We start from the raw sequence: 72089 nt of genomic DNA on the forward strand, positions 1-72089 counted from the left end.
GAACAGAATTACTCTTCATTTGGAAATATTTTAAACCACGAAATGTCTGGCATACTTACAATTCATATTATTAATTGCGCAATCTGACACTATCCTTTCAGATTACGCTGATACAATAGCTCCCTACTTAGCAATCATATACAACCGCTCGCTCGCCGATAGATCTGTACCTACAGATTGGAAAATTGCGCAGGTCGCACCAGTTTAAGAAGGGTAGTAGGAGTAATCCATCGAACTATAGACTTATATAATTGACGTCGGTTTGCAGTAGGGTTTTGGAGCATATACTGTATTCAAACATTATGAATTACCTCGAAGGGAACGATCTATTGATACGTAATCAGCATGGTTTCAGAAAACATCGTTCTTGTACAACGCAGCTAGCTCTTTATTCGCACGAAGTAATGGCCACTATCGACAGGGGATGTCAAGTCGATTCCGTATTTCTAGATTTCCGGAAAGCTTTTGACACCGTTCCTCACAAGCGACTTCTAATCAAGCTGCAGGCCTATGGGGTATCGTCTCAGTTGTGCGACTGGATTCGTGGTTTCCTGTCAGGAAGGTCGCAGTTCGTAGTAATAGACGGCAAATCATCGAGTAAAACTGAAGTGATATCACGTGTTCCCCAGGGAAGCGTCCTGGGACCTCTGCTGTTCCTGATATATATAAATAACCTGGGTGACAATCTGAGCAGTTCTGTTAGGTTGTTCGCAGATGATGCTGTAATTTACCGCCTAGTAAGGTCCAACTTCAGTTGGAAAGACCACATAGATAATACTGTGGGGAAGGCGAGCCAAAGGTTGCGTTTCATTGGCAGGACACTTAGAAGATGCGACAAGTCCACTAAAGAGGCAGCTTACACTACACTCGTTCGTCCTCTGTTAGAATATTCTTGCGCGTGTGGGATCCTTACCAGGTGGGATTGACGGGGGACATCGAAAGGGTCCAAAAAAGGGCAGCTCGTTTTGTATTATCACGTAATAGGGGAGAGAGTGTGGCAGATATGATACGCGAGTTGGGATGGAATTAATTAAAGCAAAGACGTTATTCGTCGCGGCGAGATCTATTTACGAAATGTCAGTCACCAACTTTCTCTTCCGAATGCGGAAATATTTTGTTGAGCCCAACCTACATAGGTAGGAATGATCATCAAAATAAAACAAGAGAAATCAGAGCTCGAATAGAAAGGTTTAGGTGTTCGTTTTTCCCGCGCACTGTTCGGGACTGGAATGGTAGAGGGATAGTATGATTGTGGTTCGATGAACCCTCTGCCAAGGACTTAAATGTGAATTGCAGAGTAATCATGTAGATGTAGATGTAGATGTATTTATTAAATTTATTTCCTGATTCATTTATAAAATAGTGATATAACTTGCTCATCATTCTTCTTTTGTCAAGAAAGTTTGTAAACTATTGTGCTTTGCATACTCTTTGGAATATTGTACCTCAGAATGTAGGCAGTAGTGGATATGGCTCTGATGGAGACTATCAACGTAATTTGACACTATCAACGTAATTTGGAATATTAAGTGGAAATTGTAAGGACGGTGTGATACTGAAAAATGTGACAAAGAATAAAATTCAAGAATAATACAGGCAAATCTTCATCAGTTATTTAGTCATCAGGGACCCACTACGTCAAATCAAAATTTCACCCGCAAGAATGTACCCTTAGACGAAAGAACTGGAGCCAACAACAAGAGAAAATGAAGATAAGAGAAAAGTTTTGTTTATCTTACGCCTCACGAAGCTTTCAAAACTTGTGAAGAGATAGAGAATTTTAATAGTGATGTGTGGGTGGGTAAGATTACAGCCTAAATATAAGATTTTATGATAACGATAAATAAGTTTCACTAGATAGCCTAGCAATTTTTAGACAAAAACTATAGTTAACGATAATACTGTCAGGGAGAGAGCTTTGCACACTTCCGTACGTCTATTGACATAGTAATAATTGTTGATAGTAAAACTTTCAGACTTATCTCCATTGTTGTTATGGCGCCATCAATTGACTTAACCCACGAAATGTAGTGGCTATCCTACATAATTTTTTTTGTTCTGTTTTTTGCGTTCTCTTACATGTTTCTTGTTTCTGTTACTAAACTTCCATTGCCTCTTATCACATAATCTCCACTTGAGAGAGCGGAACCCAGTAAATTTGGTGCTTGTATGTACAGTATATACGTGAAATGTACTACAGATATTACTTTGTCGAAGAAATGTATCCCTGCTGTCCTAGAAAACTAACAATTTCACAATTCTCCGTTCTTATTCGATTTTAATATCATTTTGTGTTACATGACATCCGACTCGGATTGTATATTGATATGTATGTATGTATGTGTGTGTATGTATGATAATCTAGAAAAGTAAAGATTCGGAAGTACAAACGACATGTCGAGAACAACTGTCTGCCGTATCACAAGATATCGTTTCCATTCAGCGATTTAAGTTCCGTGTGTATAGATAGTTAAATTTATTTCCCCATTTTTAGTCGATATATAAATGGCGCTTGTTACAAGGGAAGATAAGGTAGTTTTAGCGAAAGACAGACTGCATTCCTCTCGTATAACTCTAGTTTTAAAATTGTACGAGTTTATTTTCTGCGAGCTACACCCTTGTTCACCGCCGCTAGTCGACAGCAACCAATGAATCGCTGTGCCTGCTCGTGCTATGTAGACATTCTACAGAATTTCGTATAGCCCCTGACTTCCATTATTAAGCGGTGTTGGCCATTCTGAAATGTACTCATACATCGCCGGCCACACCACGCGACCTCTGGCCATTGTGTCTGGGCTTTAGTATTTCACTGCCTGCCAGCACCGGGGGTGGGACTACACATCAAAAGGAAAGCGGCCACCGTCTCTAAGAGTGCCGCATTGTTGTCCCTGTATAGCGACAAGGAATGATTCCTACACCAATATTTCCGGCTATTCTGTAGGGTCGCCGCTTATTTCATCTGTGGAACAAAGATTCAGATGTAAACATTCTGTGGACACTATTTACGGCGGCTCTCAGGCAACCAGCAACAGGTGACTCACGCCGGCTCCATCTTTTGTCTAAAGGTTCTCCAGGTCGCTGGAAAAGTAATGTTTCATGTTGTGTTCAGAGAAGACGGAAGTGATTGTCCATTGTTTTTCTATTGGGGTCACAGCATCACAGTGAATACAGAATTTAAGGTTGCCCGCGCCATACTTCGAATTACAGAACTGAAGAGAGAAATGAAGTTAAAGTAATGAAGGCAAAAACGGTAGGTACTGCATGGCTCATTTGTATGAATTGTTGAGTAAATCACGAAAAAGAGCAAATGTATTGATTTATTTACTTATAAATGTATTGATTCATTTACTTACGATTGTCCAATACATAATACAACATGAACAATAATATTATTAAGTGAACCCGTAATTGACGGTCTTAAGACAAACTTAGTTAACATAACCAGTCAACACATTAAAAAATATTAAATAATAATATAATATGTCATACGATAATGAAAATTGTGTTCACCGAGGTTTTCAGGTGTTCGAAATTAGTTCACGTAATAGCAGCCTGAATAGCCTCATTATTAGTTGTAACCAAGTCGTTCAAGGTGCGCCATTCATTTAACTTCTGCAGGTTAGCAAGTTGGGGGATCTTGTTATTAGCCACATTTGCAGCGTTCATCAGTACTAACGGAGAGACATTTCTTCATTTTTGCGGTATTCGCCAATCCTTAGCTGATTCAGACATTCCAAGTCATGTAATAAAGTTCGAAATTTTCAAGAAATTTTTCCTTCATGTTATTCCTGGAGCCACAACCATACTTGGCGTTAATTAGATGGTAACGTGGTTGCTTTGGATAACTGTACAAGGTCTTTCTTGATTTGTCTCAGCGACTGATAAATATTTCCCAGCAAAGGCTGTCTGGGATGACTCTCTAGCTTTTGTTTTTCAACCTCTGCAGCTGGTGTTCTCATTACTTATTGGGGGAGGTAGGCCCCAACGTGAAGACAAAACTGTTTTTATTAGAACCAGCCTTGCCAAAAAAATGGTTCAAATGGCTCTGAGCACTATGGGACTTAACTTCTGAGGTAACCGAGCGAGGTGGCGCAGTGGTTAGACACTGGACTCGCATTCGGGAGGACGACGGTTCAATCCCGCGTTCGGCCATCCTGATTTAGGTTTTCCGTGATTACCCTAAATCGCTCCAGGCAAATGCCGGGATGGTTCCTTTGAAAGGGCACGGACGACTTCCTTCCCTAAATCCGATGAGACCGATGACCTCGCTGTCTGGTCTCCTTCCCCAAAACCAACCAACCAACTTCGGAGGTCATCAGTCCCCTAGAACTTAGAACTACTTAAACCTAACTAGCCTAAGGACATCACACACACCCATGCCCAAGGCAGGATTCGAACCTGCAACCGTAGCGGTCGCGTGGTTCCAGACTGAAGCGCCTAGAACCGCTCGGCCACACCGGTCGGCCGGAGGCAAATAGGCGAAGAACTGGAGAGGAGTTTATTTTTAATCGGTAATCCATGGATTGGATTTCAAGTTTCTCCTATGAGTGATCGTGGTCGTGCTGCCTGTGGATGATTTCAAAGTATTTCCTATATACTTTACTAATGATGCGTCGTCTGGAAAGCAGCCATAAAAATTTCCTTATTTTGAGAAACTACGGAAAGCTGCCCATCATTCGCGACCGTATTGATAAACTTTTTTCGCTTCTAGTCAGCGGACCGCAAAGAGGACGAACCTTTCGTGAATATTGCAGATACTAATTCAACTAAAAGTAAAATGTGATGTTACAGGATGACGTTAAAAGAAAGTGAATAGGGAATGTTTTTCATGATAATGGGATTTAATCGAATAGCCCAAAAATATCACCTGTGAAAAATTCTTGAGAAATGGCCGAAAAAGGAAATACGTTAAGACATCTAAAGCAATTTAATTTAGCAGAGTTGAAAGTAAATTGGTGCGTAACGTCCCACTGGTAACGAGGTTATTTCATACGAGTACTAGTTCAATGGGTAGGCAATGGAATGAAATTCATGCCGTGCTTTGGTGTAAGGATCATTCGAGAACTCTAGTTTGGTGATAGCACGAACAAACTGATCCTAAATTATGGTTACCGGGGAGGGCATTAACCTAGTTATGTACCGAACAGTAGAGGGAAAGAACTAGAAGAGACGAAAATTATAAAGTAAAACGAAAGATTAATAAGAAAGTTACATGTAGAAAATGAGTAAACACATGACATTTGGCAAAAAAATAAAAATAAATGGAAAACTGTGCTAAAAATTTACGTTATTTTTGGTTCAGATTATTCCTTTCTAGCACTACTGTGGGAGTCGGTCGCTCTACCAACGCAACTGAAAAGACTCCATCCAGCGTCCACTTACATCCAAGTTATAAACGAATGATGTATCAAAGGAATACCAGGAATAGCACGCTAGGCAGTAAAAGCTTAACTCGTCAGCATGCAGTTTTGACTTTGGCGGGAAGGGGGTACAAGGCCTTTAACCCTAACTTCTGGACGTATACGGTTTGTAGAGTGTTATGATTTTGCACCGACAACTAAATCCACGTGCTTGTTCCCCACAATAATGAATTCTTTTTTGCCACTGTCGAAATCTAAGTGCGAAATATGGAACATATCTTTCTAGTATTCATTGTTTTTAATGCACGAGGCGCACCATTAGAAGTAATTTGGTTCGGAGAGGATGACAAAGCAGTATTGGAAAACGAGATCAGCAGGACAACCAGTCAGTAATTGTCTATCGTAATATGCTTCTTTTGCACGTTCATTTCATACTACAGGTATCAAAGAGTCAAATACCAGGCAAAATTGTAAAGCAACCACGAATTGCTGCACAAAGGCGAAGATAACGAAGCGACGTCTCATTTCGGAACAGTGACTATAGGCCTATGACTAGTGACAAGGATCTGACTGCTGGTGCCTTTTACAATCAGTGCAACAGAAGGCATGACCAGGTAAATATAGAGCACCACAAGAACCATGTGATGCCTTTTTTGTAAATGATTAACGTGTGACATAATCAGTACTGCAGAGAGACAATGTGAAAAGAAATTCTTCTCATAAGGTAGTAAGACCCCTTGTGCAATATTTACTGTCGAAACAACTGAGTTTTAAGTACCTATCGTAATAAAAAGTTCAAATGTAATTTTTGTTTGCATGAAATGGCTCTGAGCACTATGGGGCTTATCATCTGAGGTCATCAGTCCCCTAGAACTTAGAACTACTCAAATCTAACTAACCTAAGGACATGACACACATCCATGGCCGAGGCAGGATTCGAACCTGCGACCGTAGCGGTCGAGCGGCTCCAAACTGAAGCGCCTAGAACCGCTCGGCCACAGCAGCCGGCATGTGTAAGTCTTACCATGGTATATCTGTCGTGAACTGGAAATGGAACAATTGTGATTGTGTATACCGTATTCTCCATCCGAACAGGGATTGTAAGACCCAACGGGACCGACCGACCGCCGTGTCATCCTCAGACGATAACGTCACTGGATGCAGCTATGGAGGGGCATGTGGTCAGCACACCGTTATCCCGGCAGTTGTCATCTATCGTGAACAGAGCCGTTAATTCTCAATCAAGTAGCTCCTCATTTAGCATCACGTGAGCTGCCAACAGCGCTCGGTAGACCCGGACGGTCCCCCATCCAAGTGCTAGCCCAGTCCGAAAGCTCGTAACTCAGTGATCTGATGGGAACCAGTGTTACAACTTCGGCAAGGCCATTGGCCAATTGTTTATACTTATTACTAAATGTATGCCTCCGCCGCATTTTCCTGTATGCATGTGAAGGCTAATCTCAAGAAGTACTGTAGAGATTTTGATACGATCTCCAGTAATAGACTGATTTACGAGGAACAGTGCCGTATATAATTATATTAATGGTCAGTGTGTAATATAAATACTGTTATATTTAATTGGCGTTTGTAGTGACGTCTCGTGGCAATGATGAGGGCTAATTGTTGGTCGTTTAGAGGGGAGGCGGTACCTGGTGAAAAAGCAGTAAGTAAACAGCTGCCATAACTACAATGACCAACGAAACTTTACCAGAATCTAAACATATTAGTACGTATTACTACATTAAAAGCTTCCGCCGTATTTTTCTATCTGTTGGTGAAAGCTAATCTCAGGAATTATTATGGAGCTTTTGATACGTTTTTCACTGACAGATTCAGAATGAAGGTTTGTGTGTGTAGTTTATACGAGGTCAGTTCAATAAGTAATGCAACACATTTTTTTTTCTCGGCCAATTTTGGTTGAAAAAACCGGAAATTTCTTGTGGAATATTTTCAAACATTACCGCTTCGTCTCGTATAGTTTCATTGACTTCCGACAGGTGGCAGCGCTGTACGGAGCTGTTAAAATGGCGTCTGTAACGGATGTGCGTTGCAAACAACGGGCAGTGATCGAGTTTCTTTTGGCGGAAAACCAGGGCATCTCAGATATTCATAGGCGCTTGCAGAATGTCTACGGTGATCTGGCAGTGGACAAAAGCACGGTGAGTCGTTGGGCAAAGCGTGTGTCATCATCGCCGCAAGGTCAAGCAAGACTGTCTGATCTCCCGCGTGCGGGCCGGCCGTGCACAGCTGTGACTCCTGCAATGGCGGAGCGTGCGAACACACTCGTTCGAGATGATCGACGGATCACCATCAAATAACTCAGTGCTCAACTTGACATCTCTGTTGGTAGTGCTGTCACAATTGTTCACCAGTTGGGATATTCAAAGGTTTGTTCCCGCTGGGTCCCTCGTTGTCTAACCGAACACCATAAAGAGCAAAGGAGAACCATCTGTGCGGAATTGCTTGCTCGTCATGTGGCTGAGGGTGACAATTTCTTGTCAAAGATTGTTACAGGCGATGAAACATGGGTTCATCACTTCGAACCTGAAACAAAACGGCAATCAATGGAGTGGCGCCACACCCACTCCCCTACCAAGAAAAAGTTTAAAGCCATACCCTCAGCCGGTAAAGTCATGGTTACAGTCTTCTGGGATGCTGAAGGGGTTATTCTGTTCGATGTCCTTCTCCATGGTCAAACGATCAACTCTGAAGTGTATTGTGCTACTCTTCAGAAATTGAAGAAACGACTTCAGCGTGTTCGTAGGCACAAAAATCTGAACGAACTTCTCCTTCTTCATGACAACGCAAGACCTCACACAAGTCTTCGCACCCGAGAGGAGCTCACAAAACTTCAGTGGACTGTTCTTCCTCATGCACCCTACAGCCCCGATCTCGCACCGTCGGATTTCCATATGTTTGGCCCAATGAAGGACGCAATCCGTGGGAGGCACTACGCGGATGATGAAGAAGATATTGATGCAGTACGACGTCGGCTCCGACATCGACCAGTGGAATGGTACCGTGCAGGCATACAGGCCCTCATTTCAAGGTGGCGTAAGACCGTAGCATTGAATGGAGATTACGTTGAAAAATAGTGTTGTGTAGCTAAAATATTGGGAAATAACCTGGTGTATTTCAATGCTGAAAAAAACAACCCCTGTTTCAGAAAAAAATGTATTGCATTACTTATTGAACTGCCCTCGTAAATATTTCATGCAACTTGCCTGAACTATGACGAATTAAATCCCCAACCGCTATTATCTGTCTATATGTAAATGCTGATCTGGAGAAATACTGTAGGGATTTTGATACGGTTTTCATTAATATATGTAGTGGTTCACGAGGAATTTTGCTGTATATAATTTATTACTGCTTCGTCAGAGAAGTTTTCGTGGCGTAACTGCCCGTGCGAAGTCATTAGTTAAAACCGTAATGCGGCATGTGTGTAATGTGTTAAATATAACGGAGCATGATATTTTCTGTAAATTATGCAAAACCTGGAGGATATCGTTAGGAAGAAAGAGCATTGGCAAAAGATCTGTAAGCATTTTTTTCACACTTTAAGTCGAGGAATTTTCGAGAAACAACCTGCTCATTTTGTCTAAAGGAATGATTAATTGGAAATAACGCGGTTCTTTCTGGCATTTGCGGGATCAGAATTGACACTGTACTTAACACGTAACAGGAAATTATTGTACATTTCTTAATTGGTAGGGAACTTACATATTGACAAAGAAACCAATAGTTAAATAACTACTGCTGGAACCAGTTACCTTTCATTTTGTTACGTTGGTAAATTGCAGTAAATTTCAAGTTTCAAGCAGTCGTAGAACGCATACTGTAATGGAGTAAAGCCCTGCTGTGAAAGGAGCACAAGATATTGACCAATGTAAGCATTCCCACGTTGTTACAGATAACGAAGACCTATGTGTACGTTCAACGCATTCCGCGCACTAAAGGCAAGTCCATTAAGTCGTAACAACCTGTTATGTTCCACACAGTAACAATATCGACTAAAGGATCTCTCTTATCTGAGAGCCTTGAGAGGCCCAGTGTTTTATGAGATTTCGACGTAGCTTTAAAATGACATTTCACCGCAAATTAAACTTGCGTATCATGCTAAGAAATGAGAAATGGACAAAGGAAAAATAATGACAGTTACTGATAATTGAAGTAACCCATATCGAAAAGCTAAAACCAAATGAAAAGGATTACAAAACATGGAAATGTGTCTCTTCTGCCACTCGTCAAGAGCGTTTACCTCTGATTCAGTGCACAGAGTTGGAGTTTCAGGGAACTGATTAAATACGGAAGAGTGGCGCAGTATGCGCACATGAGAAGGAAACTTTTGGACATGCTACATAATTTTCTTACCATGGCACTTTCCGCCGGGAGTCAGCATAATTTCATTCATAATAATGTAGTGTGAAGCAGGATCACACTATTAGACACAACATGGACTTTTCCTATTATGGACGTATGTAAAACATGTGTGGCCATCAAAAGAATTTCACTATGCAGAGAAATGGAAAACAATATGATGCTTGATATTTTATTTTAGTATATAAGCTTATTTCGGCTTTATTGCCTTCATCAGTAAATCTGCAAACAATAGCACTTACATAATTTGAAGTGTTGGCAGAAGAGCCAACACCGTGTTGCTAGAGGAGGCCGAAATGCACGCTTTTAACGCACGCAGATTGGCGTGAGGTCTGGAACAGTTAAGTAATTATCCTATAAAGAAAAGAATGTAGTTCTTGGAATACTTAACTTTAAACCACAATTGGAGAACATCGCTCTTGTTTACATGCTTCACAAGATAAATCTCAAATGCTATGGCGCCTTGCTAGGTCGTAGCAAATGACGTAGCTGAAGGCAAATGAGAGCGTAATTTGTCAGTGAACCATTGCTATGAACGTCGTCTGTACAATTGGGGCGAGTGCTAGGACGTCTCACTAGACCTGCCGTGTGGTGGCGCTCGGTCTGCAATCACTGAGAGTGGCGACACCCAGGTCCGACGTATACTAACGGACCGCGGCCGATTTAAAGGCTACCACCTAGCAAGTATGGTGTCTGGCGGTGACACCACATAATATATAATCTATAAAAAAATTTTACGTTTGACGTTGTACTCCCGCTCTTAGGTTGTAGATGGATGTATGTATACTTTGAGTTAACCATTATTGCTGTCTGTACTTGTTGGCTGCAGTATTATTGTATCGTATATCACGAATATTTTGGAAGAATTTGAAATATACATACTCTCCAAGGATTACCCCTGTGATATACTAAATGCACAAGCCAATTTCAGGCACACACAACTGTTAGAAAATTTTATTGAAGTTTTGTGTAGCGGTAGGGGATAACCAAAACACCAGCAATTACAAACGCAACGGTAAGGGTTCTGTAGACACACGATCGGCGGCAACATAAATGTCTTTGACTAAACAGCTGTCTGTCAAACTTGAATTTCTACAACTGTCAGATAGTGAAAAAGTATTACGATACGCGTACAATAGCTAATTATGGAACAACTCTATATTGTTGCTGAAAATAATATTACAACTAACAACTGTTGTTGTTGTTGCTGTGGTCTTCAGTCCTGAGACTGGTTTGATGCAGCTCTCCATGGTACTCTATCCTGTGCAAGCTTCTTCTTCTCCCAGTACCTACTGCAACCTACATCCTTCTGAATCTGCTTCCTGTATTCATCTCTTGGTCTCCCTCCACGATTTTACCTCCCCCCCCCCCCAACCCCCCGCTGCCCTCCAATGCTAAATTGGTGATCCCTTGATGCCTCAGAACATGTTCTACCAATCGATCCCTTCTTCTAGTCAAGTTGTGCCACAAACTCTTCTTCCCCAATTCTATTCAATACCTCCTCATTAGTTATGTGATCTGCCCATATAATTTTCAGCGTTCTTCTGTAGCACCACATTTCGAAAGCTTCTATTCTCTTCTTGTCCAAACTATTTACCGTCCATGTTTCTCTTCCATACTTGGCTACACTCCATACAAATACTTTCAGAAATGACTTCCTGACACTTAAATCTATACTCGATGTTAACAAATTTCTCTCCTTCAGAAACGCTTTCCTTGTTATTGCCAGTCCACATTTTATATCCTCTCTACTTCGACCATCATCAGTTATTTTACTCCCTAAATAGCAAAACTCCTTTACTACCCTAAGTGTCTCATTTCCTAATCTAATACCCTCAGCATCTCCCGACTTAGTTCTACTACATTCCATTATCCTCGTTTTGCTTTTGTTGATGTTCATCTTATATCCTCCTTTCAAGACGCTATCCATTCCGTTCAACTGCTCTTCCAAGTCCTTTGCTGTCTCTGACAGAATTACAATGTCATCGGCGAACATCAAGGTTTTTATTTCTTCTCCATGGATTTTAATACCTACTCCAAATTTTTCTTTTGTTTCCTTCACTGCTTGCTCAATATACAGATTGAATAACATCGGGGAGAGGCTACAACACTGTCTCACTCCCTTCCCAACCACTGCTTCCCTTTCATGCCCCTCAACTCTTATAACTGCCATTTGGTTTCTGTACAAATTGTAAATAGCCTTTCGCTCCCTGTATTTTACTCCAGCCACCTTCAGAATTTGAAAGAGAGTATTCCAGTCAACATTGTCAAAAGCTTCCTCTAAGTCTAAAAATGCTAGAAACGTAGGTTTGCTTTTCTTAATCTAGCTTCTAAAATACGTCGTAGGCTCAGTATTGCCTCACGTGTTCCACTATTTCTACGGAATCCAAACTGAATATCCCCGAGGTCGGCTTCTAGTAGTTTTTCCATTCGTCTGTAAAGAATTTGCGTTAGTATTTTGCAGCCGTGACTTATTAAACTGATAGTTCGGTAATTTTCACATCTGTCAACACGTGCTTTCTCTGGGATTGGAATTATTGTATTCTTCTTGAAGTCTGAGGGTATTTCGCCTGTCTCATACATCTTGCCCACCAGATGGTAGAGTTTTGTCAGGGCTGGCTCTCCGAAGGCTGTCAGTAGTTCTAATGGATTGTTATCTACTCCCGGGGCCTTGTTTCGACCTAGGTCTTTCAGTGCTCTGTCAAACTCTTCACGCAGTATCATATCTCCCATATCATCTTCATCTACATCCTCTTCCATTTCCATAATATTGTCCTCAAGAACATCGCCCTTATATAGACCATCTATATATCCCTTCCACCTTTCTCCGTTCCCTTCTTTGCTTAGAACTGGATTTCCATCTGAGCTCTTGATATTACTACAAGTGGTTTTCTTTTCTCCAAAGGTCTCTTTAATTTTCCTGTAGGTAGTATCTATCTTGCCCCTAGTGAGTTAAGCCTCTACAGCCTTACATTCGTCCTCTAGCCATCCCTGCTTAACCATTTTGCACTTCCTGTCGATCTCATTTTTGAGACGTTTGTATTCCTTTTTGCCTGCTTCATTTACTGCATTTTTATATTTTCTCCTTTCATCAATCAAATTCAATATTTCTTCAGTTACCCAAGGATTTCTACTAGCCCTCGTCTTTTTACCTACTTGATACTCTGCTGCCTTCACTACTTTATCCCTCAAAGCTACCCATTCTTCTTCTACTGTATTTCTTTCCCCCATTCCTGTCAATTGTTCCCTTATGCTCTCCCTGAAACTCTGTACAACCTCTGGTTTAGTCAGTTTATCCAGGTCCCATCTCCTTAAAATCTCACCTTTTTGCAGTTTCTTCAGTTTTAATATACAGTTCATAACCAATAGATCGTGGTCAGAGTCCACATCTGCCCCTGGAAATGTCTTACAATTTAAAACCTGGTTCCTAAATCTCTGTCTTACCATTATATAATCTATCTGAAACCCGTCAGTATCTCCAGGCTTCTTCCATGTATACAACCTTCTTTTATGATTCTTGAACCAAGTGTTAGCTATGATTAAGTTGTGCTCTGCGCAAAATTCTACCAGACAGCTTCCTCTTTCATTTCTTACCCCCAATCCACATTCACCTACTACGGTTTCCTTCTCTCCCTTTCCTACTACCGAATTCCAGTCGCCCATGACTATTAAATTTTCGTCTCCCTTCACTATCTGAATAATTTCTTTTATTTCACCATACATTTCTTCAATTTCTTCGTCATCTGCAGAGCTAGTTGGCATATAAGCTTGTACTACTGTAGTAGGCGTGGGCTTCGTGTCTACCTTGGCCACAATAATGCGTTCACAATGCCGTTTGTAGTAGCTTACCCGCATTCCTATTTTTTTATTCATTATTAAACCTACTCCTGCATTACCCCTATTTGACTTTGTATTTATAACCCTGTATTCGCCTGACCAAAAGTCTTGTTCCTCCCGCCACCGAACTTCACTAATTCCCACTATATCTAAATTTAACCTATCCATTTCCCTTTTTAAATTTTCTAACCTACCTGTCCGATTAAGGGATCTGACATTTCACGCTCCGATCCGTAGAATGCCAGTTTTCTTTCTCCTGATAACGACGTCCTCTTGAGTAGTCCCCGCCCGGAGTTCCGAATGGGGGACTATTTTACCTCCAAAATATTTTACCCAAGAGGACGCCATCATCATTAACCATACAGTAAAGCTGCATGCCCTCGGGAAAAATTACGGCCGTAGTTTCCCCTTGCTTTCAGCCGTTCGCAGTACCACAACAGCAAGGCCGTTTTGGTTAGTGTTACAAGGCCAGATCAGTCAATCACCCAGACTGTTGCCCCTGCAACTACTGAAAAGGTTGCTGCACCTCTTCAGGAACCACCCGTTTGTCTGGCCTCTCAACAGTTACCCTTCCGTTGTGGTAGCAGCTAAGGTACTGCTATCTGTATCGCTGAAGCACGCAATTGTCCCCACCAACGGCAAGGTCCATGGTTCACGGGGGAGGGGGGGGGGGGGTAACTAACAGCTATAGACAGCAATAATGGATTAATCAAAGTTGACAAGTGTCCGTCTGCAAAGTCAGGTCGTGAGTGCATAAAAAAAAGAAAAAAAAAAAGAAAAACGTTTCTGAATTGCATATTATGTAAATTATAAATAAGTGAGATTGTTTTCATTGGTACTGATGAAGGCAATGAAGCCGAAATAAGCTTATATTTTAAAATATCAAGCAATATATGCTGTAGATTTACAATAAAGAAAAAAGAATATCAAAGCAAACCTTGGAACCAGTAGCTCGATTTAATGGATGAATGACGCTGGAGAACGAAAAAGGGTACTTGAAAGTACTTCCGATAATGCTCCGGGAATATTCAAACGCATCGAATGTGGAGGCCATGGATGGTCGCCACAAGACATTTGAGTGGAGATGTTACGTACTCGTAAGATAAAATACTCTTCTGGGAACAAAGCCTCAGCTACTGAAAGAGCAATGACGTCCGAAATAGTCCAATACGGAAACTTCCTTGTACATTAAAAGTCTGTTCCGGACTCGAGACTAGGTGCACACTTTTAATCTGCCAAAAAGTTTAATGTCGGCGCATACTACCCTGCCGAGTGAAAATTCATTCTAGCCTTATACTGTTGCAGATTTTACTGTCACTAACACAACAGGGGAGAGAGAACATCGTTAGAAGAATAGCAAGGAGGACTGTAGAAATTAGTTACGTCAACTTAAACTTCCCTCAATCAACACAATTATTCGTAGGTGAGCAGCACGTAAAAATATACTCAGGATCTTGAATGAATATCGCGCTCTAGAATATTCTGTATATGATTCTCTAGAGTTCATTGTTTGTACAAAAGAAATATAACATTCGATGAAAAGTAATCTTCGTATTCTCAATAAATCAGTTCACTACTCTCAGATAATAGTTAATTTCACATAAATAATTGTCACCTACTTTCACTTAACATTAAACTTTTATGAACGTGAACCTCTTTCACATCAAAGATAATCATACAGGATCTCAAATTTAACTACTGTTTAAAGCCATCGAATAGAAAGAGAGATTAATTTTTAGTTGGTCTGATGCTTAGAAATTGATCGGGAATTACAGTGAGAATACCGGAGCACTTCTCTGAAGAGCGATGGTCTTTGACGCATGGCAGATCGTGATCGGGCACTCGACAGCATGGCTCGCTCTTCAGAGGCGTCACGCGTTCTCCCGGTGACAAGCTGTTACATGAAAATAGAAACATGGTTTCTGTAATATAGAGTGTATGGTTTCTTAGCGACTGTACTGATAAAATTCTCTCGAGTTTCCAGCTATGTTAAGCGGTCTCATACTCAAGAGTTTTCGGCCGAGTAATCTTCGGCCATTGCATAGTGAGTCCGCAACGAAAGCTGTACCTTACATGGCGCTAAAGTGAGCACCAGTGACGTCACAGAAGGCAGCGCGACGATAGAAGGACGGCGGCAGCAACCGAAAGACACTCACCAATTGACAATGGGCGAGGAGTGCTCGGCCAAAAGCTCGTGGGTTTTATATCACTTGACGTGCCTAGAAGCTCACAGTTTCTATAGTTACGTAGTAAACATATATTGTATCTGTTTTATCACATAATATTGGGCCGGCTGCTGCAAGTAATGAATGTCGCAAATAGATTTGTGACACCACAATTTGCCACCCCTTCCCATCCTCCTCTTTTTTGAGAAACGCTCTCAAAGATCGTGGTGCAATCGACATCAAACTGACGCAGCGAAAGATAATTTAAACTTAGACATTCGTCGTCATGATATTTGGGGGCTTAAACGCATACTTTCTGAGAAATCAAGAAGGCTGAGTGCCCTTCAAGGAAAGCAACCATGACCGAGCGACGAATGCAACTACATAGATTTCTATATAGCTTCTGCAAGATTTTTTCCTTGTACGTATTTTTCAATGCATCAAAAGTGGGTGTAGAAGGGTTAGCAAGATAAATAAATGATGGATAACGACAAGGCTGTTGAATAAATTTCTCAAACAGTTTAGATTAGCGAAAAACCAAAAATTTTATCCAGGTCCTTTTATAATTGGAAATATATTCACGGCACCAAGAACATCGTATAAAAGCACTAATCAAGCAACTACAGTGCTCCATTTCGAGATTCAGTGACAAACAGACTTGACTAAAATCTGAAAATATTTCTTTTTCGGGAATTATTTTTGATGAATACCTCTCATACAGTAACATCGCCTGAAAGTACAGGGCTATTACAAATGATTGAAGCGATTTCATAAATTCACTGTAGCTCCATTTATTGACATATGGTCACGACACACTACAGATACGTAGAAAAACTCATAAAGTTTTGTTAGGCTGAAGCCGCACTTCAGGTTTCTGCCGCCAGAGCGCTCGAGAGCGCAGTGAGACAAAATGGCGACAGGAGCCGAGAAAGCGTATGTCGTGGTTGAAATGCACTCACATCAGCCAGTCATAACAGTGCAACGACACTTCAGGACGAAGTTCAACAAATATCCACCAACTGCTAACTCCATTCGGCGATGGTGTGCGCAGTTTAAAGCTTCTGGATGCCTCTGTAAGGGGAAATCAACGGGTCGGCCTGCAGTGAGCGAAGAAATGGTTGAACGCGTGCGGGCAAGTTTCACGCGTAGCCCACGGAAGTCGACGAACAGAGCAAGCAGGGAGCTAAACGTACCACAGCCGACGGTTTGGAAAATCTTACGGAAAAGGCTAAAGCAGAAGCCTTACCATTTACAATTGCTACAAGCCCTGACACTCGATGACAGTCAAACGCTTTGAATTTTCGGCGCGGTGGCGATCATGATCAGCAATTCATGTCATGGCCTCCACGCTCTCCCGACTTAACCCCATGCGATTTCTTTCTGTGGGGTTATGTGAAAGATTCAGTGTTTAGACCTCCTCTACCAAGAAACGTGCCAGAACTGCGAGCTCGCATCAACGATGCTTTCGAACTCATTGATGGGAACATGCTGCGCCGAGTCTGGGAGGAACTTGATTATCAGGTTGATGTCTGCCGAATCACTAAAGGGGCACATATCGAACATTTGTGAATGCCTAAAAAAAACTTTTTGAGTTTTTGTATGTGTGTGCAAAGCATTGTGAAAATATCTCAAATAATAAAGTTATTGTAGAGCTGTGAAATCGCTTCAATCATTTGTAATAATCCTGTAATTAAGTTGATCTTGTGCGATACCATGTACAGTTATTTTGAAGGTGCAGTTGGTCAGTTGCCACTGGGTTTCCACAAGGGAATTGCAGTTATGAAGTCCTATCCGATGTAATGTGAAAATGTTTAAACAGTGAGTGAAACAGCGACTGTAAAAGAACAGGATTAAAATTTTAATTCTTCACTAATCCCGGTAGTTTGAGTTACCTGCCTACTTGTTATTCATTATTGATGTATTTCTTTTGTAGAAACTCCATCTCCCACTTTCTATACGAAGAAAATGGCTATGAAAAGAACTCCAGAACCCATGTAGGAATCCCACAGGGGTCCTCCGCTCTCCATACAATTGCCTCGGTCGCTCGGCCAGCACCACTCTCGTCGAATGGCCCCACCTTACGGGTACCTAAATGACAATCGCAAGTTTCTTTCTTACAATTCTCAGAAAATAATTTTCTTTTATCTTTCGAACCCGTCAATTTTCAGCTGACAGTGCGTCATGAACTTTACAGGTACCTTTCTCAAAGAACCATTTGGGTGATACGTGGGTGGTGGTAGTGAACTAAAATATCATAGAGTCCTATACAAATGAAATATCACAATTTCATAGACTTTTGTGGTCTCATATAGATACGATTTTATGCATATGGCGTTAGCCACTAAGCCGCGTTGCCACAGTGGTCCACACAACCGCACGGATTACCCTGGCACGCCTCACTCCATTATCCAAATTCTCACTGCCTCCCCAGACTGCTTTAAATTTTCCTATATAAGAATATACCCACTCATATCCCATACAACTCCCCTACATCGGAAGTCACATATTCATCTGGGCATAACCTATATTATTTGCTACCTATCATAGGACAAACGCCCGTGGAAAATTAGTTTTTAGCCGAATTATATTGAACTGACACTGTATCCACAATATAGAAAGCTACCATTTAGTAGATTTGCGATATCTGTCATTGAGGCGAAAGCTAAGCACGGACCGACTACTTGCCTTCGATGGAAATATGCACTCTCCGACATGGCGAAAGAGCACTACTACACCACAAAGGTCGCGGAAAAACTTAGATTTCTAGCACATTAAAAATGTTAGAACTGTGGAATGAAGAGAAAATCAATGCGTTAGCGATAAGTTAGCTAAAGGAGCTCAAGAATTGAGGTGTTAATAGTACAATCGGATTTGGTCTCGGATTACCCACTCGCCACTGCGAACTGCGCTTCAGTTCACTTGTTCCATAAACACAGGTCTTTTGTAACAACGTAACATGTACGACTAGAGATTTCAGAGTATAACTCTATCGAAGTCATTTCTGGGAGACCTATCACTGCGCCCATATCGAAGTAATATGCCGATATCTGATCTCGATGAGGCGTAATGGCACTTGGCTTCACGCTTCCACTTCACTGAAATTGGCGTACCACCGACCTTTCCAGTTAACGAGAATAGGCGTTGTTGTAAGTAGGTCTGCACCATCGTTCAGCAATCTTAGTCTCTTATCGCTAATGCTCCGATCTATACGTAATCTGACCTCGCCATTCGCACGGGCCAATCTTTCTTGGTACGTAGTACTGAAAATAGTTAATATATCATCTTACACGAACACTATACTCAGATTTTTACACGAGCTGATTTTGTACGCTGGGTATGTGGGACAGGAAAGAAATCCTCGTGCATCAAGAAGTGTGTAATAATTCGACTACTTTAGAAGGCAGCTGATGACAAATGTGGGTTTTGCTGAAGCAACAGTTTAATAAGTCATGGTTGCAAAATATTTACCTATAGATGACTGGAACGATTTGGTGGCAAATAACGTCAGCTCCATGGGAAATTACGATTAAGTGATGCACTCCTAACAATACGACTTATAACAGTGTGCTTTCGGATGTTTTGCAGAGTTGTCGAGTCCATTTCCTGCGCAATATTTCGACTATCGACACAGTCGTCTTCTTGCAGTGCTACGAGTTTTGCTGCTACGTGTACTCGCTGCCTGGACACTATCTAAAGTGTGAACTATTGTTGGTTTCACGCTGCTATTTACTGCCGAGTTCGATTCCCAACGAGCACAATGCCCATGTTGCCATTTTGTTTTCCAGAGCTCGCGCTGATATTCCGTGAAATGCAAATTCTCTCATTATTTTCTCACTCTTGTGGACGTTATGGCAGGGCAGATTCAATGGACGAAGTGCCGTACCCCAAGCACTGTTTAAACTGATTCCGCCACCCCTATTTATTAAGTATTCTGAAGTATTATTTCGAAAGACTCCTTAATTACGCTGTGAACTGCGTTGCTGTAGTGGTACCACTGGTTCCCGTCGGATCACCAAATTCAAACGCTCTTGTGCTTGACTATCACTTTGACGGGTGATCCACCGGGTCTGCCCAGCACTTTTGGCAAGTGGGGCGCTCTCAGCCCTTGTGAGACCAATTGAGGATCTACTTGACCAAGAAGTAGCCGATCCGGTCACGAAAACTGGTAACGGCCGGGAGAGCGGTGTGCTGACCACATGCCCCTCCATATTCGCATCCAGTGACGCCTATTGCTGGAGGGTATCATGGCAGTCGGTCGGTACCATTCGGCCTTCCGAGGCCTATTCGCAAGGGGAGAGTGTTTAATTACGCTGTCCGATAAACTTGGCGTTCACACCACGATACTGGTCTCATAGTGTTTCATTTCATGATTGTATTCGCTACAGTGCTCGGCGACGGTTATTTGCTTGGTGATTTTACTCGTGTACGTGGTTGATTTTCCTTGAAACTCTTCTCAACTGTTCTGCTAATCTGTCCCAAGTAAGATATACCTTAATTCGTATAGAATGCGATCTACGTCCGGCGTTCGGAGATGTAGATCGTCTTTAACATGACACACAAAATACTATTTATCCTAGATGAAGAGAGTGAAATACACTGGATTCCATGTTTCTGTAGTAGTCTACCGAGTCCGCAGCTCGTGGTCGTGCGGTAGCGTTCTCGCTTCTCGCGCCCGGGTTCCCGGGTTCGTTTCCCGGTGGGGTCAGGGATTTTCTTTGCCTCGTGATGACTCGGTGTTGTGTGCTGTCCTTAGGTTAGTTAGATTTAAGTAGTTCTAAGTTCTAGGGGACTGATGACCATATATGTTAAGTCCCATAGTGGTCAGAGCCATAGTGTACCGATCTTCTCTGATACTGATCAGCGTAAGGTAGATTAAGCGCTTCTTGGCTTCTCTTCCTCGGTCTCAGTCTCATTCTCTTTTCCATGAGTTCTTGATTTTGAGTGCATCGCCCGTTTAGTCTGACGCTCCGAGCACCAGTTCTTTCCGAACGCTATTCGTAGGTTCTGCAGTTCTTCATCGAAGTTCTCCCTTTCTGGGTGTAGAAACATGTTGCTGTCAACTAAAGTTTCTGCCGATTGTTCAGAATGGCCTGGCAATACGACGTGGTCACAATCAGAATCATTCTAGTTGAAACTGCCTGCATGTCAAGAAACAAAATTCGATTGCTTGCATAAACCGCCACGATATGGTGCATGGAGCCGTATTGTAATTAATTACACTGACCGACATGTGAACGAGGTTACAGTGAAGCTCATCGCTAAATGATTTTTAGCCCACTGCCAATATGCTACCAACAGCAGATTACGTCGGCTCCATGGAGAATGTTGTAGCTCCTCTCCAATCACAAGCAGTCGAAGAGGTTCGTCGCGAAATCTAAAGAGTACCTGCCGCTGCGCCAAAGCTAAAACCAAACACCTGCAAGTTATTCTACCAGTCGAGAAGGGCAACGCTATGGTCCTAATGCCACGTGTTGAAGAAGATTTTCGATCTTTTGAAAGACGTTGCATACAGATAGATGTCGAACCTACGAATAAAATCGAGAGGAAGATGACGACTCTTCTCAACGAAGGCTTGCTACGTAAAACAATTAAGCCTCTGAAAAACACGAGCACAAGTGTCACAACGATTATGTGGTCTTCCGATGGTACACAAGGTAAGAATTCCTCTAAGACCCTTGGTTAGAAACACTTGCGGCCCTACGAACCGGCTGGCGAAATACCTGAAATGCATTCTCAGCGAATACGTTGGGAAGTGAGAACACCACTCACACAACTTTGATGACTTTGTAAACCGATACATTCAACTATAGCACCGAGACAGGAGTATTATGATCAGTGTCTATGTAGTCTCCCGTTTTATGAGGATTCCACTTTCTGATTCCTTGCAACTAATATCGGAGAAACTCGACGATTTCCTTACAGAACCTTTTAGGCACTTTCTGACGTCTGCCTACTTTCTGTTCGTCGAAAAATATTATTAACAAACCGATGGCGTTGCGACTGGGATTTGATTATCACTTGTTCTGTCGAACGTGTAGATGGAATAGTCTGAAGAAAAGCCACTAGAAACCGCCAAGATGAAACCAACGTGTATCTATCAGTACATGGACGACACGTTTGTTGAGCGTCCACGTGGAGCGGAAACGTTTCATGATTTCCTGGAACACTGACACGCAGTCCCTCGTAACAGAAAATTCACGATGTAACTCGAAGAAGATGGCCAGCTACTCTACCTCGACGTGCTGGTTAAGAGAAGAACGAATGGATTCCTGGGTCAGAGTGTATACGGGAAAGCTACTCACACTGACCTCTGTATCCACCTCTCAGGCCTACACCAACCGTCGCAAGGAAATTCGATGCTTAAGGCTCTGGTCCCTAGAGGCCGAACACTTTCAGACAAGGAGAGCCTCAACGGAGATCTACGACACATACAAATAGTGTTCCGAAGGAACGGTTACGCGGATTACCACACTGAATTGCAGTCCAAAATCAAGAACGCGTGAGGAAGAGGCTGAGACTGAAACCGAGGAAGAGAAGCCAAAAATCTCTTATCTCCCTTATCATGGCCCAATATCCTGAAAGAACTATAGGCTCCTACGGAAACGTACCATCCATTGCATTCTGGCATTCAACACCTTTCGCTCGATTCAAGTAAGAGAAAAAGTATTCTGTATAATGTTAAAGACAATCTCGGTCTCCAAAAACCGATTGTGTATCTCATTTGATGTCGGTTTCAGTTTAAATGACGTTTGGGGTCCGGCGTTCAATTTATTAAAACCTTGATGCCATCACATTGACCATAGTGGAAAACACCGAGTGAATTTGTGTTTCACGGAGTATTGCTGGCCGGCCGCTGTGGCCGAACGGTTCTAGGTGCTTGAGTCCGGAACCGCGCGGCTGTTACGTTCGCAGGTTCGAATCCTGCCTAGGGCATGGATGTGTATTATGTCCTTAGGTTAGTTAGGTTTAAGTAGTTTTAAGTCTGGGGGATTGATGACCTCAGATGTTAAGTCCCATAGTGCTTCGAGCCATTTGATTTGATTATTGATGGTGTTGGACAAACAATAGTTCACAGTCTGATTGCAGACTGGCAGCGAGTACAAGTACAGGTAAAACGCGCAACCTGTGAAGAAGTTGGCTGGGTTGGTTGTAGAAACTTTGCGCAAGAAATGGAAACAACAAATCAACAGAACATCCAGAAACCAGTGTTAATCAGTCGCGCCAAGAAAACCTGAGATATCCCACACGACTTACGTTAGAAGGTAGGCTGAGAAAAGGAACTCGCAAATATGTAACATTAGTAGCATTAGATAAGGCTTTTGCTGATGTTGACTGGAATACGTCCTTTGAAATTCAGAGTTTATCAGAATAAAATATAGGGACCGAAAGGTTATCTACAACTTATACAGAAACCACCAGACTGTACTTACAATAATCAGCGGCTGAGAGAGAGGGACATCCACCCATGTTTCTCAGTAGAACTTCGAAAGGAAAATAAAGAGAACTTTGAAAAACGAGGTATTGTTCAGGGAGAAGTAATAAATTAAAATTAATTTCAGGTGATATTTTAATTCTGGTAGACGTGGCGAAGGACTTCGAAGATCATGTGAGTGGAAATGGATAGCGACATAAAAAAGGTTAGTAAATGCTTATTTAGGCTTTCTCGGCGAATCTCGATAAATTCTTCCCACGTTATCAGCCGAGTCAACGTTTCAACAAGTTTCCTCCTTGCCATCTTAAAACCTGAAGATGACAAGTAGGAAACTTGTTGAAAGGTGGCCGCTGAGCAATGTCTTGCCTCGGTTGATAACCCGAGAAGAATTCATCAGCTTTTGAAACGAAAATCATTAAGAGTAAAAACAGATGTGCAGTCGAATTGAGTTAAGTGATGGAGGAGGAATAAACACTGACAGAAAAAATGGCAGCACCAAAAAATAATTAATATAGAGTAATGAAACTTCTGGAATACATTTGTCTAGGTAACATATTTAAGTGATTAATACTGTAAGATCACAGGTTAATGTAAACCCGCGATAAGCCATTGCAAATTTGAAACGCTGGTACATTAAAAACCTGTTTAACCACCAGAAAGTTGGATGTCTTTATGTAAACGTCATGAATTGTGTTGCACAGAGGCTATATATCAGTTTGTGGGATGGAGTTCCTTGCCTGTTGCACTTGGTCGGTCAATACCCGGACGGTTAATGCTATTTGAGGAGCACGCTGGAGTTGTAGTCCGAAGTTGTCCCATATGTTCTCGCTTAGAGACAGATCTGGTGATCGATCAGACCAAGGGAACATGTCGACAATCTGCACAGCATGTTGGGTTACAACAGCGGTATGTAGGCGAGCGTTATCCTGTTGGAAAACATTCCCTTGAATGCTGTTCATCAATAGTAGCAAAACAGGTAGAATCATCAGATTGGCGTACATATGTGCAATGAGAGTGCGTACTATAACCAAGAGAGCGCTCCTGCTGTCATACGAAATCGCAGCCAGGTGTTAATCCACTGTACGTACATTTGGTAATTGATTACATTCTTTTTCAATGCAAGAGCTGTTTGTGATTGTTCACTCTGATAATTTTCATTCCTTCTTCCAAGATGGATGGCTAATTTCCATGTTTTATCAGGTATTCAGCAATGGTAGAATGGCTATTTTTGTAATTCAAGCTTCTTATAATTATGTTCTTTATACCTAGTTTTGACATTCCTGGGTGTCATTCCCACATACACTGATTATAATTCTTGATATTCTGTCTGGTATATACCTGCTCCTTGGTATTTACGTGGTTCGTGTATTGATCTTTGTAAAAATGAGAGGCTTCTTTTTCTGTAAGCAACGTGTAATCTACGTTTCTTTAGTATATTTGCTATTCTGTGTGTGAGTTGTATTTATATTTTATATGTGTACCATTTCCTTCTGATGGTCATGTCATGAGTGTAACTGTTTTGTGTTTCTGTGTGTGCTGTAGCATCTGTATTGTTTGTGAGGTTCTGTGGTGTTTGTGTTCTCTGCTTGTTTTTATTTCTCTGTAGTTGCATTTTGATTTTGTGGTTGAATCTTTGTGCTATGTGGGTGTTGTAACCATTGTTTGTGGCTATAAGTTGTATTGTTTGTAATCTTTCTCGTAGTTTTCTTTCCTGAGTGAAATATTATTTAGACTGTTTAACATGTGCCGTAGGGCCATTTAATTTTTGATTGTCTGGGTTGTTGGGTGTGGCATGTGTAACTGTGTCAATGGCTGTTGGCTCTCTGAAAATGCCAAATGTGTGCTTATTTCTGTCTTTCTTCATTGATATGTCAAGAAAGGTATTTGTTTTTGTTTTTCTTTTTCCATTGTAAATTGAGTGTCTTTATGTATAGCCCCTACCGTTTGTGTCAGTATGAAGTTTATCTAGTATTTTCTCTGATTATTCATCTACAATACATGTTACATCATCCTTATAATATTACCTGTAAACAATTTTGGATGCTTTCTTTGAGACGACAGTACAAAAGGTTTTGTGCTCTGTATGGTTGATGAACATGGTTGCCAATGTTCCTGAAATGGGGTATCCCACTGAAAGGCCATCTTTTTGTAAGGGAAATTCGTTTTCAAACTGGAAATAATTTAGGCATGTGATTACTTAAAGAGTTTTGGTTATTTCTATATTATCTGCAGGTAGATTCTTGTATGTCACTAGGTTTCATTCGATTAGTTTTACTGTGCCTGCGGTGAGTGTGACGGCCTACGCTAGGTCTCTATCTCTAAAGAAATAAGCGATGCTGCTTCTAGAATGCGTAAGACTTTTATTAGTATTATAAGTTCATTTGCGTTTCTCACTCCTCTGCTGTTTTTCACTTCATAGTGTTGCAATATGATTTTGGTCATGTGTTCTGCTACATGATATGATGACGCTGCAGAAGTTGTTTCTAAGCTATAAAACAAGAGAGTGACATGAAGAAAAGTAACACATTAACATACTTTTAACTACTACAATGTATTTTTTATACGAGTATATGCAGACTAGATAGAAGAGCTGCATCAAACCAGTCTTCAGGAGGTTACACTACAAAATCATTTTAAATGGCAAATTACCACTGAATATATTATTCAATTATTTCTCGTTCTTTTAGCTATCGTTTTGACATATTTACGTTTCAGTAACAGTTCTGTAAAAACTTATACTCTACAAATTTGTTCTGGCAGCTTGACTCATAATCCCTTCGTCCACTTGTACTTTGCGTTTATTCTGCCATACGGCACCATAAAGATGGAAGCTCTGTTTGTAAGAAGCTTACGTCTCCTCATTTGCGGAACTAAGATTCGTTCGTTATGTAATTTACTAAGAAAGTTTAAAATCAAACAATTCTTAAAACTTGTTTCTAGACTGATAAAACAAGAAAATGACGTGAAGAACTAAACGTATTGACATACTTGTATCTACTACGTAATGCACACACACACACACACACACACACACACACACACACACACACACACACACATACGACGGTAATCCCAAAAGTAAGGTCTCCTATTTTTCTATAAGTACATAGAACTGTTTATGGTTTACACCAGTTTACAGCTTGAACATTTAGCTATTTTTCGACATAATCACCATTTCTGTCGAGGAATTCCTGTAAAAGCTGTGGCAGTTTTTGTAGGCCCATGTCATACCAGCTCGCCGCCATGCTGTTCAGAAAGTTATGAACCTCTTTCACCTCGTCGTCGGAGCTGAATCGCTGAGACCACAATTAAAGCTGGCAGGTACTGTGAGACTCTGAAAAAAATCAGACCGGCAATTCAGAACCGGAGAAGAGGAATGTTGAGCAAGAGCGTACACATTCTCCATGACAACGCTCGCCCACGCACCGCTCGGCAAACCGTTGCTCTCCCGCAACAGTTTCAGTGAAACATAATCACCCACCCACGCTATAGTCCTGACTTCGCCCAGTGACTATCATCTGTTCCCTAGGTTAAAAGTACATTTGGCCGGAAAGCCAGTCTGTGTGATGACATTCTGTGTAGGTGTCCATAGACTTGTAGTCCGCGTTTTCCAATCTTTTCTGTGATTGTCTCCCTATGTTTGTATAGATCCTCTACAGGTTTCTAGATCCATATTCCATTGTAATTAGTTGCGCCAGTTATTCTCCTAAGTATTTTCAGTTCTGCTTTTTTTAGTTGTCTGATACGTGTATGCCCTAGTATTAGTGTGGTCTCTCTTGCATACAGTGCTTCGGGCAGCACTACCGTGTCGTAGTGGCGTAATTTGGCTTTTCGTGAGATACAATATTTGTTGTAATTATTCCACACTACTTTGTATGCCTTGTTCAGTTTCATTTTTCTTTCTTAGTTTGAGTCTCTGTTATGTCCGCTCATTTGTAATATTTCACCGAGGTATTTTAAGTTTGCCGTTTTGTAAATCGTGCCGTACTTCGTGTTCAGAGATGAGAGTTTCTTTGAGCTCATGAACTGTGTCTTTTCGTAAGAGGTCTGTAGTCCAGTTTTGGAAGCGATTTCGTGTAGTCTTTCTATAGCTTCCTTTGTTTCGTTTATACCTTTCGTGACAATCGCCAAATCGTCTGCAAAAGCCAGGCATTAATCTGTAGGTATCCTGCAGGAGAGCTTCTGTAAAGTTTGGAAGGTAGGAGACGAGGTACTGGCAGAAGTAAAGCTGTGAGTACCGGGCGTGAGTCGTGCTTCGGAAGCTCAGATGGTAGAGCACTTGCCCGCGAAAGGCAAAGGTCCCGAGTTCGAGTCTCGGTCGGGCACACAGTTTTAATCTGCCAGGAAGTTTCATATCAGCGCACACTCCGCTGCAGAGTGAAAATCTCGTTCTGAATGTTACTGAATGACTGTTTACAATATATTTTCAGTTTTGTATAAGTGTAACCAAAGGAAATTCTGCAAGATATTTCCCTCTTCATGTAATTAAAGTCATATTTTGACTATATGCACTGAGTACAGTAGAAAATTATTAATTTTTTTATTTTGACTTAAATTGTTTGCTTGATATTTCAGTATATGATCAACTAAGTGTATGTTACAGGAAAAAAATGTTTCACATATTATAATATTAAATACATGGATTTTTGTTACATAGGAAAACAATTCGTCTCAAATGTCACGTTTCATAAAAAGTTTCCTTAAATAGAGTATAGCGCCAATTCTTTTAAAAATCTATTAGAAGTGTGAGGAGATAGCGTAAATTAACACGAAATAACATTCTTAGTTTCTGGGTGTTTTCTTAATTTACTCATGCGTTTCAGATATTTGTATTGTTCTGCCGAGTTTTCCTAGGTTTACAAAGAGATCAACTGTATTTTGAAGAGGTCCATAATCAACAAGCCACTTGTACTCAGCCGGAATCTCATATTAGAAATTATTGTTTCCAGTGTCAACTTAACTGCTATTGCATGTCTAAGCCCAACTCACTTAATACTATCCACTCTTATGTATTTGATTGTACCTATATTGTTACCACTTTATTTCGTCACTTGCCTACTCATTTAATTTTGGCCATAACGTATGAGTAGCTTTGCGTTCCGCTACAATCCAATGTCTACATTCATTCTGAGTGATAATATTTAATAGGGTTTCCTGAAGGGCGATTAGTTTGCAACTGTCTGTTCAGCGGATGCAGTTTGCTGGTTATAACTGAAACGTATCTTTGGAGAAAATGAAATTTCATTGTTTGATGTGAAACGTAACACCGTCTCTTTTAAACTCATACTAGTTTCAGGGTGATTTTCCATCGTCTGCAGACATATTATTTCGAGAAACGTAATGGTGGACCCACAAAACTATGATCGTCAGCAGCAGGATTTTATTTTTATGCTGTCGTATAGTAATGTTTAAATTTCCCGCAATACCCTACAGCTGAAAAAATGAACTTTAACTGCAATGGTTCTCAAGGTATCAGCATTAACGCTTCGTGGATTTGTAGCCACGTCACGAAATTTAGTGTGTTTGCTAAATGTATTTTGCACGTACGGCCTTGATTATAATAATATCAATGTATTTTGGATTCGAAGAGAAAACCACAGACTAGACCAGATGGCGTAGCATTTGAGTAACTAGATTAGTGGCGTTAACATTGCTGTGACATTAATTGCATTTGACTTTCGCCATCTTCGTTAAACCGTTTCAGGCGACTATCTTTACGACTCCTTTAATTAGACAATGACTCATTTTCTTCCCCACATTTGTTTAATCTATATCTTCAATAAACAATATGGGATTTGTGGGTTCACTATAATGTCTCTCAGAATAAAGGGTGTACAAACGATGGTGGAACCTCGACAAAACCAGTTTTAGTGCAACACACAGAGCATTTCGTATCGCGTAATGCCTTCAGATTTCATTTTATCCGAAGACACTGTGCGGTTATCAGCAGCAAACAGCATCCGGTGACAGGTCAACAAATGTCATCAGCAGTGCAGTTGCCATCCCTGTCACCCAACCAAATATATATCTTAAAATATGTGTATTCAATGGAACGCTACACTACTCAGCCGTTGTGAGGAAAATGAAATGTACAGATGACAGAGAAAATGAAGAGCTGTGTAGTAAAAAAGACCGTGGAAGCAATATCCAGCTGAGTGATGAAAGAAAACTCACAGTAAGGAAGAGATATACGAGTCGGTCGTCGTCTGCTGGAGCATTTGTCTGCTTACAGTACTGTTAGAACTGGATTCTGAAAGGTACACACTCAAATCGCCGCCGATCTGTCTCAAACTAGAGTGTCGAGCACCTCATGTACCTCCGCGTAGGCGACGTTGCGTCCCATCGTCAAACACTTGTGGTCGGCAATGTACGGCGGGTTTCGTATGTGCGGGCATTATCTCTGCTATACTGATGATCCACCCTAGAAATTCTTGACTATGGAACACAATTTCTTGTGTTATCTCCATTATGTTACGACCCCTGCGTTTTGCCCTTGATTTCCATCCCACGTTCTAAGTCGGTTAACTCGCGATGTGCTACCATGTTCACTTAAAGATGTGCTTGTAAGGGATTTATCAGATGTTGTCTGTACACTCACAGCATTTCACTGCATCTAGCCGCAACATCGGGACGTCATACACGCCACATCTTCAAATAGGGCAGCCCCTCTCCCGACTTCCGGCCACTCTGTTTAGTTCGCAGTCACTATGACCCGGATGTCGACCTGACATTAAGCACTGACATGAATGCTTCAAGTATATAATTGTCAGATATTTATAATATATCATAGTAGTGTTACGAATGGTAGAAACAATATTTAATTATTAATGAGCTTTGTTTCCATTGTGGACAATGTGATACATCGAAATTGTGGCACAATGTATCATAAATGAACTATCAGTTTAGTAAAGGCTTTCGATAAGAAGCGCTGTTATCCCTGCCCCAACTACTCTGGAAAAATCAAGGAGTTTTGAATAGTCTAACCTCCAGGGGAACAAACAGCGTATGTATACACTGAAGAGCCAAAAAAATTGCTACACCTTATAACGATATGTTTACGTAATGTGTATACATAAACATACAGTCATAAATGTCCCCGTTCGTAGCCGCTAATTATAACAATATGTTTACTTTTGTGCTGTAACATATAGCTATAATCAGCGGTGGAAACATATTTGCGAACGCCGACCGTGTGCGGCTGTTTCTTGTTGGATCGTCTGATCAGTCGGAAGTTGCATTGCGGAAGAAAGTAAATGCCTATTCAAAATATAATTATTTTTGGATAGCTCAACATGAATTTCCTAAGGGACCGTAGTTTATCATGCATTTACCAATAGAACATGGCGCGGAGAAAATATTTCGCCGCATACAACTTCCGTCCGATTTCGACGAAAAAATTCGTGACTGTGAACTCTCTATTTGGCAGAAACATAAAGAAAATTAAATAACTTCATGAAGGAGTGAGACATAGATTCTATATTAAATAAATAGTCCATACACCAGTTCCACTTAAATCTGAATTTATGGCAATTAATAGACGAACTTACACTGCAACGAAGGATTCAACATGGATGCCGTTTTGACTGGCACTTCTCGTAATGAAAACAATTCCTTTGACGTTTTCACATACACGTCGCACAATAAATCTACTGCTAGGCACTTTTAGTATTACACATTTACTTTACACTAGAACAATATTATTTTTAACAATAATAATACGGTGGCAAGACTTGCGCGTCCGACACACGTTACAGGAGACAAGAGAAGAATGAGTAGCTGTTCATCGAGAATGTCTCGTACATCAAAAAAAAAAAAAAAATGTGTAAAATAGTGTTCTTCTTCTGTCCGTTTTTCGCGCCGCGGTTTTCAAAGTCAATAACTCACTGCATCTCTGACGGTGCTTCGACAATAAACAAGTTACGTCACAGGTCGTTCACCTTTTACATTCTCGCAACATTATTTGCTAACTGTAGCTGTTGCCGAGCGACTGCTCGATTAGTGAATGATTTAAAATGATAAGGCAATCACATAATGTTACAACCTGCCTAACATCGTGTAGGGCCTCCGTGAGCACGCGGAAGTGGCGCAACATGACATGCCAGGACGCGACTAATGTCTGAAGTATTTCTGGAGGGAACTGACACCATGAATCTTGCAGGGCTGTCCATAAATCCGTAAGAGTACGAGGGAGTTGCGATATCTTCTGAACAGCAAGCTGCATAGCATCCCACATGTGCTCAATAATGTTCATGTCTGGGGAGTTTGGTGACCAGCGGAAGTGTTTAACCTCAGAAGAGTGTTCCTGGAGCCACTCTGTAGCAATTCTGGACGTGTGGGGTGTCGCATTGCCCTGCTTGAATTGCCCAAGTCCGTCGGAATTGCATAATGGACATGAATGGATGCAGGTGACCAGACAGGAAGCTTCCGTACCTGTCAGCTGTCAGAGTCGTATCTAGACGTATCAGAGGCTCCATATCAATTCAACTACACACGCTCCAAACCATTGCAGAGCCTCTAAGAGCTTTAACAGTCCCCTTCTGAGATGCAGGTTTCCTGGATTCATGAGGTTGTCTACATGCCCGTTCACGTCCGTCCAGTCGATTCAATTTGAAACGAGACTCGTCCGACCGGGCAGCATGTTTCCAGTCATCAACAGTGTCCAATATCGTATTTACGGTACTAGGCGAGGCGTAAAGCTTTGTGTCGTACTGTTCAAGGGTACACGAGTGGGCCTTCGACTCCGAAGTCTTATTTCGATGACGTTTCGTTGAATGGTTCGCACGCTGACACTTGCTGATGGCCCAGCATTGAAGTCTGCAGCCATTTGCGGATGGTTTGCACTTCCGTTACGCCGAACGATATTCTCCAGTTGTCGTTTGTCCCGTTCTTGCAGGATCTTTTTCCGGCCGCAGATATGTCGGAGATTTGATGTTTTACCGGATTTCTGGTATTCACGGTGTACTCGTTAAATGATCGTACGGGAAAATCGACACTCCACGTTACCTTGGAGATGCTGTGTCCCATCGCTCGCGCGCTGACGATAACACCATATTCAACTCACTTAAATCTTGATAAACTGGCATTGTAACAGCAGCAGCTGATCTAACAAAATGCCCCAGAAACTTGTCTTATATAGACGTTGCCGACCGCAGCGCCGTATTTTGCTTGTTTACATATCTCTGTATTTGAAAGCACATGCCCATACCAATTTTTTGGCTCTTCAGTGTAATATCTTTTCTGCATTGATCTACTAAATGAAAGACATATCTGATTTTCGCTGGTAAATACTGATGTATTGTACATGACAGTGTCGAATGTAATTGCACGAATATAATTAACGACCTCTACGAAATGTTGATTGCACATAGAAGAAGGACCTATGTAATCGGGACGTAGACAGAGTTTTGCCGGCTCTAGGTGAAGGTTCGAGAGCTTGTGATACCAGAATTTGATTCAGTTTGTCAACTAAATTTCTAAAATTAAATAATACACGCTAACCATTAGCCGTGCAGTATCATCGAACACTGCACAACGGTTCTATATTTTACCAGACACACCGGTAAGACAAGTTGAAAAGTAGACCATGATTTAAAAAATAGCAACCGGAGGAAGAAGGAAATCCACTTTTTAATTGTTAGTGAGCAAATTTATGGACATGATCGTAGTTAAATTTGTACTGCTAATGTATCCCAGTAGGTCGGTCGGTCGATTTGGGGGAGGGGACTAAACAGCAAGGTCATCGGTCCATTGGATTAGGGAAGGATGGGGAAGGAAATTGGCAGTTCCCTTTTCAAAGGAACCATACTAGCATGTGCCTGAAGCGATGTAGGGAAATTATGAAAAACCTAAATCACGGTGGCCGTCCGTGGGTTTGAACCGTCGTCGTCCCGAATGCGAGTCCAGTGTGATAACCACTGCGCCACCTCGCTCTGTTTCCTAATAGGTAAACCGTAAAAATATTTAAATGAGGGCTATAAAATTGGCATTCAGCTGTAGGTAGTTGGTAAAAATAAGAGACACTCCATTCAGACCGACAAATTCCACCCAACTTCAAGCCACGTGTTCACTCTGGACGTTGGAGAAAGGTCAGTCTCTTCGTTCGTTTCATGTGTTCCAGGGTCGACGGTCCAATCTCCAGATTTTGTACCTCTGTCAAAAAAAAAAAAAACCGAACGTAAATGAAATAAACAAGTCCTCGGGAAGTTTCTGAACAAAAGCAAATAGATCACAGCTTAAGATTTGCTACTCAGACATGGAAGTAATAAGCGGAGCTAAAAGCCAACGCTTGTCGAAGTAGTTCAAAGAAAATCAAGTTGACTACCTAAGGCTGCCGACATCAAACGCGGTGTGTTGCTGCATCAGAAGAGACCGCCTCGGGAGACAAGCGCTCAGAAGGACGCACAAACCAGTCGGGACCGCTCTCGAGCTACTGGCCGCTCTTCCGCTGCTGCTTGCGCCCTTTTTGTATTCTTTATGAATGAAATATAAAACACTTTTCCTCCTTCTGCGCTATGTACGTTGTCCAGAGTACACTGAACTCAGTTTGTGCTGCGCTGTTACGTAAATCCGACTGGCGCACTTCCGACCGACTGTAGTTCATTGATGCCATATGTGTAATCTCCATCCTGCTGTATAAAGATAAGTCGCTGTTTAAAGTCACACGAAAAAATCTCGGAAAGCTCTCTACCGATTTACTTCAAATTTTTTCATGTTACTTTAATAGACGGTCGGTGGGACATTGGGTACAAATTTTTTGACATATGTAGTATATCTAAAATAAAAACAGTACTATTGTATAATGCGAAGTAGTTGTTTAACATAGTTGCCAAGTGTCTTCTAAGGTTCTTGCCAGATTTAAATCAAATTTTTTATGTTAGTCTATATTCTACAGTCTAATAGTCCGTAAATCGTGGTCTAACTATTGCGTTCTCGCTTCCCGAGGACGGGGACCCGGATTCGATTACCCGGTCAGGGATTTTCACCTGCCTCGAGATGACTGGGTGTTTGTGTTGCCCTCATCATTCATGAAAGTGACGAGTTTGTACCGAGCAAAAGTTAGGAATTTGTACGGGTGCTGATAACTGCGCAGTTAAGCGCCCCACAAACCAATCATCATCATCATCATCATCATCATCATCATATAGTCTAATTAAAATTCGGATGGAAATAGGATATGTAAAAGGGAAACGTTGTTAGCTAAGATCTCGAAAGGTCCATTACTCAATAGTCTAATAAACATACAGACAGACATAGCCTGTATTTTTTAAAGAATAATGTACATGTTTTCTGTTAAAACAAGCAGAAAGAAAGAAAACACTGTGCTGTGAAAATAAGCTACTTCATTTTCTTTCTCGCAGTCAGTTCTGACTACCATAACCATATATTTATAGTCAAATATTTTCTCCCACATCCATGCTCTGTCCTTCCATACTGCTTAAACAGAAACTGTAAGCACAACTACGTGCTGTTTTTTTTCTTTGCTGTCGGCTTTCGCAGAAAACAGGAAATTTGTATTTTGGCTTATCGGTTTGCGATTAGAATGCTTCTATGGAACCTGAATCGTCTGAAACTTCGTATTCCCACCCATCTGCAGATTCAAACTATGCTAAAAAAGGAGAATTCTCTCATACCCTCTATACCAATGATCTCAACCGATTTACCCATTTATTTTAAGCGACTTCATTTCCCAATCACGTTTCCGTTGGCAAAACGATAAACAAGTCCCAATGACAGAGAGGGGGAAGAAAGAGGAGATTGAAAGAGAGGGGCAAGGAGATGGACACTGAGATCGAGAACGGGGTGATGATAGAGGAGAGGAGGGGGGGGGGGGGAGTGGGAGGATGACATAGACGATGAGAGGGAGGGGAGCGAAACAGAATGAGAGAGGTGGTTTGTGTTGTCCTCATCATTCATGAAAGTGACGAGTTTGTACTGAGCAAAGGTTAGTCCCAATGACAGAGAAGGGGAAGAAAGAGGAGATTGAAAGAGAGGGGGAAGGAGATGGACACTGAGATCGAGAACGGGGTGATGATAGAGGAGGGGGGGGGGAGTGGGAGGATGACATGGACGATGAGAGGGAGGGGAGCGAAATAGAATGAGAGAGGTGGTTTGTGTTGTCCTCATCATTCATGAAAGTGACGAGTTTGTACTGAGCAAAGGTTAGTCCCAATGACAGAGAGGGGGAAGAAAGAGGAGATTGAAAGAGAGGGGGAAGGAGATGGACACTGAGATCGAGAACGGGGTGATGATAGAGGAGGGGGGGGGAAGTGGGAGGATGACATGGACGATGAGAGGGAGGGGAGCAAAATAGAATGAGAGAGGTGGTTTGTGTTGTCCTCATCATTCATGAAAGTGACGAGTTTGTACTGAGCAAAGGTTAGTCCCAATGACAGAGAGGGGGAAGAAAGAGGAGATTGAAAGAGATGGGGAAGGAGATGGACACTGAGATCGAGAACGGGGTGATGATAGAGGAGGGGGGGGGGAGTGGGAGGATGACATGGACGATGAGAGGGAGGGGAGCGAAATAGAATGAGAGAGGTGGTTTGTGTTGTCCTCATCATTCATGAAAGTTACGAGTTTGTACTGAGCAAAGGTTAGTCCCAATGACAGAGAGGGGGAAGAAAGAGGAGATTGAAAGAGAGGGGGAAGGAGATGGACACTGAGATCGAGAACGAGGTGATGATAGAGGAGGGGGGGGAGTGGGAGGATGACATGGACGATGAGAGGGAGGGGAGCGAAATAGAATGAGAGAGGTGGTTTGTGTTGTCCTCATCATTCATGAAAGTGACGAGTTTGTACTGAGCAAAGATTAGTCCCAATGACAGAGAGGGGGAAGAAAGAGGAGATTGAAAGAGAGGGGGAAGGAGATGGACACTGAGATCGAGAACGGGGTGATGATAGAGGAGGGGGGGGGGAGTGGGAGGATGACAGGGACGATGAGAGGGAGGGGAGCGAAATAGAATGAGAGAGATGGTTTGTGTTGTCCTCATCATTCATGAAAGTGACGAGTTTGTACTGAGCAAAGGTTAGTCCCAATGACAGAGAGGGGGAAGAAAGAGGAGATTGAAAGAGAGGGGGAAGGAGATGGACACTGAGATCGAGAACGGGGTGATGATAGAGGAGGGGGGGGGGGGAAGTGGGAGGATGACATGGACGATGAGAGGGAGGGGAGCGAAACAGAATGAGAGAGGTGGTTTGTGTTGTCCTCATCATTCATGAAAGTGACGAGTTTGTACTGAGCAAAGGTTAGTCCCAATGACAGAGAGGGGGAAGAAAGAGGAGATTGAAAGAGAGGGGGAAGGAGATGGGCACTGAGATCGAGAAAGGGGTGATGATAGAGGAGGGGGGGGGGAGTGGGAGGATGACATGGACGATGAGAGGGAGGGGAGCGAAATAGAATGAGAGAGGTGGTTTGTGTTGTCCTCATCATTCATGAAAGTGACGAGTTTGTACTGAGCAAAGGTTAGTCCCAATGACAGAGAGGGGGAAGAAAGAGGAGATTGAAAGAGAGGGGGAAGGAGATGGACACTGAGATCGAGAACGGGGTGATGATAGAGGAGGGGGGGGGAGTGGGAGGATGACATGGACGATGAGAGGGAGGGGAGCGAAATAGAATGAGAGAGGTGGTTTGTGTTGTCCTCATCATTCATGAAAGTGACGAGTTTGTACTGAGCAAAGGTTAGTCCCAATGACAGAGAGGGGGAAGAAAGAGGAGATTGAAAGAGAGGGGGAAGGAGATGGACACTGAGATCGAGAACGGGGTGATGATAGAGAAGGGGGGGGGGGGAGTGGGAGGATGACATGGACGATGAGAGGGAGGGGAGCGAAATAGAATGAGAGAGGTGGTTTGTGTTGTCCTCATCATTCATGAAAGTGACGAGTTTGTACTGAGCAAAGGTTAGTCCCAATGACAGAGAGGGGGAAGAAAGAGGAGATTGAAAGAGAGGGGGAAGGAGATGGACACTGAGATCGAGAACGGGGTGATGATAGAGGAGGGGGGGGACTGGGAGGATGACATGGACGATGAGAGGGAGGGGAGCGAAATAGAATGAGAGAGGTGGTTTGTGTTGTCCTCATCATTCATGAAAGTGACGAGTTTGTACTGAGCAAAGGTTAGTCCCAATGACAGAGAGGGGGAAGAAAGAGGAGATTGAAAGAGAGGGGGAAGGAGATGTGACACTGAGATCGAGAACAGGGTGATGATAGAGGAGGGGGGGGGGAAGTGGGAGGATGACATGGACGATGAGAGGGAGGGGAGCGAAACAGAATGAGAGAGGTGGTTTGTGTTGTCCTCATCATTCATGAAAGTGACGAGTTTGTACTGAGCAAAGGTTAGTCCCAATGACAGAGAGGGGGAAGAAAGAGGAGATTGAAAGAGAGGGGGAAGGAGATGGGCACTGAGATCGAGAAAGGGGTGATGATAGAGGAGGGGGGGGGAGTGGGAGGATGACATGGACGATGAGAGGGAGGGGAGCGAAATAGAATGAGAGAGGTGGTTTGTGTTGTCCTCATCATTCATGAAAGTGGCGAGTTTGTACTGAGCAAAGGTTAGTCCCAATGACAGAGAGGGGGAAGAAAGAGGAGATTGAAAGAGAGGGGGAAGGAGATGGACACTGAGATCGAGAACGGGGTGATGATAGAGGAGGGGGGGGAGTGGGAGGATGACATGGACGATGAGAGGGAGGGGAGCGAAATAGAATGAGAGAGGTGGTAGAAAGAGATTAGGACGCACATTCAATATCTGTACGTATTTAGCAACTGCGAAAGATTGTCAGGTTCCAGCTAAAAACAGTGTAACGTCTGAAGCAGTAAGCGTCGAAGTCCCGTGTTCATTGTAGCAAACGACATCACAAAGGGCACATCTCGGCGTTTATGAACGAAATGTTAATCTCTGGACTTTTTTTGTTTTGGATCATCGGTGCTCTAATTCGAACAGCTATGACATACTCTCATATGCAACCTCTTCATATCTGAGTGCCACTTTCAGCGAACGTACTCCACTATGTGATGGAAATATTTCAGTATCCTGCTACCACTATCAGGTTTACCTTACAAGGCTCCTCTAGTACCACGGAAGTTATTCTCTGGCGTCTTAACACTTGTCCTGTCTTCCTGTCTGTCAGGATTTTCCATGCATTAGTTTCTTCTCCTGGTCTGCAGATAATATACTCATTACTTATCAGTCCTCTTCTCAGCATCCTTCTGTGTTTCGTTTTTCTTCTTACGCGACCCATTTCCGTTCAATGATATTCCCCAAAAGTATATTCTCAGAAATTTAGTTTGATTCAAGCGGACTTCTCTTCGCCGGGGATACACTCTTGGCCTGTGTTAATCTACTTTTTATGCTCTTCTTACTTTGTCCATTGTATGTATTATTAGACTTTAAAGGTAGCAGATTTCCTTACTTTCGTCTACTATGTTATCTTCAATATTGATGGTAAATTTATGGCTAATATCGTCTCTGCTACTTCTCTTCACTTTCGTCTTTCCTTCTCTTATTCCGTATTCTGTGATTGTCAGGCTGATCATTCTACTGAAGAAGTATTGTATGCCATCTTCAATTCCTTCAGGGAAGAGCTGTGATGTCTACGAATCTTATCTTTGATATCGTTTTAAGATGAATTTTAATCGCACAGCTGAATGTTTTTGTTTGCGTCATTGCTTCTTCGATGTATAGGTGGAGAAGTAGGGGACAAAGACTGCAACATATCGTTACGCAATATTTAAAGCGAGCACTTCTTTCTTGATCTTCCTTTCTTCTTCATCCAACTTGTTTCTGTAAATATTACGCTGGCCGGTGTGGGCGTGCTGTTCTAGGCGCTTCAGTCTGGAACCGCGTGACCGCTACGGTCGCAGGTTCGAATCCTGTCTTGGGCATGGATGTTTGTGATGTCCTTAGGTTAGTTAGGTTTAAGTAGTTCTAAGTTCTAGGGGACTGATGACCACAGATGTTAAGTGCCATAGTGCTCAGAGCCATTTTTTTTTTTTGTTGTAAATATTACGTTTTACCCTATTTCTCTGTTGTTTATGCGTACTTTCGTGAGAATCCCAAACATCTTGCTACACTTTACGTTGTTCAACGCTCTTCCTAAATCGATGAACCCTATAAAACTATCCTAATTTCTTGTATGTCTTGGCATCATTATCATTGCTCATTTGCTACACGTACATGTGGTACGTAAATTAAAATGTTTACTCACTGAGGAAATCTGGTTAGATGGAAGACAGGGCCTGAAGGCACTTCTTTTACCAGATGAAGTAAGGGGCGATTCGAAAGGGAACAACGGACTTCTATCGTTTATTGTAGACAAACTGTGAAAGATACAAATACATTGTACGTGTCACTGGACAGAGGATGGTTCAAAGTTGTATTTTCGCACACACACCATACCATACACTCAACATGAGCACCATGTGTTGCTTGTGAAACGTCGAAATGGCAGCCCATTTCATTCCACACACGAATCAATAGGTCTCTGGTTATTGAATCGTCAGCTTCAACAATTCAAATTTAAAGTGGGAGTTGTTTATGTATCCCCACAGAAAAAATCGAGAAGTATGACGTTTGATGGCCTGGGAAGCCAACTGCAATGAATAAGATCTTGTTGTCCTACCCTTCTAATCTAACGGGATGGTGTTGTTAAGATAACGCCACACCTGAAAGTGAAATTGTGGGGTAGCGCCGGCGTGCATAAAAATGAACTCATTGGAATCCTCGTGAAGTTTAGGAAACAATCAATTTTGCAGTCTGTCCAGATACGACATCCCTGTCACACTTTCATCTGCAAAAAAACGAAAATCCATAAAATTTGTGAATTAAACCCGCAGAAACCACATTAATTTTCAATGTATCTCTTTCATGTTCGATGACCACACCTGGATCTCATGACGGTTTACTTTACCCGAGAGATGAAATGTCGAATCTCCGAAAAGATGAGTTGCTCAGAAAAAGTGTCCTCTGTCATGTCGTAGAGAACTGAAACGCAAAATTCGTACCTACTACACACATCGAAAAACGTTTTGCATCACCCCGGTTCCCAGAACTCCTGAAGACAGACGTTGACTGTGAATATTTTATCACGTACAAAGTCCCTTTGACTGTTCAGAGATGTCACTAAACCCGCCCAAAGATGTAAACAACCATGCATAAATAGCGTCTATTAGACCTGGAAGAAGATACATGTCTCGTGTTGTGTGTAGTTCAACCATGCCCAGGCGGTCAATACCACAGTTCGATCGCGTTATGATTGTTACTTTGTGCCAGGAAGGGCTGTCAACAAGGGAAGTGACCAGGCGTCTCTGAGTGAACCAAAGCGATGTTTTTGGAGGAGAAGAGAGACAGGAACTGTCGATGACATGCCTCGCTCAGGCCGCCCAAGCGCTACTGCTGCAATGGATGACCGGTGAAGCACCGGATCAACACTGGAGACCATCAACCAATAAGACAGAGAGCATACCGTGTGTCACCAATGGAACCTCGAATAATTCGCGGCGAGGTAGAGAAAATGATGAAGAATGACATTATTCAACCTTCGCAGAGCCTATGGTCGTCACCAGTGGTTCTCGTCAGGGAGAAGTATGGCAGTTGGCGCTTTTGTGTTGATTACAGGAAGCTTAATAGGATAACTAAAAAGAACGTTTACCCCCTGCCATGAACTGACGATACACTAGATTGTCTAAAGGGGGCTAAGTTTTTCTCAACCATGGACATGTACTCGGGATACTGGCAAATCGAAGCAGATGAGGCTGATCGTGAGAAAACTGCATTTATCACCCGTGAGGGCCTGTATGAGTTTAAGGTAATGCCCTTTGGTTTGTGTAATGCATTAGCAACTTTTGAAAGGGTGATGGATAATCTTCCAAGTCATCTGAAGTGGACGATGTGTCTTTGTTATTTAGATGACATTATAGTATTCTCACAGACATTTGATGAACACGTAAAAAGAGTGAGGGCCTTTCTTAAGTGTCTCCAACAAGGCGGACTGAAACTTAACACAAGAAAGCATCTCTTTGGAGCAAAAGAAATCAAAATGCTTGGACACCTTATATCAGACGAAGGTGTGCAGCCAAACACAGAAAAGGTGGGATCTATAACGGAATTTTCTATTCCTAAAAGTATTAGAGATGTGAGAAGTATTAGAGATGTGAGAAGCTTCCTCGAATTATGTTCTTATTAGCGTCATTTTATCAAAGACTTTTGTATCAAAGCCAGGCCACTCCAAAAGTTGTTAAAAGCCAATGCTAAATTTATTTGGGATGGTGCTCAACAAGATTCTTTCGATGTGCTGCGAAAATCTTTGACGACTGGCCCTATACTTGGTCTGTATGATGAGAGAGCACCTACAGAACTACACACAAATGCCAGTGCATATGGGATCGGTGCTGTTCTGTTGCAAATTTCGGATGGGAAAGAGAAGGTTATAGCCAATGCTTCTAGGACACTTACAAAAGCCAAGAGAAACTACTCAACTACAGAAAGAGAATGTCTTGCTGTGATCTGGGCCATGTGCTAATTTCGACAGTATCTCTATGGAAGGCCATTTACAGTTGTTACAGACCATCATTCACTTTGTTGGTTGACAGGTCTTATGGATCAAACAGGACGACTCGCCAGGTGGCCACTACGTCTTCAAGAGTATGACATTACCATAGTGTACAAAAGTGGTAGAAAACACCAAGATGCCGACTGTCTCTCAAGAAACCCTGTGCAAGACCATCAAGACTTTGATTATGATGATGGCTGTCTCGCTGCATTTCAGGATCTCTCTGCTGCGCAGAAGAAGGACGCCAAGATATCTCAAATTACACTTGCCTTCAATGGGTCAGAGGACGTGAAAGGACAATTTAAGGTAGCTAATGGATTACTTTGCAAGAAAAATTTGGACCATGACACACCTGAGGCCCGACATTTAGATTCAAATGGTTCAAATGGCTCTGAGCACTATTCGACTTAACTTCTGAGGTCATCAGTCGCCTAGAACTTAGAACTAATTAAACCTAACTAACCTAAGGACATCACACACATCCATGCGCGAGGCAGGATTCGAACCTGCTACCGTAGCGGTCGTTCGGCTCCAGACTGTAGCGCCTAGAACCACACGGCCACTCCGGCCGGCGGACATTTAGGATTTATTAAGACATGTGACAGAATCCTCAAGAGATTTTTCTGGCCAGGTTTATTTAGGATGTCCGCCACTATGTGTCGCACTGTCGAGAGTGCCAGAGGAGAAAGGCAGTTCCTGAGAAACCACCCGGCCGACTCATACCAATTCCACCAGCCGAAACGCCTTTCTAGCGTGTTGGGATTGACCTCCTCTGACGGTTTCCTATGTCTGCTAGTGGCAATAGATGGATTATTGTTTGCACTGATTATCTGACACTCTACGCCATTACCAAAAGCCGTGAAAACAGCCGAAGCATTCGAGGCAGCCAAATTCATTGTGGAAGACATTGTGTTAAAACACAGTGCCCCAAGGTCGTTAATTACGGATACAGAGAAAGTTTTTCAATAGAATCTTGTGGCAGAGATAAACCGTCGGTGCAACATTACTCATCACATGACGACTGCCTACCATCCGAAAACTAATGGGCTTACTGAACGCCTTAATAAGACCTTGGCCGACATGCTATCAATGTTCGTCAATGTTGTGCATAGCAACTGGGATGAGGTGCTACCTTTCGTGCGTTTGCCTACAACACCGCCGAACAAGACACCACAGGATTTACTCCATTTCTCCTGGTACATGGGCGTGAGGCGACTACGACGATGGGCACTGTTTCCGTTACATCCTGGTGACGTGGGCGACGACTACATCAGCCAGATGTTAACTAGAGCTGAAGAAGTTCAGCAGTTAGCTCGACTCCACACCCGGAGGGCTCAAGGAAACGATCGCCGAAGGTATGCCGCGAGCCACCGCCCTGTTGTCTACAAATCTGGTGACCTAGTCTGGATCTTCACTCCTGTTCGAAAGGTTGGTCTCTCTGAGAAGCTCCTCAGGCTCTACTTTGGACCTTGTAAGGCTGTAAGGCAGTTGTCTGATGTTACTTATGAAGCTGAAGATTTCGACCCCGACACAAGACGACGAAAGCTCAGAGATATGGTCCTTGTCCTTCGAATGAAGCCCTATAAGGATCCTGCAACACAGGGTAAATTCGAAGCTCCAGCGACAGGCATCAAGGGGAAAGATGATGAAGAGCGTAGCGGCAAAGGAAGTCCTAAGAAGATCACCGCCAGGGCGAACATCAGTCATCGGGAGCCGAAGTATGGAGAACCGATGACTCGTTCCCGGACTAGTAGGACGTAACACTAAGACGCTGTTCTCTTAAGGAGGGAGCACTGTCGCAGAAATCGTCACCGCGTGTAGTGGTTATGATACTAGACTGTTGCTTGGAGTGTCGTCTGTTCAAAACTCACCTAAATAGAAAAATTTTAATTTCCTTATTCGGTTCGAGTACGTTCTAGAAGTATCCACAAATATCAAGAATTATTGTACTGGAATGTTCTGTAACTGTATATATAAAGTGTGTGTTCTGGCCGGAGGCAGTTCGCTTCGCGCTCTTGTATGTGCAAGTGCTGAATAAACCTTCTTTAAGTGAAGTTAGTGTTCGTCATTCATCTAATTACACCTATGTGACAATATAAAGCCACATTTATAATATACTCGACTGCATTTAACGATCAACTAAGATCAAAAAATTAAATGTACCTCCAAAATTTCATACAACTCCTATAATTTGAAGGGACAGAAACAATAATAAATAGATAGAGAGAAAATTCTTCATAGATCATTACCAGCATCTCTCATACCGAAATTATTAAATGATTCACTGTATAAAATTATATGTATAATGTAGAAGAACCTCTGAAGTATCTCCAGAGGTGTAACATATCTGTACACATATCATATTCTATGGTACATCAAATTAGCATTCGATGTAAACAATTGTGTCTGCCATATTGTTGCTTTTTTCACTTCATTGATCAGTATTGATTGTAAAAGAAAATCTTTTCTATAACAGATCTTTCCTGCAACATGTAAAGGCGTGCTTTTCAGGAAGTATGTACAATGTGTAGAGCAGACATAAGCGTAAATCTATGCCAGAACAAAAACTTCGTTGCATTCTAGGATGCAAATGTAAAATCTTTGGCAAACCATACACCACAAAAATTGTTGTTATATTTTTGGACACAAGTGCAATACTTGCAAAGAAGCCAAGGCTATTATCTGATGAAGGGCTCAGCCCTAAAACTTGTAATGGTATAATAAAACAATTTCCAGAAAATGCTGGCTGCAGCATTTCCTACACTTTAATAACGGAATTTCTATTGGAAGTCGTTTTCTGGCCGATTCTAAAGTTTTCACAGTGTACGAGGAAAATGCTACGTATAAGAGGGGTCCGACTTGAATTCTTTGATGGTATTTTGATTATAAGCATATTTTTTTGTAAATTTTTGTAGAACAGCCTTCAGCTAGAGCTGATAAATTTCTCTGCAGTGCATTAATAACGTTTTCCTTTCCTGGTGCTCTCTTTGCTGTGCATATTATGACAGCGGGCAGTTCCTCCTTTGTAAATAAAGAGCATAAAAAATGATTTCCTGCTCCTCCTGGAACAGTCAAACGTTATGACGATTTTGAAGAACAAAGTAATATTATGTTTTTCTCTAACTGTTTATCATTCTTCCTCAAACTAGTTAGCTCCTGCTGCAAATTTGATTTTTTTTTCAAATTGTTGCTCTGCATTTGTCTTAGAAAATATTTACTTGTACTTGACAGGAATTTTATTTCATAAAATTTGTAATAAATGCAAAGTTAATATGACTGTTTTAGGTAACCATTATATCCATTATGTAAATATTGTCTTTATTACTGTTATTATTATAAACAGTAATAGTAGCTGTAATCCATTCAGTGCACTTTGTAAAGACATCTGCGGTGAGAATGATTGTGAATGCTTGGTTAGATGTGAGACATAACCTGAAGGCTCTCAAACTGTCAGGTAAAATTGGTTCACAAATAATAAATAAATTTAGTTGTTTTAGATAATATAGCAACATCAGTGGACCTCAACACGCACTTATTCTGAAAAGACTCATAGTTTTTTTGTCGGAAACGTTTACAAAAAAAGAACCTTTTTATTGTCCTTCACAATCACTAGTGAGGTCTCGCCGATAGTGTCATAGCTACCTCATATTCTAGTACTGAATTAAGAATATCAGAGTCAACGCAAAACTCCCAACAAAGTACAAAGATCAAGTAATTTCAGTGTAAAATTAATTAGGTGATGTTTGTGCACTCATCTCGTCTTACAAAGTATTTAATTGTTTTAATATAGGCAACACTTTGAAGAAGAATAGTAGTAGTTATTTGAAAGCTGTGAATATTTAAGTATTAATTATACAGTGTATTATCACAAGCAAAGGACTTCTAAAACGTTTATAAAATGTTAGACATGATACGTTACAGACTTTATATACCACCCATGTACATGAAATAAATAAATGCAACTGTAGTGTGTTGTTTTCATGAATTACAAATGCCTTTATGAAGGACATGAAGCATCGGATTCGCTTAGGCTCGTGTTACGTGCTGGCTTTTGAATGCTTTACACAAAGCGTAATTTTCAAATATTGTCTAGTAAAATAATAGCGGCAATCTACCAAGGATGAAACTGCCGAGGGATGAGAGATATTCTGTTAGACCTCTGTATGGTTCCCACTAAGAAAGCCGTAAAATACGTACCTGAGACACAGTACTGTTAGTAATTTAAAATGATCAGTGCAAGTAATGGTTGCGGAAGAAAATAAGGACGTTTGTTAATGTGTATGAGGAGTAACCGGCTTAAAAAGCAAAGCAGCCACCACGGAGGTTGTGCATATTTATAAGGCTTTCATCTGACCCAGGCTAGATTACGGGGCATCTGTTATGGGCCGGCAAGTGGCAGTAAGCTCTCTGCAATAGACGAGCTCCGATACAAAGGGCTGGCTGGGTACGTACTTCATTCTGATGGACTCAGCACCGAGTAAAACAACTTTAATAAAAGCACTCGAGACATGATTCCACCATAAAGTGATAGTTAACTGGTAAAATCGTGGTTAAAGAAATCCACTTCAATAGATCAAGGTTGTAGGATAAGACAACCCTATACATCACCTGCGGCTCTCGGCTTAAAAAATAGGTTCCGCTCTAGCAAAGCTAAGCAGAGCAGCTAAAAATGACAGATTGACTAGACGCATTGAGTAAAGTTCCCTCTATCCTGCCGTTAGGTACTGACTATTAAGGATAAGATTTTGAAGAAATCACGTCGAATATAGTAAGATGAGACACCATTACAGACGAAAACGATTCACAGGGACGATGTAAAAGAGCCAGTGGGCGCCCCAGTACTTGGTTTAGCACATCTACATCTACATCTACATACTTCCCAAGCCGCCGCACGTTGCGTGGCGGAATGTACCACATACCACTATTAATTTTCTTTCCTATTCCACTCGTAAATAGAGAGAGAGAAAAAAAAGCTATGTCCCTTCGTATGAGCCCTGATTTCTCTTATCTTCGTGCCCTTTGTGTCTTCGTATGAGTCTTGACTTCTCTTTGTGATCCCCATTTGAGTTGCTGAACTATCTCTGTAATACCTGCGTGTTGTTTGACCTACAGGTAAGAAACCCAGCGCCTCACCTCTGAACCACATCGATATCTTCCTTCAATCCCATCTGTAGGGGATCCCAATCACTCGAGCAGTACTGAAGGATGGGTCGCACTTGTGTCCTATATGCGATTTTCTTTAAAGATAAAACACTCTTCTCTGAAATGCTCCCAATAAACCAAAGTCGGCCATTCGCTTCCCCTATTATAATCCTCACACTCTCGTTTCGCTTCATACCGCTTTACAACGTTACGCCTAGCACTTTAATCGGCGTGACTGTGTTAGGCATCACACTAATGTTGTATTCGACACTATGGGTTTGTCTTTTCGACTCATCCGCGTTAACTTAAATTCTTCTACTAGATCAGACGCTCGGTTTGAGCCGCAATGTCACGGACTGCGCGGCCCCTCCCGCCGGAGGTTCGAGTCCTCTTTCGGGCACAGGTGTGTGTGTTGTTCTTAGCATAAGTTAGTTTAAGTAGTGTGTAGGTCTAGCGACCGATGACCTCAGCAGTTTGGCCCCTCAGGAATTCACACACATTTGCCTAAGTTGTCTTCTATCGTTGTCATCTTCGACAGGTTCCCGTACGCAACACCATCATCAGCAAACAACTGCAGGCTGCAGCCCATCCAGTCCACCAGATAATTTATGTATATGAAACACAACAGGTGCCTTGTCACATTTCCCTGGGGCACTCCTGATGATACGCTCGTCTCCGTTGAAGAGTCGCCATCGAGGACAACGCAGTGGTTTCTGTTACTTATGAAGTCTCCGAGCCACTCACACACGTGGAAACCTATTCCGTGTGGTCTCATACTTCCGTTAACAGTCTGCAATGGGGTACCGTGTCAAATTCTTTTCGGAAATCTAAGAATATGGAATTCGTCTGTTGCCTTTCACCCATGGTTCACAGAATATTATGTCGGGAAAGAGCAAGCTGAGTTTCGCACGAGCGATACTTTCTAAAACCCTGCTGATTCGTGGACAGAAGCTTTTCCGTCTCAAGAAAATGTACTGAATTCGAACTTAGAGTGTGTTCAAGAATTATGTAGCAGACTGTTGGTTTGGTCTGTAATTTTGTGTACTGTATAATTCTGCAGAGTAGAACGTGAGTGTCGACATTCGTTGCTGTGTGTGGAAACAAGGGGAATAGGATGTCGTCCGGAAAGAGCTTGAACCTGTGTAACCACACTGGACGGCTATAAGTCTTCACGCTGGTCTTTCCGATTTCTTGCATTAGAGTCCCTGCCGTAATTAGAATACAGGTCGGGAAAGAAAGCCAATGTTCACGTTGGAAGTCTCGTGCGGCTTGTGGAAGAGCACTAGCTGGCAGCTACTAAGGCACTGGGGACAACCAGCCGCAAATTGTAGTCCAAGTCGGTAAGAATGATGAAAGGCATCTCGATTCGGAGACCATCTTCGGTTTCGTCAGACGACTGGATGAATTGGTGAAGACTGCAAGAGTCGTACGTGCGGTGGTAGCAAGTCCTACTATTTGTAGTTTAGTATTCAGAGCAGACCTCTGGTTTGTAGCTGAATGCAAGACTTAAAGCAGAGGATCAGCAGATTCTGTGACTATCCCGGACACGGACTGTGCAGCTGGTCCCGGCGGAGGTTCGAGTCCTGTGCCCTTTCACCATGGCAGACGATACGATTATTTACGATGAATGTACGGAGCAAAACTTGGAGGTTGCCACCACATCGCATACGTTTCATCATGATCCGGTTAACAGACTTTCCGGACACATAAAGCAACACCAACTAATAGGACTACGTATTTCCGAAACGAATAAACGAAAACGAAGAAACTGCGATGTATGTTCCAGAACAACAAAGTTAATGTGCAAGTCTCGTGGAGTTGCGTTACATCTTGAAGACTGTTTTATTGCACATCATATGAAAGAGAAACACTAAGTACCAACGATGATGCAAATAAACCAATACATAAAACAAATTTTGTATTTATTTACATGTGTATATCTTCGAAATCTCACGAAAATGAGAACTTATGAGAACTAACGATGAGATTAGTAAAACGTAACAATTTATAATCTCCCGATAATGGCCAGAACGGTCGGCGACAGAACAAGTAATCTAAATTAGCGCTGCCGGCGCCAAGCGAATAAATTGGTACAAGATATGCGGACGGCAAAGTGTTAAGAACGATTCCAGGCTTTTGTAATGTCCAGGAAACCATCAATAATTGCGGTGACTTCAGTATAAGAATTGCGCTAGAATAAAAGCACCATTTCTGGTGGTATCATTGGGTATTTCTTCCAGTTACCTTAGGCACTATATTATAGAAGTTCTTCCACTGTATGTGCCATTTCATAGAGCGATGTAGTTTGGCAGTGACACTTCATGCGAAAGTTACTTTCATCCTTAATTTTTCCCATCAGCTTATGTGACACAGTCATAAGAACGTCTCTTCACTTCCACGAAGACCAACAGTCTCTAACTAGACTCCCTTTGTGCATTAAAGCGGAAATTTTCTGAATAGTTCACGTGGAGCGTTCGTTGTTGATTTGGGGTACAACCACAAATCACAGCTGGTGCGTGTCCTGGGCAATGTGACCAGCGTGACCTATGTGAATGACTTACTGCGACCACATGTTGCTATACAAGCACGTGCCTTCTTGGTGTCACAGGATGTCGGCCTATAGTCCTGGCCCTCCAGATCACCAGGCTTGTCGCCAATCGAAAATGTGTGGGATATGGATAAACGACGGGTGTAGCGCTGTGACGCATTGTCAGTCAACACAGAAGAACTTTGGAACCAGACGAGTGCAGCAGGGATGGTTTACAACAGGACGCTATTCGCGCCTTATGCACATCGATGCCATCACGAGTGGAACATGCTATCAGGGGCCATGGCGGACCCGGTACCTACTAGGCAACAGGAAGCAAGCTGAATCGAAGTGCTAACCATTTCGGCATAACATACTAACGTATATGTTCTCTGAGTACGAACATCCTGTGATTAGTGGTTTAGGGGGTTCTGTTTTCTCTGATATAATTCTGTACGAAAAAGCTCACAGTTTTGTGTGCTTTCTCAGATACTGATATTATGCGGGTCATCACTTTACGTGCTCTTTGAAGTTCTCGATTATGACTGCACAGCACGCCACACGTAATTTATAGCCTACACAAAAAAAGAAAAAAATCCATAACCCTCATTAATAAATCCGAAATTTCCGCTGATGTCATTCCCAACTGATCATGAACATCTACTGATTAATCAAATTCCTCAAAAAAAAAGGAAAGAACAATATAACAGAATCTTAACGAAAATACATATAGCTCCGGCTATGTGACCTTTGATTACAAGAGCTGACAACGTACTCCTCTTGACTCAATCCCTCCCCCAGTAACAAAACGCAGATATGATCTTTTCTTTGACTGACTGACTGAGTAACTCAGTAGGCAATATGTTTCATATTTCGATTCATATTGCCCATTACCATTTACACGAAATTACAAAATAATGCATTCTTGAGAAGCCAAGAAAATCAAATTAATCGCCCCTTTAATCGTGTGAAGGACTGAAGTAAGTACTATGTCTTCAAAATACCGATATCTGGCTGCCTTACGATTATCACTTCCTCCCCACTGTATACGACTCACATCATCGCCGACAGTCTGATTCCCATGTTCACTCACACATATGCTCTGTTTCAACAATTCATACATTATATATATTTGCCACATTCATTCCCTTATTCACTCATATAAAACTATTAATGAAGACAGTATTATCCAACACACAGAATAATTGTAGTGGTCACAATAGAAAATAATTATGTGTATTTCAGTGCTTTTATCTAACTGCCGTTCACTCCGCTATTTAAGGTTCAGTTATCTAGTTACCGTTCTTCTCAAACTTTTACACAGAACATACTACAATGTCAAGAAGCTATTTCTAAAACACAGTCATAAATTTAATAATTTTTCAAACGTCGATATCATCTAATTTATAAAGCTGAAATTTTCACGGTTGGAACCATTGACATTACAGAATGTTACACAGTGTTTCACAACAATTGGTTTATGAGAACTATATTTAGCAGTTCGTAGCAATGTACGTAACATTCGTCCTCTGTTCAGAGCCTGCGCACGGCTTGCCTCGTACAGCGTACTGATACACACGCAACATAATGGTACACTCAGCATGGGAAAGTGTTCCCTGGGGCAGTAACTCATTATGTACGGTAAAAAAAAGCTTATATCAGATTTTCTATTGGTGATGCATGTACATTGTTACGCCTCAATTCGATGTTGAATTATGTGCCACAACAGAAAGGATTGTATCAGCTATATTATCACACTGAAATATCGTCCTTGCTGATCAGGCAGAGAAAATGTTAATGTGGTATGTGTTACTACATTAGAGTTCTTGGTAAGATTCCAGAATCTGCGACACTTACAGTTCCCACATAATACTAGTAAGAGTAGTCTTGTTAAACTCAGATATAAACAATAGATAATTGTTAAACCCAGATTAGACTACAGAGGGTGGTCAGAAACAGTGTGAATTTCTTGAAACGATGTTTCAGTGTGCGTTGTGCTGAGAAATAATTTTTAAGGAAAGAAGTTGACGCGTCCCTCCGTTAATTAGCACTGAAGTCAGCCAATCTGGCCGTTGTGCGCAGATTCCAGTGGCTAGCCAGAGAGTGTCGCCAAACGTACTCTTCGTTTGGTTTCCTAAAACCGAACAAGAGAGAGCTACAAAAATTGGACATATGACGGCTGTACGTATTGAACCCGTGAGAAAGATTGAGCACTCTTATGCGCTATCACCTGCGGTGCACGGACAACTGTCAGTAATTGTAATTGGCGGGCCGCTTGAATATTCCCGCACAACGGCCTGAATTGCTCACTTCAATGCTAATCAACTTTGAAATGGCGCAACGTATGGAATTATTTTCTTAAAAATTAATTCCTTAGCACAGCCTAACCTGCAACACACTTGTGAGCTTTTCAGAATCTTTCTATAAAAATGGTTAAAATGGCTCTAAGCACTATGAGACTTAATATCTGAGGTCAGCAGTCCCCTAGACTGAGAACTACTTTAACCTAACGAACCTAAGGACATCACACACATCCATGCCCGAGGCAGGATTCGAACCTGCGATCGTAGCCTAGAACCGCTCGGCCACAACGGCCGGCAGAAAGCTTCTGACCATCCCTGTATATTGTTGGTGGGAAAGGCATTGGATCAGCAAATGTGGCACCTTGCTGCCGTCTATCGTTGACAGCGCATTGTACAGAAGTGTAACTGAGTTGCAGTCACTTAGTGGTGAATTCATGAATATCGAGAAAATTGCTGCACTTTTCTCGCCATTAATTGTGTTACGAGCATGCTGTATAAATCTTTTCGTTTCAGGAATTGCTCACACTTGTAGAGTGGCCTACACTTTCCACACGTGTATCCATAGTGCATCTTCCAAGACGGCAGTGAATGTGTCTGATGGAATGGAAATGAACATGTTCAAGTCTAATCTGCTGTAATGCATTGCTTGAGTTTCGTTGAAATATCTGAAATATCTGAAATTGCAACACCATGGTGACTTCTTCCGTTGTGGACGGTTGCAATTTAAGCCTCTGGGTCTCTTCAGATATTTGGAGAACTGGGACTGGCGTGATGCATTTGATACCCCTCATGCTGCGAACTGTATTCCAGCCAGTGACAGTGAAGACAATGAAATCGCCGTTGTTGAGCACATATTGACAGAATACTACACTTGGGACAGGCTCTATAATGTGGTAGACATCTGACAGCTCCAGTGTTGAGCTTTCTTACATAATAGCTCACCTAACAACTGCAAATGAGTACTCACTTATTAAACTGGAAATAAATGCGCTAAATAAACGTGAGTCCAGTGAAGCTATAAGGGATGACCAAAAACTTTCTGTTCTAGGGCCACACTAACCCCTGGTCCACATGTCGACGCTTATCATGACATACCCGCATCGGAGTCGCGCTACGTAGCATGTGCGCTGCAGCACGTGCTCAAACTGAGCCTTTTTCCTCGCCCGTTATGTTTATTAAGTTGTACATAGATTCTCTCCATATGAGCTCTTGTGTCAGTGTTATCAGTAGCTCATCTCTGCATTCCATATACTGTTAACGCTTTTTGTGGGAAATAACGCCCACGGCGTCGTCAGTTATTCATAGAGAGTCGGCATAGCTTTGTGAGACACCCTAAAGTTTCTTCTTGTGACGCGCTGGGGTAGATGGGATGGGGTACCACCTCATCAATCTTCAGTTTACAGACGTATATGAATGAACACAACCTGGCGACCTACATTCCCTCACGCTTCTACCACGCACATCGCCCCTTCAACCTGTTAAAACACAGAACACAATTTATGACTTAGTACTCCTCCGCTGCACTCAGCCTGGGCACACTTTTTCAATAACCGTTTTTAACCAACGACATTTAACGAAAAACAGTGATTTTATGCGGTTAAAACATTAAGTTTAACATTTCGCGAGTTTTCCTTCCTCCGCAACGCCGAAACTGTTAATCCTAGACATAAAAAGAATATCACCATTTTTGCCTAGCTATTGGAGGAAAACACAAAAAAGAGACTTTTTAAGCCTTCTCCCCTCCTTCCTCGCCAACCAAACGCTCTCACCACGCTGATCATGATTTCTGATGTGTTATTGATGACACTCCCTCCTAGCACTGTGCAAAATTTTAACGACTTCATGATTTTCCTCCCTAATCGACCAAATTTCTTGTTCGCTGACTGGGCAGCGAAATGATGACAATTTCCTCCTCGCATAACGGTTCTCTAAATTTACTCAACTTGGTTTCGCGAGAACAATTTCGCGTTTCCTCTAAGACTCTCGGTTCAGGATAGCCACCATACGTCTCTGTCACTTTTTCGTATGGGTTGTACCGACCTGTTATACTAGCAGGTGCATCTCTGAATTCGATTTTCGCTGTCGTACCTACGTATTAGGGAGTCCAACCACAGAACTTCTGATTTGATCGCAGTCCAATCATGTATGTAATTTCCTTTACATATGGGCTAAACATACACAGAACAAACAAACACCGTCCGAAAAGTCCTTGTAAGCTCAAGGGTACCGACCGGCCGCCGTGTCATCTCCAGCCCGTAGGTGTCACCATATGCGGACAAGAAAGGGCATGTGGTCAGCACTCCACTCTCCCAGTCTTCGTGACCGGTGTCGCAACTTCTCAGTCAATTATCTCCTCAATGGGCTTCACAAGTGCAGCCCTCTTGCCAACAGCACCCGGTAGATACAGTCGGTGACCCACCCAAGTGGTACCCAAGCCTGACAGCGCTTGACTTCTGTGAATGATGGGAACCGGTGTTACAGTGCGGCAAGTCTGTTGACAAACTTTCTCAGAACTCCATCAAATCTGTCTTCCATTAATATTGTCTATCGTGTTCGTCCAACTGCAAACTGAGTATTAGAATTACCCCTACGCTTTTAGTGAAGTGTCGTGTTTCAGAGAATATCAGTAAGCTCTCTCTGTTATGGGAATTATCTTGCAGTTACCCTGGTCTAAAGAGAGTTGCCATACAGTACTCCAAATACAAATTTTGTGACAATTTTTCTGTAGTCCATTACGACCTTCGAACGGCGCTACTTTGTAGTTGACAACGACATCGTCAGCGAAACTTCTAGTAGTGCTGCAGATTCCATGTTCTAAGTAGTTAACGCATTCTGATAATATGAGAGATCTTACTGTGCTTCTTTGGGACACACATCATCCAAATTTCCTTTCCTCCATGTTTACATGCGTAGCTGCTGTTACCATGCATACATGTTGCTAATTATCTTCTAGAGAAGTTCAAACACGTCTGAACTGAGCGAGCGGCACCTGTACTGTTGAAAATAAATGAACAGAGTCCTTCGTCAAAGTTGGCAAAATTTCTGCTGGTCAAAACATATAACTTTATACCGACATGGTAAACTTTTTTACCCTATATATTTCACCTGTGAGTGCATAGCATAGTAGGACTCCACTATTAACGCCCCTTTGTCTCGAAACATTCCTTGCTGCGGCAAGTGTCTTGACGTCCTATGCAACTCGCATTCAGGAAAATTCGTAGGAGTGAAAAAAGACTCCAGGAGGAAAATAATTCGTGGGCGGTTTTAAATTAACTTTCGTTGTTAATGAGAAAACCGACAAGAGGAAACAGACAAGAAAACTTGTAACCAACACATACAAGCGTCCACCAACAGACCTCCTAGGTTTTCAGTACCACATATTCACAAAATAAAAAAAATAAAAAAAAAAACATGTAGTTCGCAATGCACGTCATACTATTTACAGAGCGGGAATGATGTAATGTGAAAGACATTCTGTATCCTCGAATTAAACAGAATTATTTATATATTCATCCTCACATATTCAAAGACGGAATCTGAACAGAGAGCTAACATTGCTTTCAAGAATGCACAAGGGCAAAAGCATGTCTCGCAGATGCGCCTGAAAATTTTATAATATTTAATTGCGTCAGTCCAACGCAAGCAAACAGCCGTTGTGGTCTTCAGTCCAGAGACTGCTTTGATACAGCCCTTCATGCTACTCTATTCTGGGTAAGCTTCTTCATCTCCAAGTAACCACTGCAAGCACCCTACATCCATTTGAATCTACTTGGAGTATTCATCTCTTGGTCTTTAACCTCGATTGGTGATCCCTTGATGCCTCGCAACGTGTCCTACCAATCGATCCCTTCTTCTAATCAAATTGCGCCGCAAATTCCTCTTCTCCCCAATTCTGTTCAATACCTCCTAATTCGTTATGTGATCTACCCATCGATCTTCAGCATTCTTCTGTAGCACCACATTCCACAGGCTTCTATTCTCTTCTTGTTTTAGTCCACGTTTCACTTCCATACATGGCTAGACTCCATGCAAATACTTTCCGAAATGACTTTCTGACGCTTAAATCTATACTCGATGTTAACAAATTTCTGTTCTTTACAAAAGCTTTTCTTGTCATTGCCAGCATCCGTTTTATATCCTCTCTACTTCGACCATCATCTGTTATTTTGCTCCCCTAATAGCAAAACTCATCTACTACTTTAAGTGTCTCATTTCCTAATGTAATTCCTTCAGTATCACCTGATTTAATTCGACTACATTCAATTATTCTCGTTTTGCTTATGTTGATGTTCATCTCATATCCTCCTTTCAAGACACGGTCCGTTCCGTTCAATTGCTTTTCCAGGTCCTTTGCTGTCTCTGACAGAATCACAATGTCATCGGCGAACCTAAAAGTTTTTATTTCTTCTCTATGGATTTTAATTCCTACTCCAAATTTTTCTTTTGTTTCCTTTACTGCTTGCTCAGTATACAGATTGAATAACATCGGTGACAGGCTAAAACCCTGTCTCACTCCCTTCCCAACCACTGCTTCCCTTTCATGCCCCTCGGCTCTTATAACTGCCATCTGGTTTCTGTACAAATTGTAAATAGCCTTTCGCACCCTGTATTTGATCCCTGCCACCGTCAGAATTTGAAAGAGAGTATTCCAGTCAACACTGTCAATAGCCTTCTCTACAAATGTTAGAAATGTAGGCTTGCCTTTCCTTCATTTTTCTTCAAAGATAAGTCGTAGGCTCAGTATTGTCTCACGTGTTCCAACATTTCTACGGAATCCCAACTGATCGTCCCCGAGGTCGGCTTCTACCAGTCTTTCCATACGTCTGAAAATAATTCGTGGTGGTATTTTGCAGCCGTGACTTATTAAACTGATAGTTCGGTAGTTTTCACATCTGTCAACACCTCCTTTCTTTGGGTTTGGAATTATTATATTCTTCTTGAAGTCTGAGGGTATTTCGCTTGTTTCATACAACCTGCTCACCAGATGGTAGAGTTTTGTCAGGACTGGCTCACCCAAGGCTATCAGTAGCGCTAATGGAATGTTGTCTACTCCTGGGGCCTTGTTTCGACTCTTTTTACCGAGCGAGGTGGCGCAGTGGTTAGCACACTGGACTCGCATTCGGGAGGACGACGGTTCAATCCCGTCTCCGGCCATCCTGATTTAGGTTTTCCGTGATTTCCCTAAATCGCTTCAGGCAAATGCCGGGCTGGTTCCTTTGAAAGGGCACGGCCGATTTCCTTCCCCATCCTTCCCTAACCCGAGCTTGCGCTCCGTCTCTAATGGCCTCGTTGTCGACGGGACGTTAAACACTAATATCCTCCTCCTCCTCCTCGACTCTTTTTCCCAAAGGTCACTTTAATTTTACTGCAGGCAATGTCTATCTTACCCCAAGCGATATATTCCTCTACATCCTTACATTTCTGCTCTACCCATCCCTGTTTAGCCATTTTGCACTTCCTGTCATTCTCATTTTTGACATGTTTATATTCCTTTTTGCCAACTCCATTTACTCCATTTTTATATTTTCTCCTTTCATCAATTAAGCTCAGTATCTCTTCTGTTACCCAAGGATTTCTGCTAGCCCTCGTCTTTTTATCTGCTAGATCCTCTGCTGCCTTTGCTATTTCATCTCTCAAAGTTATCGATTCTTTTTCTACTGCATATCTTTCCCCCGTTCTTGTCAGTCGTTCCCTAATGCTTTCTCGGAAACTCTCTACAACCTCTGGTTCTTTCAGTTTATCCAGATCCCATCTCCTTTAATTCCCACCTTTTCGCAGTTTCTTCAGTTTTAATCTACAGTTCATAACCAATAGATTGCGTCGGAGTCAACATCTGCCTCTGGACATTTCTTACAATTTAAAATCAGGTTCCTAAATCTCCGTCTTACTATTATATAATCTATCTGAAACCTTCTAGTGTCTCCAGGCCTCTTCCACGTATACAACTTTCTTTCACGATTTTTAAACCAAGTGTTAGCTATGATTAAGTTATGCTCTGTGCAAAATTCTCCCAGGCGGCTACCTCTTTCATTCCTTACCCCCATTCCATACTCACCTACAACGTTTCCTTCTCTTCCTTTACCTACTATCGAATTCCAGTCCGCCATAACTAAAATTTTCGTCTCCCTTCACTATATGGATAAATTCTTTTATCTCATCATACATTTCGTCAATCTCTTCGCCGTCTGCGGAGCTAGTTGGCATATAAACTTGTACTACGATGGTAGGTGTGGGCTTCGTGTCTATCTTGGCTACAATAATGTGTTCACTATGCTGTTCGTAGTAGCTTAACCGCGTTCATATTTTTTTATTCGGTAAAAATCCTACTCCTAGATTACCTGTATTTGATCTTGTATTTATAACCTTGTATTCACCTGACCAGAAGTCTTGTTCCTCCTGCCACCAAACTTCGTTAATTCTCACCATATCAAACTTTAACCTATCCATAGTCCTTTTTAAATTTCCTAACCTACCAGTCCGATTAAGGGATCTGACATTCCAATCTCCGATCCGCAGAACGCCAGTTTTCTTTCTCTTGATATCGTTAGCAGCCATCTCATCAATAATCCTGGACGCTGCAGATTAGAAATGTACATATTAGCAATGAGATAGGCAAAATGTATCAATTTTTCATTTCGTCATCAAGCAACGCAATGTTAACAGCTTCAATCGTCAATCAAGCGAGGAGCGTGTCCACACGACCCTATTCAACCTGAAATTATGTTCTTAGCAGTCTGATCGAGGTGCAGCTTTCTCATTACTCAACCAAAGATGAGGCTTCTCTAGCAGACTGAAGCATGGGCTATAGAGTAGCGATGGCTGAAACAGCCGGTTCTCGATCACACCGAATCTTTTCGTTCCCAGTTTAACCTGACTGCTGAAACCCTTCAAAATAAACGGTTTATGAAATTCCCGATTTTCGAGTTTTATTACTATTCCTATCGGTAATAAAGTTAGACTACGAACAAAGACTGAAAAATTCTAATGCAAGTGAAGGAATAAGAGATTCCCATCGTTATGTGGCTGAGGCTACGACAGAAATCGGTATTATTGTCTCCAGCAAAAACGACGAAGGTGAAAGAGACGGGGATGACGCTAGCGAGAGCGAAAAGTCACAAGATGATGACTTCCCTGCATCGTAATTTTTGGCCAGTATCAACTTTTCAACCTGAAGCAGCGACAAAAGGGTTCATTTGTTATCCCTAGTTTATATAACGTCTATAAAATTGTAGGTATATCAGTTTATATAACGTCCATAAAACTGTAGATATATCAGTCAAATTCACTTTCTCCTCCAAGGTACATTGTAGGTTTTTCTCCTTTTTATGATGTCCCCAGTTTGATGTCCGTCCTCCGGATTTTTATCTTTTAAAATAAATGGAGCACTGTATTTCGTTGCTACCGCAGTTTGTAAAATACTTCCAAATTATGGATGGTACCATTCTGCAACACAACTTACTTTCGAGGACGACAGCGAGAAACTACAGTTTAGAACAGGTGGGGGCAAGTCTTACACATTTCGTGTACATACATACCGTTCACAAGCCACGTCATATGGCAACATGTGGGTTATTATCTCTGAAATGCTGTGTCGATTCTTACGTCACCAGTGTGTTGCTAGGTTCTAACTGTAGGCACAGTTTCTAAAACAGTACTGATGGCTTTTCCCAGTTTCTACAGTAACTCAGTATTTGAAACCAACTTTAATCTATACATATAAAGAAGAGTGTCCGTCCGTTTGTTTGTATTACATACAAATCGGCACTTTCACTCCAATCTTCATGAAATTTCGTATAATTTACCTTCATGACAACAGGAAGATCGCTGTCTACGTAAGATTTCGTAATCTGACTTAAAACGTATGTAATATATAAATGGGAAGCGTTGTCACCAAAAATCTCTAAAAGTTCTTGGCCGATTTACGATGAACATTTTCTGGTGGACATACGTTATACATTTTTAATATGCACAATAAATAAATAAATAAATAAATATATATATATATATATATATATATATATATATATATATATATATATATAAAGTAGAAACGTTGTTATCAAACTTCTCGAAAAGTATTTGACCAATTTCCTTCAAAGTTCTTGGTCGATTTACTCAATTGTTTACATCCAGAATAAACAATGAAGAAAGTTAGTTAAGAATTAAATGCCTAACACACTAAATATATCGTGGCAAATTGAATGTAATTCCTATCGCAAAAATATAGAACAGTGGAAATACCCGTGTTGGATATAGTACCACCAGAATTAATTAGATCTCGGGACGAACGAAAGCTCAACAATGTGACATACAGATGTTTTCAAAATCTTACTTATTGATCAGTTGCCGTTGTTACGTATGATATGTACACTAGAAGATATTTTAGTATCTGTTCCACAGCTATTTGTGTTATTAAATTTCACAGCGATATACAAACACCAAAGCAGCTCGTCTCGTGGATATAGTACCAACTAGTCATCAGATCGCGGTCCGTCGAAGATCGGAAGGTACCAAGTATTTGTCGAGCTGTGAGGTAAAGTGTTCGAACAGTTCGAGTCTTGCTCAAACACAGCCCTACTTTAGCCACAAATAGCGTAACTAATCATCAATTTGACACAGGTTACGATCTATTAATTTGTCGCAATCCTATGACACCGAGTGATGCAAATATACCCTCCGATTAAAAGCGACTGCAGTTTCCTATGCGGCTTGCATTCCCTATGAGTATGAACAAGGCACAGGAGCAGCCACTTTGTGTGGCAGATATGAAATATTCCAGGCAACGCCGAGTGCTGCAGCTAGTTTTACAAATAAACATTACCTGTTTAAAACAGTTTTCTTTAAAATTAAAAAAATTGATCACTGCTGCTATGAGAAACTGATGTGCCGTTTTCTTACACAGTTGCTAGTAAAAAATGGAAAAAATAGCTGTTGCAACCGAGACTGAACAAATATCGGAAATCACCGGTTATTCAGACGTAAAATACCGGTACCGGGTTTAACCTATCGGTTTTTTTCCCATCCTTACTATAAAATCTTTGAGTCATGCGAGCGATTTGCAACTCGAGCATTGACACGTAACACGAAAGACGTTTGTGAAAGACGGTATGCACATTTAAACGGAACGTATACACTGAAGCACCAAAGAAACTAGTATAGGCATGCGTATCCAAATACAGAGATATGTAAACAGGCAGAATACGGTGCTGCGGCCGGCAACGCCATTGTAAGACAAGGTGTGTGGCGCAGTTGTTAGATCACTTACTTCTGCTACAGCGGCAGGTTATCAGGATTTAAGTCAGTTTGAACGTGGTATTGCAGTCGGCGCACGAGTTAAGGGGCAATGGATCTTCGAAGTAGCGAGAAGTGGGGATTTTCCCGTACGACCATTTCACAAGTGTAACGTGAATATCAGGAATCCAGTAAAACATCAAATCTCCGCCATTGCTGCGGCCGGATAAAGATTCTGCAAGAACATGACCAACGGCGATTGAAGAGAACCAATCAACGTCGCGTAAGTGAAACCCTTCCGCAAGCTGCTGCTGATTTCGATGCAGGGCCATCAACAAGTGTTAGCGTGTGAAACATTCAACGAAACATCTTCGATATGGGCTTTCGGAGCCGAAAGCCCACTCGTGTACCCTTGATGACAGCACGACACAAAGCTTTACATCTCGCTTGAGCCCGTCAAGACCGACATTGGACTGTCGAAGACTGGAAACATGTTGCCTAGTCGGACGAGTCTCGTTCGAAATTGCATCTAGCAGATGGGTGTGTGGTGGATACTCTGTAGCCGGCCGAAGTGGCCGTGCGGTTCTAGGCGCTGTAGTCTGGCACCGCGAGACCGCTATGATCGCAGGTTCGAATCCTGCCTCCTCGGGGATGGATGTGTGCGATGTCCTTTGGTTAGTTAGGTTTAACTAGTTCTAAATTCTAGGGGACTAATGACCTCAGAGGTTGTGTCCCATAGTGCTCAGAGGCATTTGAACCATTTGATTGTAATGGTGAGGGGGGTATGCAGTTGGTGTGATATGGGACCCCTGATACTTGTAGATACGACTCTGACAGGTGACACGTACGTAAGCATCCTGTCTGATCACTTTCATCCATTCATGTCCACTGTGCATTCCGTCGGGCTTGGGCAATTCCAGCAAGAGAATGCGAACCCCATACGTCCATAATTATTACAGAGTGGTTTCAGGAACACTCCTCTGAGTTTAAACACTCCCGCTGGTCACCAAACTCCCTAGACATGAACATTATTGACCAATGTGGGACGCCTTGCGATGTGTTGTTCAGAAGAGATCTCCATCCCCTAGTACTCTTACGCATTTATGGACAGCCCTACAGGACTCATGGTGTCAGTTCTCTCCAGCACTACTTCAGCCCATGCCACGTCGTGCTGCGGTACTTCTCCGTGCTCGTTTGGACACTACACGATATTAGGCAGGTATATCAGTTTCTTTGGCTCTTCAGTGTAAATCTGGAATAGTTTAAACAGTTTTACGAAGAAAACCATTACGCTGACCAAGTTGAGACAAGAATTAGTTTGTCACGTAGCGTGAACTGACGCAACGAAAAGGAACTCCCCTGTCGGGCTGAGGATTCTCACTTTTCCCCCACAAGCAGCCCAAAGGACATGCGGCTCACGCTGTTAGCCGGGCCCTCGCGGAACGTTCCGCGCTGGCGCAGTGCGTCACGTGATGGCAGATAAGGACGGCCGGCGGTGCTCCGATTTCACGCGCCTCTTCTGGGGGGCAGCCTTTATGCAGGCCGACAGCCCGACCGGCGCCGCGTTCTTAATTTTAATGCGTCCGCAACGGCGGCCGAGCTCGCGGCTCTGCCGGTGTTCCGCTAATGCTGTAAGGCTGTCCCCTGTCAGCCTGCTCCCGCCACGCCACGCAGGAATGCTAGGCGGGATTATTTTTCACGGCCGCAGGAGCCGGAGCCCTAAATCCAGCGCCACACTCGACCACGCGATGGAATTCCTCCGGTGCGCAGTCGGTCGACCGTTCTGAATGCCACATGCCAGGGCCTGTGTGTGGAATGCCGATCGCGTCCGCCAATAGCTTGTAAGGTCTTATCGACACGGATTTCCTTGCGTTAATTAACCTCTAAAAATTATTGCGCTTTTATGTCCACGCGCCTCGGATTACCACTGTTGTAATGACGCAAGCTAAATTCCACTCGTGCTACAAGCCGATCGATACGAACTAAATCACGGCTCATCCTCCTGCACCCGTGAAGATTGATAGGCGATTACGTAACGCAGTTTCCTAACAAACTTTGGTAAGCTCCCAACGGGAAATTCGAAGTATGTGTGTTTCTCCCAGCTGATGAAAATCAATGTCTCTCGGATTGTCAGGTATCGTCCAACCAGTCCAATGACGTTATTATCAGATCATTAACTACTACGATAAGTACTGGCATATTTTTTTATGAAGGGAAACACTGTGGTGTTCGCCATAATCAATTAAGGAAACTAGTGGCTAGCGTTGCTACATATCATCACGGTGTCCTGGGCTCGATTCCCGGCCGGGTTGGGGCTTTACTCTGCCCGGAGACTGGGTGTTTGTGTTGTCCTCGTCATTCCATCATCATTAGTGGAATATGCTTGATTGGATTGTGTACAGATTGGGAACTTGTACGGGCGTTGATGACCGCGCAATTGAGCGCTCCACAAAACCAAACATCATCGACTTAAGGAAACAACTAAACTGCTAAATAATTAAGCGTTACCTCGGAAATCTTGACACTTACTCGTCGGCGTACTACATTTATTACATTGAGTTACTAGATGAGGTGAAGAAAATTAGAGAAGAGTTACGCCATTCGACTCCGATTTATCCTCGTGAGAGTATCAAATTTCTGTGTGGAAAGCGCTATGAATGACTGTGTTGGCTCACTGTTGAAATTCGGATAACGTACCCACTAAGAAGGGCGAGTTGACATACTTCATCCTCCTAGATACACCTAATGATATCATGCAGGCAGTAACTTTAAATACGAGGCGTATTAGAAAAGTAGGGACCGAATAGGCGCGAAATGGAAACCACTGTGAACATCCGATGGTACTTTGCACTGATGTGTTGGGCAGTGCTTTAGTGTGCCCGTCGATCGCTTCACGTCGCTCTTTTCAGTTCAGAGCGCAAAGTGATCACCTATAAATGCCTAAAACAACAGTGTCTCCCGCTAAGTATGTGGATCTGATGAGAGATTTCGCCTGTAGCTATGCAACCCACACAACAAAAGTGTCATGCGGTTCTTTCTTCAAGACAATTTTCAGCCGCAGTGTGCAGGGGTAATGAAGACGCTCCTGCAACGTTTTCGATGGGAAGTGTTTCAGCGCCCACAATACAGCTCTTAATTGGCTCCCTCCGTTGTTCATCTCTGCTCACATGAACCGCTGGCTACGAAGACAACGTTTTGGCACAAACAACGAGAGGCAGACCAGTGTAGAGAATAGGTGGAAAGCACAGGCGGCTGCTTTCTGTGACGAGGATACTTGAAAATTTGTACAGCGCCACGACAAATGTCTAAGTCGGAGCGGCGACAATTTATAGAGGTTGTTGGAAGGTGTGGCTACCTGTTGAGAATTTAAAAAACAATTATTTTCATTGTGGTTTTCACTTCGCGACCGACCAGACCTTACTTTCCGAAGAGCAATCGTAAATTTGGACTTAAACAGACTAGTATTGATGATCGTTCTCGTTCATCCAGGGCATGGAATATGAAGGGATTAAAATGATATTTGTGGACAAGGTACTCGTGCTGTGCACCGTATAATGGCCTGCCGAATGTACGCTTTAGTAGTTGTCCGTAATGTGCGTCGGTATACAGTTTCACACTTAACCGTACTCGCACTGTCAAGGACAAAGTGTTTCTGAAGTCTCCTAGAAAAAATTAACACTACAACCTCGGAGTCGTTACATCTGTTACCACGAATCGCTGGTAGCGCTGCACGAAATTCAGCTTCGTATCCAATTATGAGAGTACTTGGCTTATTCAGGGCTTGGAAGCAATAAATGCGTCCTACATGTATACCAAGATGGTTTGTAAAGCAGTATAAGGCGTAGTTGTGGAAGTAATGTGTTGAGAGCGGTTTGTTAGTCTTAAGTGGATATTTCGTAGTAGTTGCTGGGAACTTGCTATTTAATGTCTTCCATTTATATTTGAAACTAACTCAAACACTGTAACATCATAACACTGAAAAAATTTCCTCCAAGAACAAATTCCCTACATTTGGTTCGAATGGCTCTGAGCACTATGGGACTTAACTTCTGAGGACATCAGCCCCTAGAACTTAGAACTACTTAAACCTAACTAACCTAAGTACATCACACACAGCCATGCCCGAGGCAGGATTCGAACCTGCGACCGTAGCGGTCGCGCGCTTCCCTACGATTGCGGAAGGAGTAAACTGTCAGTTTTCTGCATGCACTGTAAATGTTTGCTGCACAGTTTTGTCATGCCATTTTCGACTTTGTATTGTAAGTTCACAACGATATGTTCCATATCTTTGGTATAGGCTTAATAATTTCGTAATAACTGTATTTTGGATGAGTGTAAATTTACTTTTCTGCCCTGTAGGATGATTTGAAAATGGGTCTCGGCCGAAACTAGCCATCGAATAACTAAAAAGTAATAATTTGCGACATGGACAAGTTTTTCTTTCTACAAATCAAAATGAATTTGTGTAAATAAAACAATTATATTCATGTGGATGGAAAACTGGAGAACTAAGAGTGTTACTGTTTTAACTTTTATTCCTTGTTTCATGTAAAGAACTTGAAATATGTGTTAACAGTGGTTAAGCTTAGCATCTAGATTTGCACAACACTATAGTTAAATGGATTTCAGCGCTAAAAAGCTTCCACAAAAAATATCTCAGTCGGTAGAGTGTCTGTTTAGGAAAGGCAAAGCTTTCTACTTCGGGTCCCGATCCTGTTCACTTCTTTAACCTGGCAATAAGTTTTATTTTCATTTTTATTTCGTACTGTCGAATGAATGAAGTACATATTTTATCTTGTCGAAGTAGATGAAAGTTGACATTAGCACAATAAATTAATAAACAATAGGTTGTAAGCTTCAGTTCTGTACTCCGTAGCGTCACTGCTGGCATTTCAGGAGGGGAAATGTAATTTCGCTTATTGGTATGTTTATGGGCGAAGTTGGTACGTAAGATTATCTACAGCGTCTCAGAAGTTTGTTTCGCCACACTTCAAATAAAATTATGAGCTTTGTTTATCGCAGTTTTTCTTACAAACATATGAAAGCATCAAATTTAACTCGGTCTTAGTACACAGATTCCATCTGGTATATTAAAGGCCGACGGTATTCCTCTATGTAAATATAATATAATTCAACTACAATGCTGACATGCACATTATACTTACTACGAGACAGGTGCAAAAAAATAGAGAGAAATACACTGACGGAAAAAAATCGCACCACCAAAAACTAATCAGTATAGAACGATGAAATTTCGGGAATACATTTCTCTAGGTGACATATTTAAGTGATTAATATATCAAGATCATAGGGTTACGTAAGCGGGAGATACGATATTTTCAATGTGAGCTGGATGAAGTGGCCGAGCGGTTCTAGGCGCTTCAGTCTGGAGCCGCGCGACCGCTACGGTCGCAGGTTCGAATCCTGCCTTGGGCATGGATGTGTGTGATGTCCGTAGGCTAGTTAAGTTTAAGTAGCTCTACGTTTTAGGGGACTGATGACCACAGATGTTAAGTCCCATAGTGCTCAGGTCCATCCATTTGTAAATGTGAAATTCTTGTACATGAATAACCGGTGTAACCGACAGAATGTTGGATTCAAGCACGCTTACGTGCATGCATTGTGCTCTACAGGAGCCGGATATCAATTTTTTGGGATTGAGTTTAATACCTGTTGCACTTGCTAGGTCACTACAGGGATAGGTCAGTACAGGGACGGTTAATGGTGGCCGTGGATGACGCCGGAGTTGCCGTACGATTATGTTCCATATGTGCTTGGTTAGGGACAGATCTCGTGATTGAGCAGGTCAGGGAAACGTATCGACACACTGTAATGCTTGCTGGGTTACAACAGCGGTATGTGATCCAGTGTTATCCTGTTGGAAAACAGCGTCTTGAATGTTGTTCATGAATGTTAACGCAACAAGTCGAATCACCCGACTGACGTACAAAGTGGCATTCAGGGTGCGTGGAAGAATCACGAGCGCTCCTGCTATCATACCTAACCTCACCCTAGACCATAACTCAAGACGTTGGTCCAGTGTTCTAGCGTGCAGACAGACGGCTTACAGGCCCTCAGCTGGCCACCTACCAACCAACACACGGCAGCCACTGGCACGGAAGCAGAATCAGCTTTCAGCGGAAAACAGAACAGACCTCCATTCGATGCCATACACCGAACACGATTGTCATCCCCTCGGTAGTTCCACGTGGCCGTCCGGAGCCTGCTCTACTTGTGACCGAGCATTCCCGTGAACATCGCTGCCAATTATTTCTGCATTACCGCAGAAGGAACATCCAGCTTCTCGAAGCTATTGTTCATACCCAGTAAAATGTAAAGGTCGTTTGACAATGGCCTCCCAGCGGATAGACCGTTCGCCGGGTGCAAGTCTTTCGATTTGACGCCACTTCCGAGACTTGCCCGTCAAGGGGGATGAAATGATGGCTAAGACAACACGACACCCAGTCCTTGAGCGGAGAAAATCTCCGACCCCGCCGGGAATCGAACCCGGTCCCTTAAGATTGTCATTCCGTCGCGCTGACCACTCAGCTACCGGGGTGGGGGGGGGGGGGGACTTCATAGTGGGGTGTTGATAATGGCGCTTTTGTCACCTTAAAGTCTTGACAAACGTCAACCTACCGCGTCCAATCTCAAAGGTAACTAAACTCACGAGCGTTGCAGCGTGTATTTACATGATCTGCATCTCACAGTGGCGCTACTAGCTCGACTCGTATGCAATAGGTGCGAAATTTTAACAGACATTATGCTTCAGATATAGAAGCCCACCAACCGACTTTCCTTTCTATCCCACAACTGCTTCTTGGCGCTGCAATCTTTTTCCGTCAGTATGTTTCCTCGCGCTTAATGCCCTCGTGGATAAAGCCGACCATTCTTCCACCGGCTAGCAAAATCATGTTCCGGCAAAAATTCTCGTCGTGGACAGGCGACAGTACCCCTACTGTTTGCATTTGTATTTGTTATCGTATTTTTATTGCATTTTTTCTCACCCTCTCAACTACACTCCCTCATAGTTTCGTTTAATATAGCTATTTCCATCATAGTCCTGTTACCGTTTGCTTGCAACTCTCGCCCTCTCTCTCATAAGTGCCTAATTCCGTTTGACTCTTTTTATTTGGCCTTCTTCTTCTGCTGTGTGAATGAAAAGCTCTGTTAAGTAACTGTCCCTTTCGGCTACACAAAAACCTTCATTTTCTGAGATGCTGAGCTTGTTACTTAATTTCATTGTGTATTCCACAGTACCATTAAGAAATTGTCATAATCCGATTTTTTTTATTTCCTGACTGATGTATGTGTTTCTGTCTGGCTTTCTGGCTATTTGCACACTCCGTCTTATGAGTTTACTTTAACTAGCAAATTAAAGTGGTTTTGTACTTCACATCCCATACTGTTTCTTCAGTGTCTGATAAAATACAGACACTTTTATTTTTCGTCCTTTTCAGATCGATTTCCTTCCGCAAGAATTTACCAAGAAGGAATGTAATGTTCTCGTCGGCGAATTCTCGTGATGCATGGTCCTTCTTTCTTGTATGAGATTATGAGCTTGTATGTTTGCATTTTATGGCAGCTCCTCCAGGAGACACGAAGCAACGATTGACCTTTTCTTCATTTATGTGCGGTTTATTTTACTGGGAATACGACGCGAGAGATATAAACAGAACCATTTAGGTATGTTTCATGGAAGTAAATGTATTTCTGTCTGCGTACCAGTAATTATGTAAGTCGGCAGCCAAATTAATTCCAAACGCAGTCACATAGGTGCTCGGCGTCTGCTTTGGCAGTGGGGATCTGTAGCCAGAAGGGATAAACTGTGGCAGGTGGGACAGTTACGCCTCTTCTCTTGTGGGCGTCTCTGTCGAATTAACATGGGGACCACCGCAGGAGCGACGTAGCGCAACGCGTCCGGAACTAATTCCGCACTACGTGTGTGTAACAGCTGACCAGCAAGCCGATCTTTGGCGGCGCAGAAACGGCATATTCCGTAATCCGCGGCTGTCTTGCCTGGAATCCTGACAGCAAAACGCCGTGGCTATCGCACATGGGCACGCATCTGCGTGTGCACTTGTCACTTTCAGCGTCTGTGAGACAAATGAGATTTCACTGTGGACCATCCTGTTCAACTGCAGGATGAAACACAGTCTTTTGCAGACGAACGAACTTGCACGTTCTGAGACTCATGAGTTGAATTTCACTAAACGTCTGCACATGTGAAGTCATTGACAGTTCATTTATGTCGTACGAATGAAACAAGTTCTCCGCTCAAGTTAGGCACTGATAGTCGACTAACTGTGCTAGTCAGTGGACTTCCATCACCAACATGTATAAATAGTTGATTTTACAGCTACTGCCTACATTTAGAATTGGGGCCAACATTGAGAAATACATCAATATATCTTTTTTGTTCTTCAGTTGTTCCTCCAGAACTTTTACACATTGCTAGCCGAGTAGCTGGCCTTGTATTTAATCCAATCTTCTATTATTCCATCACCTCCTTCACCTTTTCTCCATCTCTCCCCAATCTCCTCTCTGTCAATCTCCACTTCCCCCCTCCTCCCCCTCTCTGTTCACATCCTCCAAAACTGCATTCTCTATCTCCTCCTGCCCCTCTCTCAGCCCATTTCCTCCTACCCCTCTCTCTGTTTGTCTGCTCTTTCCCCCACTCTCTGTTCATAGTCCTCTCTCCCCTCTGTCCATCTGCTCTGTTACCCTCTGTCCATCTCCTCCTTCTCCATCTAATGCCATCTCCTTCATCTCTCCATCTCCTACCCGCCTATTTCTGTTTGTCTCCTTCTCCCTCCCTCCCCCCCCCATGTCTGCCCATCTCTACCTCCCCCTCTTTCTGTCCATCTCATCAACTTTCCTTTCTCTGTCCATCTCCTCCTCTCCCCTTTCTCTGTCCATTTGACCCTCCCCCTCTTTGTGTCCATGTCCTCCTCATCCTATGTGTGTCCATCCCTGCGGCCGCCTATTTCTTGTCCATTTACTCCTCTTCCATTCTCTCTTCCTCTCTCCATGTTATCACCTCCCACTGAAATAGGAGACTGTTGCTTCTAACAACCAGTGTATCTCCTTCCAAAAGTAACTAATATCATCATCAATCCAGAGCTTTAGAATGAGCTTTTTAACCGTGTCTTTTCCCGTGTGCGCACGTGTCAAATACACTACTGGTCATCCAAAATGAAACCCCCTGAAGGAAGCACCCAAATCAGGTGAAATTTGCAGCATGCGTTTACGACGGCGAGAGATGCACGTGATTATAATTTCAGAACAAGCACACATTAAGGGCGCCAGTAACGACTCGTGCAAGTGCTATGTAAAGGGAGAAGAGGCAGTTACAGGAATTATGGATTACCTTTCAGAGAAATCGGTGATCATATTGGATGGAACCAAGCAACTGATGTGGATTTATAATCTCAGGATCCACGAGGGTACGACGGACCGACGGGACCGATTCCACTCACCTCGTTAGACCACCACACGCATATGGCAGAGATGGATCGCTCTACCACCTCACAATCCATATCACAACAAATTTGGACTGTTGCGCTACAAACAGCCTCCTCGCGTACCATTCGACGTCGCTTCCAGCAGGGTGGACTGTTCGCAAGGCGTCCAGTGCTGCGTTTACCAATGAGTCAACGTCACAGGAGTTTGCGCCCGCAGTTGTGCGCTGCGACGGACAAGGACAACCGAATGCAACGACGAGTCCCGATTCTGTCTGTACCACCACAAGGTTCGTATTAGAGCCTGGACACACCGTGGTGACAGACTGTTGAACAATTGCCTCACACATCGCTGGTCTTACATCCGGTATTACGGTTTGGGGAGGTATTGAATTCCATTTACGCACCAACCTAGTACGCTTTGCCGGTACACTAAGCAGCCAGCATTGTTGTTGTTGTGATCTTCAGTCCAGAGACTGGTTTGATGCAGCTCTCCATGCTACTCTATCCTGTGCAGGCTTCTTAATCTCCCAGTGTCTACTGCAACCTACATCCTTCTGAATCTGTTTAGTGTGTTCATCTCTTGGTCTCCCTCTATGATTTTTACCCTCCACGCTGCCCTCCAATACTAAATTGGTGTTTCCTTGATGCCTCAGAATATTCCCTACCAACCGATCCCTTCTTCTAGTCAAGTTGTGCCACAAATTTCTCTTCTCTCCAATTCTATTCAATACCTTCTCATTAGTTATCTGATCTACCTATCTAAGCTTCAGCATTCTTCTGTAGCACCACATTTCGAAAGTTTATATTCTCTTCTTGTCTAACATCTCTGAAATGTTGGAGCCCGTTGTCTTCCCATACCTTCGGAGCTTGCCGGCGACCACAGTCAACAGGATAATGCGCGACCGCACGTGGCACGCAATGACTTCTCCGTTGCTCTTCGAATTACATTGCTGCATTGGCCTTCCCGTTCTCCCCATCTCTCGCCTGTAGTTGATTACGGAGCGACGGCCGGTGATTCACCAACAGCTGCTACACAATATCAACTTTGGGAATATGTGGAAGCAGCATGGATTGATATATCCAAACAACACATCCAGAGTCTCTTTGAGTCAACGCGAGGCATGGAGCAGCTGTTATAGCCAACAATGGCGGCAACAATCACCTTCCTCCCTTCACAGCGGATTGTATTTTCAGTCATAAGATCTTTGAGCAGCGTGTTATCTCCCATATTAGTTTCGCTGTGATATCTCTGGTCCTTCCTTGTGTCGCACTTTCGATGGCCTACAGCGTATATGTCATATATTTCAGGAGTATCTGTATACATACCTAGCGAATTTCACGCTACAGTTTCATTCTCACGCAGCTCAATGTTTATGACGTCGTGTCACTTGAGCTATGTGTCATAAAATGATTTAATTTTGCAGTTTCATCCAGTGCTACACTTCAGTACTGTCTGCGAGTTGTGTTGCGAATACATTTAGCAGTACAGAAGTAATAAATTAGTCATGCATGACAGGGCTTTCTTTTACGCGTTCCGGTATCTGGTGTCATACTCCTGAACTATGTGTCGTACGATGATATAATTTTGCTGTTACATTCACATTAGCAAAGAAGTAACAAATCTATTTTGCGCCAATTTTTCATGAATTTATGTGTTTATTGCGTTATTTCTCCTGTAATTTTACTGGTAAATTCAGTGATATTTG

This window comes from Schistocerca piceifrons, chromosome 1, assembly GCF_021461385.2.
Source record: "Schistocerca piceifrons isolate TAMUIC-IGC-003096 chromosome 1, iqSchPice1.1, whole genome shotgun sequence".
In the NCBI taxonomy this organism is placed as follows: domain Eukaryota; kingdom Metazoa; phylum Arthropoda; class Insecta; order Orthoptera; family Acrididae; genus Schistocerca; species Schistocerca piceifrons.